This window comes from Lipotes vexillifer, unplaced genomic scaffold (genome assembly GCF_000442215.2).
Source record: "Lipotes vexillifer unplaced genomic scaffold, Lipotes_vexillifer_v1.1 scaffold14, whole genome shotgun sequence".
Classification (NCBI taxonomy): Eukaryota; Metazoa; Chordata; class Mammalia; order Artiodactyla; family Lipotidae; genus Lipotes; species Lipotes vexillifer.
The window spans coordinates 2,295,543-2,367,631 of record NW_006775372.1 but is presented as its reverse complement, the minus strand read 5'-3'; the positions used below and the strand labels follow the sequence as shown (position 1 = coordinate 2,367,631).

Here is a 72,089-nt window from a genome sequence, read left to right as displayed (position 1 = left end):
ACCGGGGATGGACTCCAGTTGTGATTTGCAGGATATATGCTTTCTGGCTGATCGACAAGCTTGGAGATCAGCCGGGCAGCAAATCTGAAAACAAACCAAGAGTGGGTATTTGCCAGTGACTTTTTGGAAGGCAAACATCACAGCCCTGAGCTTAATTTGGACACCACAGGCTTAAGTACAAGTTCTGCCAAAACTAGAGTCAAGCAGAGAATCACAGCGTTGGAAGGAAAACCCAAAGGAATCATTTCCAGGAAGAACAAATTCTAAGGTGGTCCAGGATGCCTGGCAATGCTTTTTACTGTTTTTGAGACAACGTCTTTATTTTTAATCTGATGGGTGTAAATTCCTGGCCAGGAGAATCTGTGTGATGTTAGAGCAATCCAGCCCTCTCACAGGATTTCTAATTCTCCCACCATGTCTCTGAGCACGTGCCAGCAATACGACATGCTTTTCTTTCTCCTTCCCTTCCCTTCCCTTCCCCTCCTTTCCCTCCCCTCCCCTCCCCTTCCCTTCCCTCCCTCCTTCCCTCCTTCCCTTCCTTCCCTCCTTCCTTCTTCTTTTTTGGCCTCACTGCAGCATGCAGGACTTCCCCGACCAGTGATCGAACCCACACCCATTGCAGTGGAAGCGCGGAGTCTTAACCACTGGACCACCAGGCAAGTTCCACGACATGCTTTTCTTTTCCGTCCTTTTTTGAGAAGCCATTGAGAATACTGAATGGTAGGAAGAACATTCTCATCCAGATGATATTTCTACTTTATTTTCCCTTTAAGCTTTGTGGTTGAAGACACCAGGTCTACTCATTGGCTTACGGTTCCCCATAACCTACAGCATTACTAGCACGCAGTGGATTCTCTCTGCATGTGCATCATTAATTAACCAAGGTTTGTGTTGGGACAAGCTATCATCAAGGAATCAAGAATGCATCTAGAAATAGGGATCCAATACAGAATGAAGGCACAGAGGCCGACCAGAGAGGGGAAGGAAGCAGCGATGCCATCATTCCTCTCTCCTCCTTACCTCAGTCCCTCGTTAGATTACAGGCAGAAGTGGAGAGAATACAGGCCAGGTACGTGCAGATTATCCCTGTCATTTCTCCCTGGGTCTTCTAATAACCCAAATTTTATCCAGGAAAAAAAAGACGTATCCTGTGGGACGATTTCAGCTCTAAGTCAGGAAGTCTTAACTCCAAAGTGCTTTTATAATGAGGGAAATTATTATTTCATATAACAGGAAAGGGAACTGTGGCAGTTCCAAGACTCCCTTCGCCCTTCAGGGCACAGGAGAAGCTACTGCAGTTCTCCAGGCCTCACGAAGACTGGCTTACATCCAGGAAGACAGTGTATTGCTTTCTAGTAGGCTTCTGCTTTCCCAGAAGCAGCTCTTTGATCTCTTACTGAGTTCTGCTTCCAAGCACCCTCACATGTCATCGGGACGGTGGATGAACCTGGAACATGCCTGCCCTGCCAACATTCTCACCGGGGCGCCGAAGGCTTCCTCCCTTTATTACAACCGAGTGTGACCTCAGTGGCCACGACAGCCACTTTTGGGATCTGGCTCTTAAGGCTGCCTCAGTCCCTCCCCCACCACCCTATCCCAACCCCACCCCTGCCCACAGTCCACCAGACAGTTATCTGTGTGTAGCAAATGCTGGCCCCGTTTTGATGTTTCCTGTCCTGTCTCTGGTGTTCCTACCACCCCAAATACATCAGCTCATTCAAGTGAAATCGAGGTGGGCAGAGAGGGCAAAACTTTACCAAGCTTCACCAGAAAGTACCATTGTACCCTCATTTTGAGCCCCATCAAAATTCCAGTTATATAATACTTTCTAGATATTCTGCACACTATAGATACTCATTCAATGTTGCTTACCTTGTGTCTTTCTAAAACAGAATCCTTCCCTAAATATCATTTTGTGATATTTCAAAAGAACTATTTGTGATATTTCAAAAGAACTATTCAATGATTTTTTTAGGAAATAGCTCAGAAAGTTGGGATAAGAAAAGCCAACTGAATGCTAAATTGACTGCAATGTCTTTTTATTATTCAAGGACAAATTTAATCATTTTTTAAAAGAGTTCTAACCTATGAAAGCCTTAAACATTATTGTCTTGCTATCAAATGGCATATACAGGAAAAGAAATTACACTTAGTTTTACTACTCAAGGAATTAGAATTACTATTCCAGTAACAGAATTGCTATTACTGTTCATATTAATTTCTTATGAATAAAGTTCTAAAAGAAAAATGTATATATATATTGCTATTTAAAGCAAGGACCATATACGTCTATGACATCTCTAAATTCACACTGAACTCTGCAGCTGGCTACATTCTTTTACACACACTAGCTCTCTGTGAGGCTCTTGCAGTAACACAATGGAAGCATTGCTATTAGCGGTACCTCTATGGATGATTTAGCTTAAAGTCCTATGTGACAATGAACTGACTGAGGATGAAGAGTCTGAAGGTCAACCCAGACCCCAAGACTTCTAATTCAAAATCTCATGCCCTTTCACATAGTATTTTTAAATTAATTTTTAAAGAATTTCTCTTATGCAAAATATGTGAAAGCAAATTATCTCTGTCATTGGAAATACTGTTTTGTAACTTTCAGGCTGATGAAAAGACTATTTGGAAGAACGATAAAGCATGATGGCTAGTTCACTTACATTCTAATGTTCAAAGTACAATGATGTAATGTAATCATTTTGCATTTGATCTTACTTCCAATCTACTTTACAACCAGTTACCAGTTTTTCCATCCTTGCTATCTGGGTCTTTAAACTCTAAGCTGATATCACGTTTGTGTAACTAAAGATACAAACATGAGGCAAGAGAGAGAAAGGTGAGATAGGGAGGTTGTCAGGACAGTATTGTGTGCCCCCTGAGGATAAAACATCCAGCTGACAGAGACTGGCTATTCTGCTATTTCAGGATCCACCATGTTTTCTATGTTGTTGCCCCAGTGGGACTGGTGGACATAGCATGCTCTCGCATGACCCGCGTGAGAAAGCGGATTGCAGATCCTATTTTGAAGTTCTGTCTCAATAGAACGGCCAGGGTCTAAAGGCAAAGGAATGAAACGAAGGAGCTTGTTTTAAATGCCATCCTAGCATCATGCTTGAGGATCTGTCAGAATGTCATGGAATCCATAACCAGAGAAAGTCCCTGCGCACAAACGCTGGGAATGATTGCGGCCCTTCCCTGCAGCGCGCCCTCACTCGCGCCATCTGTTACTCCAAAGTGCTGCTTCTGAAGCATCATGCACAGTGGATCTTCACGCTGCGTTCAGGCACGCTGACCTGCTCCTCTTGACGCTTCCTGGCTGGCTCTTACAGTGGCTTTCAACCAGCCCATCTTTCTTGGACTGGAGTGTATTTGCAATGCCAAGTTCCACTGGTGAGCTGGAATACCCACTCCGGCCTTCTGGACACTGCATTAAGAATCCTGACCCCAAGAAAAACAGCAGAGTCCACAAAAGTCATGAAAACACAGACTTCGTTCATTTATCAGAGCATTATTTTGATACATGCCCTGATCTTCTTTGGTCATAAAAATTATGAAGAAATGGAGCAGTGGTACCTGCATGGACAGTAGGAATTCAGGCTCCACGTTACCCTCCATGAGGCCATTTCCCAAATGAAGCTAGTTCCTCAGCCTGGCCCAGTTTGTTCCCATCTCTCCGCCTTTGCCCCGAATGCCAGACACTAAGATCCATGACTGCCTCGCAGCTAAACCCATGAATAGTGTCACTGAAGGGGACACGGAACCTCACTTCTCTCAACGTCCGTCCTTCGGCCGTCAAATGCCACGTTATGTGCATTCCACATCCTGAGAGCACGCAAATCTTTCTTTTCTTTTCATTTCCACCTAGATCATCCCATGAGCATTTTGAAAAGTGTTTTTCTCAGTGAATACACATTTTTCTTTCTTTTTTTTTTTGGATAACAAGAAAGTTTAGAAACTGCTGAGCCACAGGCCCACTTATAGCTAAGCCTTCCTGTTGACCTGTGCTTAATTTCTGCTTTCCAACTCAGTGCCCTATTGGTAATAGGCTGTACACCCAAATTCCAAGCTGGATGGTTTGGACAATGACCCACAGGGACTGTTCCTGCTAAGCATTTCCCTCCATCTCACAGATGGACTCAGTTTCTGCTTTCTCTTGCCTGAATCTTTATGGATTCCCCTAACCTTCAATGGCAACTACTGAAGCTATCAAAAAGCTCTTGTTCCCCATGGCCCTACATCCTAGGTTTACACTCTGTCCTGCCCTAGAATCAGCTAGAAATGGGTGTAATGATGGGGACTCCTCTGGCCTTCTGCCCTTCAGCTCTTCCTCACCTCTACACAGATCCCACTGTCAGCTATATTAGTCATGCTGCAGCCTAACTGTGCATTACTATTACTCATGTATGTAGGTATACACACACGTAGGTATGATGGATATGTATGTATGTGGGTGTGTACATGTGCAGACATATATAGCTATGTATATATTTGTGTGGGTGTGTATGTGTGTATGTATGTATATGTCCCACCTCCTTGCTGGGGAGCAAATAAATTTTTAAAGTTGTCTACTTTATTTAGCCCTTAGAGAAGGATTAGATAAGCAGATATGGTTTGAAATGAGAGGAAAAAATGTCATCAGTGAACTGGTAAACTCTAAAAGCACTGCTATTTCCAGTCAACTATCAATATTTCAAATGCCCCTATTTTTGCAATATCACTTTACTTTCCAAACAAACATCTACCAAGATCTGTTGATTTCATTTTCAAAACAAATGTTATGAAAGACCTAAACACAAGAAACTGACTCACAAGGACACGTGTCCTATCAAATAGACACAAAAACCTTTTTAAGGAGAAAAATGCAAATAGATGATGCCATACATGATCGTTTTTTATGAGTTTTCAGAAACACTTAGGAAAAAAGTGGGAACCAATGTTGAGTTGTCAACCAACCTCACCAGTGTCAGACATACCACAGGATTCTCATGTGGCTGTGCATGCGTGATGCAAGGAGCAGATTTGGAATCAAATAAGCATGAGACGCATGTGAAAATGTATTAGAGCACGCTTGTTGCAGAGAAATTAAACAAAGGGGGGGAGCCATTTGCAGGAAAAACAAAGGTGGAAACATATGGCAAAGCAGTGTTCTCATCAAAGAAGAGAACAGTAAATAAATTACAAAGCAGCGGCAAGGTGGAGGAACAGAAAAAAGGCCCCACAGAAAACAGCATTTCCTTGGAAAGAATTCATTATCTTGAAGGAAATTAAATAGAGGTCTTTTACTTTTAGATAGAAGAATATTTCATATGGAAATGTCAGTTCCAACACAGATAGGAAAAAGGAAAGAAGGTGAATTAGTATGCCCGCTGTCAGCAACACTTTTCTCTCTGCATAATTTTTTGTTATTTACATTAAGTACTAAGCTTGTCAGCAGTAACAAGATAAGGAGCCAGAATAAATTACTTGGACCCAACAGTTCAGAACAGAGCCGAGGGCGCAGCTAGGTCATGTGTTGTATGAATCCCACAAAAAGATTTGGGGAAGACGTCCACCCATGAAGACTGAGTTTGATTTTTATTTTTTCCACCAGGGCCCCCAAACTACCCTCCAAATGCTGCTAAATGGTGAAATGTATCATAGGCATGCGTTAAGTTCTCCGGCACAGGCTTTGGGTAGCACACTGGCAATGTTCCTCCCTGCAAACGGAAGCCAGCTCTGTCGACCTGAAGGGCTGAGAGGACCAAGTGAATCACTGAGCAGAAAGCAGCAGGAACACTTTCTGAGATGGGGAGGCGGCCCGTAAATGTGAGCTGCCTTTCCTTTTATCTTTCAGCTTTCTTCTGTAAAGAAAAATGTATTTGACTAAAATTCCTAAAGTCCCCTATTGTACGGAGCAGCTTAGTGAACTATAGAGCAAAAACCTCACGTCCAGGTGAGCAAGAAGAAATAAGAATATAATAATAATAAGCAGCTGAAGTATATATATTGGAAAATGCAGTGAAGTAAGTTTGAGTAACTAGATATTATTAAACCCTTATGGTTTTTGTTTTTGTTTTTTTTTGCGGTACGTGGGCCTCTCACTGTCGTGGCCTCTCCCGTTGCAGAGTACAGGCTCCGGACGTGCAGGCCCAGCGGCCGTGGCTCACGGGCCCAGCCGCTCCGCAGCATGTGGGATCTTCCCAGACCGGGGCACGAACCCGCGTCCCCTGCATCGGCAGGCGGACTCTCAACCACTGCGCCACTAGGGAAGCCCGACCCTTATGTTTTTATACCACTTCATGTTTATAAATAATCTTATAAAATTATGAGATGAGATAAAAAATTATGATATATTTTACAAATGAGGGGAATGTACCTTGGAGGGACATGCCTCGGTCATACACCAGATGGAAAGCAAAACTGAGATGTCCACTACAGTCTCAGGAAAGCTAACCTAGTGTTTCCACAAAGTCATGTCCCTCAGGAATTGGTGAAAGCAGAACTCTCCACGGCCCTCTAAAATACCTGCTTTTTAAAGGAGCTATATAACCCCATTCTAGTGAAACTTTACCAACACATACCTAAAGAAAATTACCAGCTCTCTCCTTATGGTTTGGGTGAAAGTCACTAATTCATTGACACATAAAAATGGGAAGGTTTTTCTAAAAATAAGTAATTCAACTCCTGAGGCAAAAATTATTGATGTTGATGTTTGTGCTTATTGTTCATGAAAGAAGGTCACTTCTTTTCCATCACAAGGGAGCCCAAGGCTGGATAAGTAATCAAGTCTTCACAGTGTATGTGCAGTTGGAGGACCTTTCAGTAACTGCTCCCTGGCCAGGATGGACTAGGCAGCTCCCATGGTATCTGGACACAAAGAGGAACAAAATAAAATCTAAACTCGGTTTGTAAATAAACAGTGATATACATAAATATGGTTATGTAAATAAGCAGTGATAAATGTAATAATAGTGGATCAACAAGACAGGCAGGAGGGAGCATCTCTGTCCGCCTCAACCAGGAAGGACATAATTTGAGATGCCACCCCAAAGGAAGGGAGCCTTAGCTGGTCCAAAGAAGCGGTGGGGAGATTCCAAACAATCAAGACAGACGAGGGAGGAGGAACTGCTCAGTGAAGTCAACAGTTTGTGCAAAGGCCGAAGCACAACAAAACTCACGATCCTTGAAAAGTGAGCATGTAAGCTGATTAGGCACTTGACACATGGAGGGGTGCCAGTGAAGAAAGACAGTGATGCAGAATCATGGAGGGGGGCAAAAAAGAGGGACCCTTCTTATACGTGCCCAGCAATGGCTATCCTTGTATTACCAGTAGGTATTATTTACTACTTACTACCTTTTAATTATTTTTATCTAAATTAAAATTTTTATTTATTTTTCAATTCCTATTTCTAATCTGTAATTTGAAGATCAGCGATCAACACTTAAAAAGAGGAAGGAGGAAGGAGGGATGGAAAGGGGGGGGAGAGACAGAGAGAGAGAGAGAGGGAGAATGAGAATAATGGATCTTGTATTAACTCCAGATGCTGAATACAGTTACTGGAGCTTATTGATGGACTAATACAAGGCATATCACCATCACTGAAAAAAAACTATGCCAAGGGGCAAAAGACAGGTGTTTCAAGGTTCTCAAGGTTCTTCTACCTTGCTGGGAATACAGGAAACCACACACAATAAGGTCTCATGGCCAAGCCAGTAAAATCATACCACAGGGTAAAAGCATCACCAAGAAGCATTTCCAACAACACACAGGGCAAAGACGGGTGCCAAGGCAGTCACTGATGGAAAAGTAGGACACATGGAATTTGATGAAGGGTGAAGTCGGAGGCAAGGGTCTGTACACAAGGAAGACAGTATCAACAAAAGCTCTGAAGGCAAGTCGCCTATAAGCTGTTCACCATCTATACCAGAAGTGATGAGATGCTGAGTTGACCACTTTTAAGACAGTGGAGAAGGTGCAGTAGAGAGACACTCTTAGATGCCATGACATTTTGATGATGTGACATTAAGAACTAGCATCAACCAGGGCTGGGGGAGCAAAGTGGCAGGAAATGTTCACATGGATAACTTGAGCAAGTATTTATTACACCAGTAAGTACCAAGGTCTCAGCACTGGGGGTGGTCTTGGAGACAACACAGATGAAGGAAACATGATCTGGTCTATAAGGAACTCAGAGTGTCACAGAGCCACACCAGAAAGAAACCACAACTCGACGCATGAAGCCACCGAAGAGAGCTCAGAGCGATGAAGCTAGCTTAGCAGGCGACGGCAGAGGAAGCGTTACGTGTGATGGGTGAGGTTTGTAGCGGGCGCCTAGGGTGAGGAGGGAACAAAACAGGCAGAGGAGGGGGAAGCAGGCGGTACAACCGAGGGAACCACGTGTGCCAGTAAGGCCTGAATGAAAGAACACGGATGGTGGAACAGAAGAAAACAGCTCTGAAACTGAGCGCGCACACACAGAAGCACGGGATGCTGCCGCAAACAGGGCCGGGGTCTGAGACGGCTTAGACCCCACTAGACCTGGCAGAAAGCCAGCGACGGAAGCAAAGTGCTCAGCTCAGAGGCATCGTGGTTATTAAAAGTGCGGGCTTTGGGATCATACAGCTCTTTGGTTCAGGCTCATCCAATTCTCAGCCGTATAACCTTGGGCAAGTTACTGAACGCTGGTAAACTTCAGGTTCCTGATCTCAAAAGGGATAAAATAACTGCCCACCTCCTGTCCAGGTCGTTGGGCAGAACACATGATACTGTGATGTCTAGTGTTGAGTGGAATATCTAGCTCGTAGTGGGTACTTAGTAAACTGTTTCTAAAATTATTAAAATGCCACACATTAGCACAGAAAGATGGAAATAAGGGTTCCTGTGGATTCTGGAGTAGAAATTCATGTTGAGGTGCCTGGCAGGGTGTAGCATCCTGGGAGACCCGTGCCAGGACACAGAAAGGCACTGACTCAGACGGTTTCAAGGCAACCCCAGGCAAAGGCAAGGCATGCAGCCTGGAAGGTACCGACAGAAAGCATGTTTCTGGATCTAGGACACACAGGTAGATTCATAAAGTAACCCAAACACGGACCTAGAGCCAGAATGTCTGCAAAGAAACTGTGCAGTAAACCAAGAGAGAGGAACGCAGGGTATTTTTAGTTTTACAACAACCAAAGGATTAAACTGAATTTAGAGATAATCAATTAAAGCTCCAACCTCTTAAAATCATCTGACATTCTACACCAAACTGTGACTACTCTACTCGCTTTGTTTTTGTTTTTATTGACTTCTTTTGAGAGCATTTTTAGGTTCACAGTACACTTGAGGAAGGTACACAGATTTCATATGTACATTCGGCCCCTGCAGATGTATAGTCTCCTCCATTATCAACCAGAGAGGTGACTGATTTCAGTCGATGAACCTACGCCGACACGGCACGATCAGCCAAATCCATAGTACGTTAGGGTTCACCCTTGGGGTTGTACGTTCTGTGGGTTTGGGCAAGTATCCATCATTATAGTACCATCAAGAGTATTTTCACTGCCCTAAATTTCCTCTGTGCTCTGTTTATTCATCCCTCCCGCTTCACCTCCCCAGCCCCAACCCTTGGCAACCAGTAAGCTTTTTACCGTAGCCACAGTTTTTCCTTTTCCAGAATGTCCTCTAGGTGGAATCAGAGTATGTAGCCTTTTCAGATGGGCTTCTTTCACTTAGTAACATGCATTTAAGGTTCCTCCATGTTTTTTCATTGTTTGATAGCTCATCTCTTTTTGGCATTGACATTCCACTGCCTGGATACACCACAGTCTACGTATCCATTCACCTACTGAAGGACATCTTGGTTGCATCCGAGTTTTGGCAATTATGAATACAGCTGCTACAAAGACCCATGTGCAGGTTTCTGTGTGGATGTCTACCTTAGGATAGACACAGGGAGCACACTTGCTGGACTGTATGATGAGAGTATGTTGTTTTGTAAGAAACCACCAAACTGTCTTCTGAACTGGCTGCACCATGTTGCATTCCTACCAGCATGGATGAGAGGTCCTGTTGCTCCACTTCCTCATCAACATTTGATGCTGTCAGTGTTTTGGATTCCCACCATGTTAACGCTGTGTAGTGCTATCTCATTACTGTTTGAATTTGCATTTCCCTGATGACATATGCTTGTCTGCCATCTGTACTCAATGAGTTTCAACTGACAGAGATTCCTTGAAGTATAACAGAAATACCTGGATACATATGAAAGAGAAGCTGTGTTTACAGTCACGACATTTTGCTCTCCTTATGACTTTGAGTTTAATGGGATTTGAAAGCAGGTGGACCTTCTGCCAAGAGAAGGACAGCAATAAACTCAGACACCAGGCCAGAGAGGGGCTGCAACACCTGCATGGAGTGTGGGCAGCACCCTGATTTGAAGAGGCTATGACTGCTTCTTGACAGTGTGGACACGGACAAACCAACAGCCCTAGTGAGTCACCAAATACTGCAACAACTTTTATTCGGCTCTATCTGAAATCCTGAACTTCACAGAACACACAGGTCTATGAAACACAAAAGAATATTCACTATTATTGTGAGGAACAATTTGCCTAGAAATAGTAAGCCACATCTCTACTAGAATCTTATTAAAAGGCCAAAGAAGCAAATTCTTGGGTCTTGCAGTCATTGCAGACTGCCTATCAAGCCACTTAAAAAACTGATTCTAGGGGCTTCCCTGGTGGCGCAGTAGTTGGGAGTCCGCCTGCCGATGCAGGGGACGGGGGTTCATGCCCCGGTCCGGGAAGATCCCACGTGCCGCTGAGCGGCTGGGCCCGTGGGCCATGGCCGCTGGGCCTGCGCGTCCGGAGCCCATGCTCCGCAACAGGAGAGGCCACAGCAGTGAGAGGCCCGTGTCCGCAAAAAAAAAAAAAAAAAAAAAAAAAAAAAAAAATTGATTCTAACGCGTTCTCCACTATAGAAAGGTATGCACTTTTGCTATCGCCAGAGCAGCAGGAAGCTCTAAAAGTAACGCTTCTTGAAATTAATTTAGTATACCTATTTCCTCATTATTTTGAAATCTGAAATTGATCATATCAGGGATATTAGAGTGTAAATTTTATTGAAAAAAAAGTTTTATTCCTAGGAAGTGTAACTCAATTGCTTGTGCAAAAGCCAAAATGTGACTTTTTAGAAAAATCATCTCAGAAATGTCTATTTGGAAAATTAGAACTGGATGTCAGAGCTATCTACTCCTAAAATACATCTTTCTTTTTTAGATTAAAAAATATGAAGAACCACCAAAATATAAAAATAATGGAACAAACAATATTCAGATGAAATGTATTAGACAATTAAATATTCTTTCACTGCAGCTTATGCATAACATATTCTTTTTTTAATACTTATTTCATTTATTATTATTATTATTGTTATTTGAGCTGCATCGGGTCTCAGTCGCGGCACGAAGGATCTTCGCTGCGGCATGCAGGATCTTTCACGATGGTGCCCGCGCTCTACGTTATGGCACGCAGGCTTCTCTCTAGTTGTGGCGTGCAGGTTTTCTCTCTCTAGTTGTGGCGCGCAGGTTCTCTCTCTCTAGTTGTGGCGCGCAGACTCCAGAGCGTGTGGGCTCAGTACTTGTGATACATGGGCTTAGCTGCCCTTCGCCATGCTGGATCTTAGTTCCCCGGCCAGGGATTGAACCCATGTCCCCTGCATTGGGAGGCGGATTCTTTACCACTGGACCACCAGGGAAGTCCCACACATAACATATTCTTGTTAAAAAATCACACTGCTTGTCCAAGGTTATCATATTTTAAAGTCTCTCCTGTTTTTCGAGAAACAGAAATATATAATCACCATTATGCAAGTCATATTAAAAATTCACTGCTCGGGGCTTCCCTGATGGCGCAGTGGTTGAGAGTCTGCCTGCCGATGCAGGGGACACGGGTTCATGCCCCGGTCTGAGAAGATCCCACATGCCGCGGAGCGGCTATGCCCGTGAGCCATGCCCGCTGAGCCTGCGTGTCCGGAGCCTGTGCTCCGCAATGGGAGAGGCCACAGCAGTGAGAGGCCCGTGTACCGCAAAAAAAAAAAAAAATTCATTGCTCGTGGTAAATTGTGAAGTGGGTTATTTGAAAGATTTCCTTTCAAGGGGACAGTGGAGGACGGTAGATAATCAAGCCCCGCCCCTTCAAGCAGAAAGGCAGAGAAAAGACCTCTGAAGAAAGGCCAAGTGCGGTGGTCAACCCTGCCACCAATCCCAGGGCTAACTTCAGGGAAATTTTCCGCTACCATATGGTTTTGGGACAGCAACATAGTTCCAAATCCCTATTGGTTTTCTTAAAATGTTGATGGCTTGGATGTCAGAGAGCTAGCTGTGTGTGGGGTTCCCAGGAGTCGGAAGTTGCCAGTTGGTTCTTACATCATATGCTGGTTTGAGATCCAAAGGAAGAGCTTCATTAATCTTGTAAACAGGTAGAAGCACAGAGCAAAATACCTCAGTGATGTATAGATGATAACAAGATGAAAGGCACTGATTTAAAAAAAGGCACTGATTTAAAAATAGGCACATTTTGGGGCTTCCCTGGTGGCGCAGTGGTTGAGAGTCCGCCTGCCGATGCAGGGGACACGGGTTCGTGCCCCGGTCTGGGAGGATCCCACATGCCGCGGAGCGGCTGGGCCCGTGGGCCATGGCCGCTGAGCCTGCGCGTCCGGAGCCTGTGCTCCGCAACGGGAGAGGCCACAACAGTGAGAGGCCCGCATACCGCAAAAAAAAAATAATAATAAAATAAAATAAAATAAAAATAGGCACATTTAAAGGAACTGAGAAAAATAACCAAAGTGGTCTGTAAACACTATGAATTGTAAAAGTGTAGAACCTGGCATGGTTATAAAACTTCCCTAGTCCCACGATAACTGCATAACTTTATCAATCTGTGCATTAACCTGGTACATCGACAACATTGCTTTTGATTAGTAAGCAAAGCTGGCGTCTTGTGGCCATCTGATGCTTGATGGATAGGCGCAACTCAACTCAGCCAGGTGGTTTATGCTCCCTTGAATGCACACAGGAAAATCAGTAGCTGCTTGGTATTATAAAAAGCACCTCTCTGTTCAGGAATCCAACTCCATATACAGCTTTTTTTTTTTTTTGCCATGTAGGTGATGCAATGCTCAGAAACCGATACCTTTAGGTAAGAAAAACACATTGAAAGCCTAACGGACTCAGGAAGGCTCAGAGTTCTCTCATTTTGGGGGTGACAACTGAGCTGTCACAGATGAGCATTCTATGCAGGTGACAAGGGACTTAGCAATTAACGTTCATTGTTACGTGTGCAGTGATCTTCACCCAGGTAACGAGCCAGAATTTTCTAGGACTTCTTAAAATCGTTTCACCAGGTCATCCTTGGTTGGTCTAATAATCCCACTATTCCAGAAAGTGTATCACGAAGCTTTGGACATTTCCGTGTTGTAAGACATTCCGCACTGATTGGATTAACTCAGAACGGACTCTGATAAGCGTGACTGTTTCAGCATCTGTAGTAGAGAGGCGTCAAAACATACTGATTAATTCGAGCAAAACCAGATTTTGATAAGCTCTCCCTACCTCCCTCTTTCTTCCAAGCAGGTATAGTAGGGAGTTGATCCTCTCCAAATACTGAATGAGTTTAAGCTCCTTATTCAGAGGAAATGTCTGGTTTCCATGATGTTTCATTCTGTATTTTCATTTCAGCATGAATATCGCAGCTTACTATGTGTCCTCTCCAAGTGAAACGGAGCAGGACCCTGTGGTCCCTTCCCCACCATGTCCTCCCCCTGCCTTTTGTCTGTGGAAACACTTTAGCCAAAGAATAAGTTTAATCAGAGAAGTAAGAAAATGCAGAAGCAAAGGAAAACAGTCAAAGGAGACCAAGTAACAATAGTTTACTCATTAGGCAAAGTCAAGGACCTTTAAGTCCCTCCTCAGGAGCTATAGATCATATTCTGAGCCGCATCCTGTGAGCTGTCTTACAGATACGGAAAGCCCCAGCAGGTGGAAGAAGTGAACTGCATGATGACCAGACCGTAGCCATGACACAAGCTGCCACAATTCCGAAAACTGGCCTCAAAGAAATGGAAACAAACCGACCCTGGAACTGGAGATTAACTGTACTTAAAACAATCAAGATGAAGCTGGTCAAACCACTGATGACCAATTTCAAGATGACGGTCAGAGCTGACTGTGCTGTTTCTACATGCAGTCCCCTCCCTCCGCCTATAAGAGCTCTTGCCCACTGATTGTCGGGGGGCGGGGGGGCGCGGAGTCAGCTTTTGGACAGAAGTCCACCCTCCTTCCCAGCTGCCAGCATCCAAAATAAAGCAAACTTTCCTTTCCATCAACCTTGCCTCTTTATTAGCTTTTCAGTGGTGAGCAGCCGGACCCCACTTTCGGTTACACAAGGATACAATTCTTGATTGATACTCAAGCTCCTTTTTGTTCTGTGGTCAGTTATTAATTCACTCAAGGTTCTTTGTATGTCCAATATGTGTTCATTTCTTTGCTAAGTGCTGGGGATGCAAAGACAAGTACAGCATGGTTTCTGCTCTCCAGTCTAGCATGAGAGAAAGACTTGCAAACAAGTAATTCCAGTACAATGTGCTATGAATCATGATAAAGGAATGTGTGTGGTGCACTAAGAATACAGAGTAGGGACAGCCAGCATGTCTTGGGAGAATCTGCAAAGAGAACTGGAAGGTACTAAATGTCTCTTTTAATTGACCCCCTCCCTCAGACAATGTCTGGGGAAATTTGCTAACCTTTCTTTTTCAAACTAGGTAATAATAACAGTATGAACTTCTTGGACTCTAAATCCTCACAATAGGAGTTATACTTTTCTTTTTTGAGTAACAGGGGCCCACTGTTTGCCAAGGAGTCATTTGGGACAGCCAAACGCATTTCCAACATCAGGCGTGAGACCACTGCAATTTTGAAATCAAGGAAAGTATCAGTATATTTTGCAAAGAGTTTTTCTGAGACTTGTAAATGAAGGAATCTCTAATACATCAAAATCAGTCTCTGACTTTCACCTACAATATACGACAAACAAAACTGAATACTCCAGTCTCCTGGACGACGCATTGCATCTTCAGGGTACCGTTCAATCCCTGGCTTCCTCAAGGAGGTAAAGCCATCAATGCTGGGTAATAGGAACACCTACCGTCCTTGGTTCCACTCTGATGGATGTCAATGGAAATATTCCACTTTCCGAGAGCTGCACTTCTGACTGAGTCATCCCAGAATAATAACTCCAACGATGGGGAGACGCGCTTACTATTATCACAGAAACATACCCACATCCACGGATTCATGTGTGTACTGAACACAGACTTCCAGTAAAGCCAGACTACTGGCTGAGAAGTACCTTAGTTATTCTGGGGCATGTATATCCTAGGTTATGCGGACCTTAATGCCAAAATTAGATTTCACATTGGCTGAGAAAGTCTCAACCAAGAAGACAGCACCAAGGCCTGTCAGAGCAACTACAGGTCAGATCTCTTGGTCAATGTCAAATTTCCTTTTGGACTCATAAATGTCGTCATCAGGCATGTCATATCCAGCAGGGTCCATGTTGCCCTGCATGGTGTTAAAGAGAACTAGTACCAAGGCAGCTGATAAGGCTGTTGATCTGTTTTCTTTATTTTTTAATAAATTTATTTATTTATTTTTGGCTGTGTTGGGTCTTCATTGCTGTGCGCGGGCTTTCTCTAGTTGTGGCGAGCAGGGACTACTCTTCGTTGCGGCGCACACGCTTTCACTGCGGTGGCTTCTCTTGTTGCGGAGCACGGGCTCTAGGTGCGCGGGCTTCAGTAGTTGTGGCGTGTGGGCTCAGTAGTTGTGGCTCGCGGGCTCTAGAGCACAGGCTCAGTAGTTGTGGCACACAGGCTTAGTTGCTCCGCGGCATGTGGGATCTTCCCAGACCAGGGCTCGAACCCATGTCCCCTGCATTGGAAGGCGGATTCTTAACCACTGTGCCACCCTGGAAGTCTCTCTGTTTTCTAAATTTAATTTCCTAAATAACAATTGCTAGCATTCACGAGAAGGTGCTTTCAGGAACCGAAACAGTGATGACATGTTCCCTGCATAAATGAATCAGATGAGATGATGAGACCTCGGTATTGCAAAACTTAGGTGGGTCACGTGGAAACACAGCATAGTTCTATTTTAAAGAGTTCTTATTATCATAGCAAAACTAAGAAATTCTCTCAGCTTAAGAATGTCAAAAAGCATCCTGCTTACTTACATGGTGTCCAACACGACTCCAAAGCAAACCCTGAAAGCCCAAGGTGGGCACTATACTCAATTCCCTTTAGAAGGAAAACAGCCTCCCAAAGCCTCAGTTCCTTATCAGCAGGAGATGGTATAATTTATCATCCAAACCAGGACACATGAGAGGGAAAGGGGGTGGGCTTATCAGCTGGGTCAGTGGGCAACAGGTGTCAGCTGCAACTGTCCTGGGTAAACAAAAAGTTACTCCAGTTGTCAGAAACAAGCTTGTTAGTTCCATTCAGTCATTTTTGCCCCTGACTACACATTAGAATCATCTTTGGAGAAAACAGACATACACAAGCATACACCTATACCTACATATGCATACACATGTTTACATGCACAAATACATATGCATATGCATATACATATACTGAGATGTCTAAGCCCTACTGCAGACCAATTAAACAGGATTTCTAAAAATGGAGTGAATCTTGGGCATCGACAATTTTTAAAAGCTCCCCCAAGTGATACAAACAAGCAGCTGGGCTGAGAACCACTGAACTTGACACTCTCCAAAGCTTTCCCAGATCTCAAATTCTGGGAGTATAATTCCTGAGAATGAAGTTCCCACCCTTGCTGTGGTCAAACTTTTAGTCTCCTTTCTAGAACACAGAATATTTCATACCAGTACGATAATAACCAACACGTATTTATGAAGAGTTTATACTTTACAAACCACTTTCTCAACATCATCTTTTTTTTTTTTCCTCACATTAACTCCATGAGAAAGTCAGGTTGGTTATTATTGACTTTCTACAGGTGAGGAAATTGAGGTTTCAAAGATCAAATACACAGGTACCAGGCGTCTTATACAAGAAGCATAGGGAATAACCATGCCCACATCTTGATTAGCAACGGCAGCAGACAGGAGCAGGTGCCTGGGATTCCTGGCACACAGGTCTGAATTCCACTTCTATCATTTATTAGCTTGATAAGCTGGGGCAAGTTACTTAACCTCTGCAAATATCTCGTCTAAAATTAAAATAATGCCAATGCTCTTGCTCTGCAGCGCTGCGGGAAGTACTGCCTCAGAGCTACACGGCAGACCTTAGCCCGTGTCAAAGAAATAGTAACAACTGTATCATTGCTTTTGTTGCTGTTACTGTTACTCCTCGTCCTCTTCACCCTCCTTTTACTGCTATAACTATTACTATTACTACTACTACTGCTAGAACTAATAATAATCATCCCTGCTATAGGCAGAGTCAATGGCCCTGCAAAGAGACAACCTTAATCACAGGAAAACCCTTTGAGCTAATCTTTACCCTCTTCCACATACTCTGCCCCCAAACCAAAAGGAAACATGAATATTCTTCAAATGAGACACTCTGTGAAATCAGACACCCCCAGCCATGTAACAATGTTGAACTCTGGAAGTCTTTGGTATACAGAGCAAACCGTCAGACTCTAGACAGATGCTCAGCTGGATTTAGAAACCGGGGTGAGAGCAGCCTTGCAGATGCGCTACGCGAATGTGCCTTCGAGGAAGAACCTATTGGGTTGGCCAAAAAGTTCGTTTGGGTTCTTCTGTAACATCTTAACAGAAGACACCTAACAAACTTTTTGGCCAACCCAATATTTATCAGCTGCAAGGAGCACATGTAGCTGGCAGCCTCCAGTGGCAGCCCCCTGAGGTCTGCTCCCGTGTTTAAATGGAAGCCCCACACTTTGGGGAGAAGCCCCCAGCTTTTCCCCATTGGTGGAGTATGGTCATCAGTACGAGGGTCTGGCCATTTCTGCCCAGTGCCTTGCTACTCGAGGGCCATCCTTGCACTGGAGCTGCCGCTGGACCAGGAATGCAACCTGTGTTTCTTCGTCCTCCATCCCCCCTTTCACAGTATCCGATTACACTGTGGTATAAAGACTTTCTGGTGAAAAATAACACAAAGCACCCCCATACATGTCAAACAACCCTGTCAAGGACGGTGGGGTGGTACCCTATACAACTGAGAAACAATGAAAACAATACAAAATGTTTTGTTCCAAAATTGTATTATTTCATGACTTTCTAAGAGGTTATTTGGAAAGCTCCATGGAGTTATAAAATATGTCTGACCTGTCTCTCTAATGAAATGCCTACAACATGAGGCTTAAAAAAAGTGATTATGGATCATGTTCTATTCATGTCATCTTTGTTTTGCAAATTAAATTTGTTATGCCACATGAGCTCAAAGATATGAATATTTTAATAATGCCAGATCTATAAATTGCAAGAAAAATGAATTCGAATTTTAAAATGCATTCAGTTTCAAGGAATTGGATTTCTTGAGGATATATTTTTCACCTACAGAGGAAAGGTACTCTAAATTACTGTGTTTCCATTTTAACCATATAATTTCATTCTCATTTTGGTAATTCATATTTTTCAACATAATGAAAACATTAAAAACAAGCAAAAGCTAAATGGTAAACTATTTTAAAATACTAGTTGGACCTAGTAATCTAAATGTTCTTAATATTATTATGGTTAAGGATAATAACAATAAAATAGTTACCATGTGACAAAATGTATTCTATACTCTTTGCATGTATTAATCCATTTGGCTTCAGAAACATTTTACATTTTAAGTATAATCATTATCTTCTTGTACATATTGACAAATACTTCATAGGCTATTTGATCTGGTAAATTACATATTTTTAATGTTAATATTGTTACGGTTGAAGATAATAATTATGCAATAGTTTAAAAAGTTCTTACTATGTAACAAACAAAATTCTAGGCTCTTCACATATATTAACTCATTTAGCCTCATACACATTCTATAATTTAGGTGTAATCATTACCCGTGATGTATGAATTAAGGAACTGAAAAACAGAGAGGTTAAGTAACCTCCCCAAGGTCACACAGCTGCATGTGGTACACCCTGGATTTGAACCAAACAGTATGCATGAACCAGGAAAAGAAACGCCAACTTACCTTAATCCACATCAATTAAACTTTCAGTCTGTGTGTCTGTATGTAAATGCACATGCAAACTAAGTAATTTTAAATCAAACTGATTTGACTTCAACAAATGCATCTGAATTTTAAAATCCAAATGAGTATGGTCTTTGTGAAAGTACTCACCCTGAATATCCGAGGCACGTTCAGTGTGCTTTGGCAGCCGCCTCTCTTGTTCAAATGAGTCTCTCACCTCGCGGAAGAGCTCCTGCAAGTGATAAAATGAATCAGCAAGCTCCACAAGAAAAGCCAGCTCAGCACTCAGACCTGTCTGGTTCTAGGCCAGAACTAGAATTTTCCAGTTGTGCATCAATCATTTTGTCAGACCTCTTGCACAGTCAATTATCAGTAAATAGTCATTAAGTACCTACTGTATGCCGTTCCCTCAGCTAAATCCCAGAGCTTTCAAAAGGTAAGTATGACTCTACTGAACTAGCAGTATTCACAGAAAAAGAATCCAACTTATATCAAATATTTATAATTTGCCCCTCTACGGGATAGTCAGTAAAATACCCTAAACTTCTGAAGACGATTCCAAAAAAAAAGAGCTGCCTGCCTTTTCTGTGACTATGATGCAGTCCTGATCATGTAGTTTTTTCCAGTTTTACTGAGATAGAATTGACATACAGCACTGTGTAAGTTTTAAGATGTAGAACATAATGGTCTTACACACATCATGAAATGATGACAATATGTGTAGTGAAGATGCATCATCTCATATATTAGATACATTAAAGAAACAAAAAAAATATGCAGTTTTTCCTTGTGATGAGAACTCAGGATCTATTCTCTTAAAATGTGCAGCAGGGTTATCTTCATTATGTTGTACATTACATGCCTATTACTTATCTTACAACTGCAAGTTTGTACCTTTCCACTGCCTTCATATCATTCCCCCTCTTGCCACCCCCCACCTCATAATCACAAATCTGATTTTTTTTTTTTGGCAAGTTAAGTTTTATTTGGGGTGAAATGAGGACTGCATCCCAGGAGACACTATTTCAGATAGCTCTGAGAAACGAAGAGGCAAGGGGGGAGCCAGGCAGTTTTGCAACAAAGGGCAGGTAGTCTGAATGTCATAAGATTATTGTTAATTAACGAAAACCAGATATCTCAAGCTAAAGAATTTAGGGCTTTTCTACGTATGGGAAGATGCAAGAGTCTGGGCTCACTGAAATCCTTCCTTTGATACGCACCTCAGCTATCTGGGGCCAGTATCCTGTGTTTTCATATCCTAAGTTTCCTCAGGGCTCACCGCGGGGAGTGGCTGCAGTCTGATGGCTGCTAGATGGCAGGTATTCTTTCCTTCCTGAGTTCCCTCAGGGCTCACCCTCTCACCTGGCTGCAATCACTGATGACTGTGACATCCTTTGTTTACTAATATGGCAGGAAATATCCGATTTCTCAAATCATCCTCTTGGTCAGGAATTCGACCAATACTTGGGAGACACGCATGACCAAATTTAGTCCCATGGTGCTGGGAGGCTCATCCCAGATCAGGAGAAAACTCTTGTTGATATGCCACTCCAGGTGCTAATTTCCGGATTAGGCCCTGTTGATAATTAAAGATTCTCTGGATCCTCTGTTATGATCCAGGAAATGTTCTCCCTTATTGCTTCTTCCCATACCTAGAACCACATTACTACAGTTATTTTATAAGAGTCATAAATGTGATCTATTTCCTCAAGATGTTTAGTCATCATCAATTTTGTTGGAGACCTGGTTATACACTGGGTACTGTTTAAGAGACAACAATCTTATAAAATAGACAGGATATAAGGAATGCAGCTAGTAACACTGACAAAGCCGTAGTGTAGCAGGGAGACATAAAGCACAAACAATTTGGAAACAAAGAACAAATTAAAACACTGATTAGTATAACTAGCTGTAACGCAGTTGCAATAAGCCATCAAGTCCACAGGAGAGCCAGCTGGAGAAGCCGAATTCTGGCAGGTCTGAACTCTTTCTATGCGCCTGTTGGTTCTTGAAGTATAACTGACCTTCAACACTGCGCTAGCTCCTGTCACACAGCGCAGCGATACTTCTATACATTGCAAAATGATCGCCATGAGTCCGGCTGCCATCTGTCACCACGCACAGATATTACATAATTATTGACTCTCTGATGAATGCACTTGTAAACTCTACCCATACTCTGAAATTCCATTGGCAGGATACAGCTCAGGAGTCATGCTGCTTTAACATGTGACCTGACCCCGGGGACTGGGTTAGGCAGGATTCCACATCACTGGTGCCACCGTCATTTAATGCTTACACTCCTGTCTTGCGATGGCTGGTGTCATCTTTTCTCCCTCATTAGACTGTAGCCTACCTGCCTCATTCATTATTATATCCACGGGCCTGTGAAAATGCCAACACACGGAGCACTCACAGGTGAATACCGCTGAAAAAATACATTCATAGATTAAGGAGACAGTTAATAACCTCTTAACAAGACTGTGTGGAATAAAACACTTCAAAGTATGAGCTCTGATGGGTGTGTTAAAAAATTTATCATATTACTTTATAGACAGCCTTGCTCTTCGTGCATTTAATACTTCTAGCACTGACAACCACGGCCTGTCGTAATTTATAAATTTAGTAAGACACAAGTTCAGACAGCATTGTTAAAGCTGCTGGGAAGACATCATTTAGGTGGTGAAAAAGCCTAGAAAATAATCAAACATTGATATCTAATATAATCTTTCTTCTCTTTATATCATTCACAAAGGGACACTATTATGTGTTAAAATGATTTCACAAGTCTAGGTTATTGATAAGATGTCTGGAAGCAAGATATGCAAACAGGAGTCTTACATACATTTAATATTAGGTCACTGACTGTATCATCAATTAAGTTATTGGCAGTTACTGGGTTAGATGATCTCATATTGATGGCTTTTTGTATAATGTTTCATACTAAGTTTGAGACAGAAATCTCTAGAAAGTAAATTATACATTATATTTACCTATGTGTGTTGGGAATATACATCATACTTATTAATTTTACATGGGTAGTCATTATTTTGTTTCTCTAAATTTGTATTTGTATTCTCTGAATTTTCTATAAAGAATATGTTTCTTTAGAAATAAGACAAATATTTTATTTCTTAAAAAACTAAACTCTTAACAGGAGTAGAAATAACTCACTTCTTTTGTGAAATAATGATTCCGCCTTGAGTGTGCGTATGTATATCCATATACAAACATAGTTCAAAAGCCTATTTTCATGACCTACAAGTTACATTAGCAATAGCTCTATTTATGAGAGCTCATTAATAGGAAATTATACTAGTTAATATAGAAATTATACTTTTTTTTTTTTTTTTTTTTTCTTTTTAAGGAATCTGGGTAGAATCAGACCTGGGTGCTAGGTGCCCTCATTACTGTTAGGTTATTGCTGCTCCCAGTCTCTTTCTCTCAGTAGGAAGAGCTACAGAGTTTTTCATGTGTGTATTCACACATATCATCTCTATCCTTTTCATTTCTCCATTTACCATTCTGTCTGAAAACTTTTTGCAGTACGCGGGCCTCTCACTGTTGTGGAGCACAGGCTCCGGACGCTCAGGCTCAGCGGCCATGGCTCACGGGCCCAGCCGCTCCACGGCATGTGGGATCTTCCCGGACCGGGGCCCGAACCCGTGTCCCCTGCATCGGCAGGCGGACTCTCAACCGCTGCGCCACCAGGGAAGCCCCTGGAAATTATACTTATTTTTAAAATTTAGTTTTCCTCACTAAAAAAAATGAGTTCATAAAGTAGACTCTAAGTAACGGCTATTTAGAACCTCAATGAACATTTTAGATACAAATAAACATAGAAACAGTCTAAACAAGTAATATACTCTATAGCCATTTGACTTTTATTCAGTACAGAACCTAATTCATATACCTTTAAATCAATCAGTACTCTATAAAGGTGAAGGAGGTAAGAGATGAGAGGGACAGAAATGACCATATTAATCTCAGCTTTCTTTTTTTTTTTAACATCTTTATTGGGGAATAATTGCTCTACAATGGTGTGTTAGTTTCTGCTTTAGAACAAAGTGAATCAGTTATACATGTACATATGTCCCCATAACTCTGCCCTCTTGCATCTTCTTCTTTTGAATGTTTACATATTTGATTTTATATCGGGATTTCAGTCATGTCTCAAGGAAGGCACACAGAGCATGTGTGCCCTTTGATGCATGGGTAGACTCAAGTGGATGATGATAACTGGGTCTGAAAGCTGACTGCCTTCTCTCTGGAGGTGATGTGGGGAATGATAAAGCACAGGCAGGGGAGAGACCACTGGTTTCTAACTGTACTAGGGCCATGTTAAAGTGAGACCTCCCTGGCACTCCCAACCCTGGGAATTGGGGCTTCTATATGCCATTTACATCCTTCTGGGATCTGCAGTGTCTCACTCGCATCAGCCAGCAGGGGGCAGCCTGTAGACAGAGAAAACAATAAACTCGGACTATGTGAGTAAACCTATTTTCACATATGGGTCAGTTCCATCTGGCATTACGTTTGTGGGATTTTGCACGTCATCTTGCAGGATGCAGGCCCACTCTTCTGAAAGTCAATCAGAAACTAAAGGCAAACATTTCTGAGAATCTGCTGTGCTTAATTGCTACTATCCCTTTAATCGAGTTCCTTGGACAAAATCAAGGATCAGAAGTTGTCTCAACACTTTGAGAGCAGCCAATGAATAACCGGGGGGAAGGGAAACTATAAGATAGTGATACTAGTCTCTCAACAGTGTGCACTAAAACAATCCCCGTTTACTACCTCCCAGTAAAACAGTTAAGTGTACAGCTTTGCCCTCTGATGAACCTGGGTCTCTTTCCTTTGCTCCCTTCTATTTGGCCAGGTAATCGGGGAAAAGTGCTTTAGCGTGTGTGAGTCCACTTTCTCTACCTGCTTCAGAGCACTTATTGTGGAGATGGAGATGAGGAACATAACACAATTAGCAAAGGCTCTGGCACACAGTATGGGCTCTGTAACTATTACCTGATTACTATTAATTATGATTATTCTTCATGCACAGGACATTTAATCCAGTGCAAAGGTGCAGCAGAAAGTGTCAGGAGTATCTGTCCAGCCCACGAGCCTCCAGGCCTTGGCACCCATCCCTCGCCATTCCTCATTGCTTGGACCAGGGATGGATCCTGATACACATTTGGCCAATCATATATTCTCTCTACCAGACACGCAGCCTAGAGGGAAAGGGAGGCTATTCTTTGTGCCGTTTGGCTGAACTGAGGGGCTCCCACGTTTGGTCACGTGCACCTTGAGAAGCAGAGAGAGCAGATCTCCTGAGAGGAAGGGAAATAAAAGAGATGCTGCATTCGAATCCACAAGACCCTGGAAATCCACATTTGCAGCAACACGGATGGACCTGGAGACTGTCATACTGAGTGAAGTAAGTCAGACAGAGAAAGACAAATATCATATGATATCGCTTATATGTGGAATCTAAAGAAACGGTACAAATGAACCTATTTACAAAACAGAACTTGAGTCACAGAAGTAGAAAACAAACTTATGGTTACCAGCGGGGAAGGGTGGGGGGGAGGGATAAATTGGAAGATTGGGATTGACACATACACACTATTTTATATAAAATAGATAACTAATAAGAACCTACTGTATAGTGCATGGAACTCTACTCAATACTCTGTAATGACCTATATGGGAAAAGAATCTAAAAAAGAGTGGATATATGTATATGTATAACTGATTCACTTTGCTGTACACCTGAAACTAACACAACATTGTAAATCAACCAAACTCCAATAAAAATTAATTTTAATTAAAATGTTAAAAAAAAAAAAAGACCCTGGCAATCCAAAGCAGATGCATGGTTTCTGCAAGCTTTCCCCTTTTTAGTGCCCATCCCCTCTACACTTCCATCGCTCCTTGGCTTCTGTATTCTAACAATAATTTTCTTTGTCCACATATGATGATTTTTGTTTTTTTCTCTCAGCAATCAAGGGAGTCTTAACTAAGGCAACAAATCTCAAAAACAGAGAATTCTTTTAAAAAGCTCATTATTTTATAAGTAGAACCCAATAATCAAGACAGACTCATTTCAGGTGTAGCAGAAAATTTCTTTTCTCCCCTTTTCCTCCAAGATAGTATCTGGGTATACGGGAGAGTATTTCCGAGCAGGGCTAGCTAGATGGGCCCCATGCTCAGAAGGCTCTCACACCTGGTTTACTGCTCTGCTGTCACCATCTTGAAATTCTTAATAATTTTACCTCTGAGCTTGCATTTTACAAGTGAAGTCCGATGGGACAGTAAAGCGTACACACGAATGAGCAGAGAGGATGCATGCGATGTGCATTTCTGCTTTCCCTTGCCACTGCTCTCTTGCATAGGGCCTGCGGTGCCCATGAACATGCGCAGAATTCCAGTGGACCCGCAATGTGTGGGAGACACCCAGTCTCACAGCCAGCACGAGGTAAGCACGCCACACCCGGAACTGAGCCGGCAGGGGTGCTGCCAGCCTCAAGAGGACACGTTATTCATCCCCACCAGAACTTCCTACAAATGCAGAAAGAAGGCACAAGGGTACTAAGAAACACAAACAACCAAGAGAGAACCGTATTACTCCCTTTCTTCCTGAGATCACTTCCCTGTATTGGCCAATCTCTTAACCTGGAAGTGATGACATAGAAGAAAAGTGAAAGAGTAACTCTAGTTGTTTTCCTTGCAGTCCGTGCACATTGGTCAGGTGGAGAATGACCAACGTGGACTGGTCAACTGGCTGTGCAGAATCTTCTAGACCCCCTGATGACCAGGCTGAGGCTTATTTTAGCACTGGCTTTCTATGTGGGCACCTCCATCGCCCAAACCTGCAACATGGCTCTGGTGTCATGGTGGCCAAATTGAGAACTTCTTGACTCAAGAACAGTGGTCCTCAGCCCTGGCTACACCTTAGAGCTGTGTCTTCCTAATGATAATACTGATGTCCAGGCTCCATCCTACACGCATCAAAAGGAGCAGAATGAAGACACTGTACTGGTGTACCACAGTTCCCAAGGTTATGTCTGCAGAAACAGGCAGGGCGATCTTTGTCTACAAACCCCACCCCAACATACAAACATGAGAAGTGGGGGATTAGCACACTGATTTTCTACCTCAACACCCCTCCTTCCCTCACTCAGCTGTGCCAGGGGGTGGGATGGGTTTTCCCCCTTTGCTTAGGCAGGGGCTTGCCCTAAGTCGTAACCTGAGTCCCCTTCATCCACAGGTGGCCAATCCAAATCAATAATCCTCGTGCCATCACAGCACCTGACGTGGAGGCCCTAGGCAAAGAGGCTGCACCAAAGCTTTGGGCATGAACAGTGCTGCCTCGTGTGAACAAACAAAGAAGGGAAGAGACCCCCAAGCCTAAGACGCGAGAACTTCCATGTTTAACGGTTTGCTGCAGGACGAGCCTCTAAAGTTCCTGGGGTGACGGTGCAGCTGGACAGGATCACTGCTGCCTTCACTTATCAATGTCTTTATGACAACTATCGTCCTGAACGCCCCGTGAGTGGACATCTGCTTTTGAACATCTGGCACTGGGGGGACAGCAGAGCAAAGCAGTCAAGGAATGAATCCTGGCTGAGCCAACGATCAAGCGTGCGATCTCGAGAAAGTTACTTTGTTGCTTTGTGCCTCATTCAGCCATTGTCGCCATGTGAGCACCACTGTTGGTCGCCCCACAGGGTTCTTAGGGACGTTGAATGTGCACTGGCACAGGCAAGGCCTCTGGAGGAGACAAACACCAAAGACCACGCAAGTGCACGTTCAACAAGCAGCAGCGAATGCAAATTTGGCGTTGCTCCACGCCTTTGAGCACAGAAATAGAAACCAAATAAAAAGCACGCCCAGAGAGTCTTTGCGCTGCAGAAAGTATCACAGTCACTTGCCACTCTATCATAGAAAGTACAGGAAAAAAAAAAAAAAGTCAAATGTCAAGAAAAATGTGTAACTAATAGAAATGCCTCTGATTTTAACAATTACATGCCAAATTTGAAGAAAATACATGTCAGGTGGGTGGCCCATACAAGTGGGGTCACTGAAATGAAGTCTACGTGGTTATGAGATCCTTCTCACTCAATATTAAGCAAAAATGTTATTTTAGTTTCTTTGCTAACTGAAGGAAAATAATCTTTACACTCGTCTGTGTTCACAGAATGCTGAAATGAAGCTAACTTATATTTTAAATATTACCTTGTGAATGCTGCTGTACCCTACAGAATCCACATTTTTTTTCCATAATACAACTGTGAAAATGGGGTCATGTTGGTGATGAGCTGATTTTCTAAAATTTGGAGTATATGAAAAAAGTAAATTAAAAATAAAATTTGAGGCTTCCCTGGTGGCGCAGTGGTTGAGAGTCCGCCTGCCGATGCAGGGGACGCGGGTTCGTGCCCCAGTCCGGGAAGATCCCCCATGCCGCGGAGCGGCTGGGCCCGTGAGCCATGGCGGCTGAGCCTGCGCGTCCAGAGCCTGTGCTCCGCAACAGGAGAGGCCACAACAGTGAGAGGCCCGCATAACGCAAAATAAATAAATAAATAAATAAAAATAAAATAAAATAAAATTTGGAATATACATGCATGAAAAAACAGGAAAATTAAATTTCAGAATTACAAAGACCTTTTGGAGAGCCCTGACCTTACAATTTTACTTTACAGCCGTTTTTTAAGTGCAATGTGGCCATGCAGCTACTCCAAGGACTCTGTTAGGAAAAGTTTACTTTCTGACAATGGCCCTTCAAAAGCACGCTAAGAGTGCAGTCGTGCTCCCTCAAGGGGAGAGAGTGAATAAAATATGGGAAAGCAAGTTTGGCGCTTAAAATGACAGCTTAAATAGGGCTCTCTGGCTTCCATGTGGGGATGCAGAAATACAAAACTAATGTTAGGCTGGAGGTAGACTTCCCCAAGCAAGGAATGCTGTTGAAATGACTTTGAACTTGCCATCTCTTTTATTCACAGAGAATGAATTCTGTGTGTTCATTATTTTAAATATATCTGCCTACTGGGAAATAGCACAGTTCATCAGAACTTGGGATTTTTTTTCCCCAGGAAAAACTGAATCAGTCCATACGCTTCAACAAGTACGGCTCCCAAATACTACCACATTCTAACAGTCACTGCTCTGCCACTAGCTTTCTGAGAATTCAAGCCCTGACAGAAGATTCTGAAATTACAGCTGTCTTTTCCATGTCAGCCTGGGTCCTTTCAAAATTTCACTTTGACCTCCACTTCAGACTTCTAACCCATTTTACCCATTCATTTTGTAGCTCTGTGAATAGGGAATGTATCTGTGTACAGTTTGCTATAACATCACCTTTGTCTTATTCTGTGAAGATGTTGTAAAGAATGATTTTGAAAGTTTATGTTAGTGGTGTATTTCTTATGGTTTTAAAATCAAGTATGAAATACATTCGTGGACACTCACTAAATGGTGACCGTACTCTCCTTCCAAATGCTCAGAAGTAAGGGATGATGGGAGGACCTTTGAGATCACTTCCCACTGTACAAAATGCTTTTGGTAGAAAGGCATTGTCATTATTGTCACAGCTGTTAAAAACAAACATTTATTTAGCATCTACTTCTCTGACCCTACATGCAGGATAAGATCCTTGGTAGCACTCCAAGAACCACAGCTCCCGACATGGAAATTTATCACAGGGAAACATTTGCATCCATTTACACCTATTTGGTGAGCAACAGTCTTGTACCATCTCTAATATCCAAAATAGCTCATATAATTCAAAAAAGGCAAACAAAACTACTGATTAATTCAATGGTGAACATTTAAGCCAAGCAGCATGTACTGTTCACCTAAACATACCTAAAATCGCAACCAACTTTTCAACGCCCCAAACATCACAGTCGTGTTCTTATTTGTTTGGGGAAATACTCGCCAGATGAATATGTATCATGAAGTTTTATATATCGAAAAGACTAAATTTCCCTGTCTTATATAGAGATTATAGCTGCATTTTTGCTTGTTTAACTCAACAAATATTTATCAGGTACTGCAGTGGATGTGTTGGTTTAGCCTTGCCCAGCTGACTCCATCTGGACTTGGCAATGCTCCCCTTCTCTCTGCCCATCATCTGCAGTACCCGCTCGCCCGTTCATGGGCTCACATCACTGTATCACCATTTGCTGTTCACGCTGACTCTTCCAGGGACACACATGCGACAAAAATAGAACCAGCAGGAGTCTTTTTCTAAGTTTGAGAGATGGGTAGTGAAAGAACTTTTCCACTGATATGCTGAGAGTCTGTGAGGCTGCCAGCAGCCTCCTGGGGATGTCCGGACTGCAGAATGAAACTAAGATGAGAAAAACAGGAAATGGCACAATGGTGGCCTTCCAGCACCCACTGCATGCTTGATCCAGCCACCTCTACAGTTAGTCCTACCTCTAAACCTCCCCATATTTGATATATATCCATTTTGGCTGTGCTGGGTCTTAGCTGCGGCACTCGGGACCTTCGTTGCGGCATGTTTAGTTGCGGTATGTGCAACATATGAACTCTTAGTTGCGGCATGCATGTGGGATCTAGTTCCCCGACCATGGATCGAACCCAGTACCCCTGCATTGGGAGCATGGAGTCTTACCCACTGGACCACGAGGGAAGTCCCTAAACCTCCCGATATTTGAACTAGTGCATTCTTTTTGCTTAAGCCAGTTAGATATCTGAAACATAAACTAAAGATTCTCAACTCATATAAACATTTAGCTACCTTCTAGATGCCAGCAAAAACCAAGAAGTAGAGACTTCCCTGGTGGCGCAGTGGTTAAGAATCCACCTGCCAATGCAGGGGACACGGGTCCGAGCCCTGGTGTGGGAAGATCCCACGTGCTGCGGAGCAGCTAAGCCTGTGCACCAGAACTACTGAGCCTGCTCTCTAGAGCCCGTGAGCCACAACTACTGAGACAAAGTGTCACAACTACTGAAGCCCGCATGCCTAGAGCCCGTGCTCCGCAACAAGAGAAATCACCGCAACGAGAAGCCCGCGCACCACAACGAAGAGTAGCCCCCGCCTGTCACAACTAGAGAAAGCCCGTGTGCAGCAACGCAGACCCAACACAGCCATAAACAAACAAACAAATAAATAAATAAAATCCAAGAAGTACAAGACGGTCCCTGCTCCAAATCAACTCTCAACACGCAAGGTGGAGGGGCAACCTCATTTCTAACCAAAATGAAAGGTGAAAAATACTACCGCAATGCCCCAAGCATGGTAACAAAGAGAAGGGTGTGGTTAATACTGACAGAAGGTGTTTGAATTTAATCCAAAAGGACATACTGAGACAAAAGAGTTTTTTAGGCCCAGAAAAATAAGTAGAACTTAATAGAGCAGAAAAGTGTGAAAGTACATTCCAGTAAGAAAAAACAGTGAACTAAAAATGGACAGTTTATCCACTAAGATTTTTTTTTAATTTTCTAATGCCTACTCCAGCCCTTGTCATATATTAGACACTAAAGTAGATTTAAAGAGTCAACAAAGGCATGAATACAATTGATTAGATACATGATTTATCTGGAGTTAGGACCCTGGTCAGTGACATGACCCCCTTCTATAGCACTGTTCCTCACGGAAATTATGTTCTCTTTACAATAACCTTCTCTATGACACAGCTTCCAGGAAAAGGAGTAATCAGAGTGACTTACTGCTGTAATTGATAAATGCAGAAAGGGTAGCTTGAGTTAATTGCTACACTTGCTTTTTTTCTTTTTTCTTTTCCAGATGCAAACAAGTTTCCTAAATGTTATAAATTTATACATCACATTTATTAAACACTTTTACCACTTTTTAGTAAAATTATAAATGCCTAAATGTGAAGACCAATTACAAATTCTGACCAAAGAAAGGACTGAAGGAATAACAAGTTTCTGAGACCCGCCAAGGGCCAAAGAGCACAATCCTGGGCACATAAGAACTTACTAGCTCATTAACTCACTTCTGAACCACTGTAGGGGAGGAAGGTCTGTCAGCACCGTTGTAAAAGTTATATGAGACAATGGGTACAAAGGACTGGCATGGAATGGGCCCTCAACAGGTGTAATAATTATTAATAATAAGCTTCCAGCAAATAGGAGTAGATGCAGAAACAAAATACACCAGAATTCTTATTTTCTCCCTTTGAAATGAGGTGATTAGATAATTGGATGTTTTGGCAATCAGGCTGTTTCTTTTGACGACAGCATCAGTAATGATGAGATCCTGTACTCCCAATTAAAATAGAGTAGTATTTTGGTGAATCTGATGAAGCATTTGGCACCAAAGCTCACATTCTGTTTATCACTCAGTGCTATCACTTGTTTGACACGGGTATTATTTCCCCAATAATCCCCTCCACTGGAAGATAATTATCTGAAGGGTAACGAGAAGGACTATTCCCGACCATCTGTACCAACTGTGGACCACAAGCGGCCAGGTCAAGGGCAGAGCTGTTTAGCAACAAAGAAAACAGGGCAGAGAGAATACACATTTTCTTTTATTGGGCTTTTAAAAATATTTAGGACTCCTCTGTCAGGCATTTGGTATCCCACTCCCACCATCACTTCACAACACCAACACCTGGCTACCAAAGATCTAAAACCCCCTTTGTATAAAAGATACCTGTTAAGTATGAAAATTTTGAAAGCTTCTCTGCTCTATCTCACACTTACGCAGAATATCAACTGCAAGCACTGTAATTAAGTAATTCTAATACAATAACAGAAAACACTCAGAAAATCTTTCTACCTTGATCTCTCAGTTCAGTGTATATTTGGAACCTTTCACATATTAAATTAAAACAAAGCTTATACATAAAGGTTACATTTTTTTAATGTTTTTTCTAATAGAAATAGCTTGATATTTAGTTTCTATGCCATGTTAAGATGATCTATAGTGTACACTTTCAGACGTCTCCAATCCCAAGTAAATTACACTTCTTAAGGACGCCTAGTTTTGAATTGTTTTCAAATGTCACCAGTCTGGTCACACACATACATTTGCATATATATGTACATATATCACAGAAAATATATTACATATATAATTCATATACTTTTTGAAAAAAGTATTCTTCCATTTAGAAAAGAGTCACCCAAGGGACTTCCCTGGCGGTCCAGTGGTTAAAACTCCACGCTCCCAAAGCAGGGGGCACAGGTTTGATCCCTGGTCTGGAAACTAAGATTCGTCATGCTGCACAGTGCAGCCAAAAATTAAAATGAAAAAATAAATAAATAAACATAATCACAAAAGTACCATCACAGCTCTATGCAAGAAAAGAGTCACCCAGTTTTACATCAAGTAGTTGGTTCTTCCAGCGTATTTCTAACAGAGAGAAAACAGGCGCAATGGAAAAGGCCCTTACATTAGTGAGATCTGTTTAGCTTGCAAGATTTAGAAACTCGGTTCTAACTCACTCAAGAAAACAAAGAGCAAAGGGTGGGTGTGGTGTGGGAGGGAGCCAGGGATGGTCGCCGTTGCATCCCCAGGCTCAAGAAATGCCATCACACCTACTAGGCCAGCTTCTCTCCCTCTCTCAGCCCTGACTCCCTCTAAACGGCCTTTATTCCCGGGCTGCCCCTCCACACGGTGGCCATCGCGACGCCTCCTTAGAGAAAACAACAAGCTGAGGGAAGGGATGGAGCCTCCTCTGTGGCTTCACGTGGGACGCTCTACTCCACGACTGCAGAACTGCCTTGCTCAGAATTCTACGGTGGTCTCAAAACAAGGGAATGCTTCAACAAGGCACAGAGGGCGTGGTGACCCGAGCTATCACCTTGAGGCCCCTGTGGCAAAGGGCGCTGCTGTGTGTGCCAACTGTGTGGCCACAATCCTCTGAAATGAAAGGCTGTGTATCTAACCTTTAAAGTGCATCAAGTTCAGCTTGCAGGGCTCTGGGAGCAGGTGACAGGGGTGAGGAGTTCGTATACGGAGGGAGGGTACGGGTGTCGCGGGGAACGATGGCATGTGCCCCACAGAGCTGTTCAGCTGTGCTAAGATGCCAAGGTTGGAAAATAAATGCCACCGCATGGACAGTAGACTGGAACACGAGATTACACTCAGACACTTTGCGATAAGGCTCAGTCCTTGGGGCAGAGGTGTGGCAAGCATCCCTTATCCCTCCCTTACCCCGTACCTTTCTCTCTTTAGGAGAATACATGATCAAATCTTGCAGGAGGAAGCTGGGGATATGGAAAGCCTTGGGCACTTTGTTTCTGTGCCAGCTCCTCTCGTAGGTACCTCCCAGAGCTAAGGGTTTGCTGCCCCCCAGCTCAGTGTAGACATGCACAGCACCCATGTGTGGCTTTGTACGAGCACACGATCACGCCTCTGCAATTACACATCGACTGTCTCCCTACCCTCTAGGCTCTAGATGAGGAAGAACTGAATTCCTGTCAACTTTGTGTGCCCTGAACCAGCACTGTGTTTGTTAAACAATGGCTATTTAAATGTTCGATAAATGGCTAGAAAATAAACCAGTTCAAAACTAAATTACGGGGTTTCCCTGGTAGCGCAGTGGTTAAGAATCCACCTGCCAACGCAGGGGACACGGGTTCGAGCCCTGGTCCGGGAAGATCTCACTTGCCGCGGGGCAACTAAGCCCGTGAGCCATAACTACCGAGCCCGCGAGCCACAACTACCGAGCCCGCGAGCCACAACTACTGAAGCCCGCAAGCCTAGAGCCCATGCTCCACAAGAGAAGCCACCGCAATGAGAAGCCCATGCGCTGCAACGAAGACCCAATGCAGCCAAAGACAAATAAATAAAAATAAATAAATTTATAAAAGAAAAAAAACTATAAATTACTAAGGAGAAAAGAGAGGCGAAACCAGGCAAAAGATTTACTGAAAAATGTTCTGAAAAGGCAATTAAATTACTATATACTCACATCACAAGAGTAATTTACTTAAATCCAACAATCACAACAAATATTTATAAATCACACACTATGTGCCAAGTGCCATGCATGGCACTGAGATTATAAAGACAAACGTGAATGAGTCTGATATTCTTCCTTACTTTAGGAAACGGAACCCTTTAATTAGTTGCATGTGGGTATGACATGGCGTAGAAGGGAGAAAGGAGGAGAGAGTTAAAAAAAAAAAAGAGTTTAAATTGTTAAGAATTACATTATGGAGCTCTGTGGACACTTTTCCTGTGACCCTTAAATTTGGCGGGATCTCACTCACCAGCAGGGGTGGTAATAACGGCTGATCTCATCTTTCCTTTAAGCAAAGGATCCCAAAGCCGTGGTGTGCATCCTGCCTGCCCCAGCGACAAATTTCTCACCTGTCTGCTGAATCAACCTGCTGGCAGTGCCCCAAAGCAGGAAATAGGTGGCCCTGCCACCACTGCAAATTCTGGCTCTGTGGACCTTGTCTCTCCTTAAATTTTCGACGCCACCACATCACTTTAAACCAGACCACCCCAGGAGTTAGACCGGGGCTTTGCAAACTTTAGTGTGCAGAGCAATGCCTGGGGATCCTGTTAAAATGCAGACTCTGCTTCAGGAGATCTGAGGCCTGGGATTCTTCCTTTCTAATAAGTTTCATGGAGGATGCTCTCTTGGGAAGACCACACCCTACCAGAGAGTTAGAAGGCAATGGAAGGATGCAAGAAGATACAGCTTGGGCTTCCCTGGTGGCGCAGTGGTTGAGAGTCCGCCTGCCGATGCAGGGGACACGGGTTCGTGCCCTGGTCCAGGAACATCCCACATGCCACGGAGCGGCTCGGCCCGTGAGCCATGGCCACTGAGCCTGCGCGTCCGGAGACTGTGCTCCGCAACGGAAGGGGCCACAACAGTGAGAGGCCCGGGTATCGAAAAAAAAAAAAAAAGAACAGCTTGTCTTTCTATATTTCCTGGATATACACACCCTTGCCTTCCCCGACACTAAATTCAAATGACAGTAAAGAATTCTGAGTAACGCAGTTGTGCTATGCATAGGCATCAGGGTGCCTGCAGGACCTGTCTCAGAAGTCTACTTACAATAAACACGAGATCTCTTCCTTAGTCATAACATCCAGGGTTCTTTCTTACAGAAAGTGTTGTGGGCCAGAGCCCAGATCACTAGCATCCCAAATGAGGGAGAAAGAAAAATGTCCAAGGTAAAGGCCATCTGGGGAGCTCCCACTCACTCCCTCTCCTGCTTAAGGTAGAGACGCGTTTTTCGGATTCTCTTCTGTACTTCAGTGAGAGTAAATCTGTCCTTAAACAAGGGCGTCAGGAGAACCTTCAACCAGAAACTCTGCAATTCCTTAAGACTTGCTTGTTAGGATTAGATAGGGAAGACACTGTTGAGGGAGAGAAGGAATTGTCAGTCCTTTGAATCCGGGCGGGAATGCAAGCCAAGAGGGCCGCCTTAGAAAGCTGCTTCTCAGATCTACCCAGAGCCAGTGGTGCTACCAGACGACACAAGCTGGTCTGCTGAAGGCCTGCTATGCAGCATGAACGTTACGATTTAGCACCATCTCGGATTTTACCATCCCATTTTGCAGAGAAGTCACCTGGGAATCTCAGAGAGGTCATATAACGCACCCAAGGCCCCACAGCTTATGGCGGGCTAAGGATGTGAACGCTGCCCAAAGCCATAGTGCGGCCTTTCCAACAATGCTTAAGGAAATATCTGAGGTAGGTTTCCAAAAGCTGCGGGGCATTCAATCCCAACGTAGCCCCTAGACCCCGCCCTTACACGGACAGCTGGACCGCCCCGAGGCTGAGGGGGGAGGGAAACCAATGCCGGGGAACAGCCGCCAAGAAGGCCAAGCACTTCCGGTACACAGCAAATGAGGGTCGTTCAGGGTCAGCAAACTTGCAGGTGAGGGCCGGCCCGCACGTGGCGCATAGGGACTAAAATGCATCCCGAGGTATCCGAAGACAGTATGACTCAAGACGAGAAAGTCTTATCCCTTACCCGCCCTAGGGGACACCAAGGTCAAGCGGCCGAGGCCGCGCCGCCATGTCGAGTCCAGCGGTTTAAGTGGAGCAGGCGGAGCCTAGCGGACGCCCGCGTCGGCGCGATGACGTCACAGGCCCGCGCGGGTAGTCCGGCCTCAATCCCTTCTGCGGAATCTTCCTGGGAGGGCGTGGTCCGGCCCTGATAGGCGGGTCCGGGTTGAGTGACGGCCCTGCCCCGCCTTCCGGATATGGGACGGCGGGCTGCGGGTGGCGGGGGACGGAGTTCTACACGGAAGTGCCTCAGGCCTGAATTGGTAGGGCGGAGCGCGGGGCGGGCGAGGGGTAGGTTCCGGCCCCCCGGAGGCGGCTCCCGGGGGAGTGGAGTGTTGCAGCAGCGACCCTTGTCCCGCCACCCCCAGACCACAGGATGGGGGGGGCCTGGGCCTGCGTACGCGGGGTCGGCCCCCCTGGAGACCCATCCCCTTCTCCCCTCTCCAGTCTGAGGAAATTAAACCCAAACCGGGGCTCGGCTGCAGCGATTGAGCCTCCTTTCGCACAGGGCCTGGCTCTGCGCATCAGAACGAGGGTTTTCGGTTCCTAAATTCCAGGCCGGGGCCAAGTGCCTAATCTGAGGTCCCGGGACCTCCGAGAAACCCCTGAGGGCATCCAGGGGGAGCAGTTTGGGGGGGCACTGTTTTATACACGTGGTGAAATCGTTCCCCCTGAAATTTCGTGAAATAGTTTCATTGTTAGATTTGTTGCAAGTATCAGGTGATGCAGATGTCATTTCTTTGAGCCTCCAGTTGCCCTCGCCAGTCATGACCTCAGTTTGTCTTGAGAAACTTGGCTATGACATCCACTGCATCGTTGAATAATTGAGTATTGCATTATTGAATAATTGAGAGCATCAGGTTAAAAAAACAAAACAAAACAACAGCAACAAAAAACGGATACTCACGATGGAAACGGTGGGGAGCCGAGACGTTTTAAATTCACTGATGCACTCGCAAAGAGCACATGTGTCTTTCATTTGAAGTTTGCTACCTTCTCTAATGATTTTACCAGTAGCCCACACCCCCAAAAGTATCAAAAAGTCAAGAAAAAGGACCAAATGCCTTGCCAATGGGAATTTAACCATTTGGTTTTTGCCAAGTAATTAAAAAGTAGGTTGCATAGTCTATGTACTGAACAAATATAGACTGTTGTAGTTTTTTTTTTAATTAATATGATTGTAGTGGGTCAAAGTGAGAGAGAGAAAAGTTTCCTTGAAAGATTTGGGTGTTTAATTAGACTTTAATTGAAAAGATTATGCTTAGAACAGAGAATTCTGTATATAAAAGAAAGCCTTGGAATGATGACTAGCATAAGAGTACACAGCATGTGGAACAAACTATACCAACTTAACGGGCATTTTGGGGTTTTGTGTCACGAATTTCACAGCTAGAATGAAGCACATCAACTTATCCTTTGCAGCGTGTGGGTTTCTGGGCATTTACCACTTGGGGGCAGCATCCGCACTTTACAAACACGGCAAAAAGCTCCTGAAGAATGTCAAGGCCTTTGCCGGGGCTTCTGCTGGATCCTTGGTTGCTTCTGTCCTGCTAACAGCGCCACAAAAAATAGAGGTAATTAAGTAGTAACTAGGCTGTGCTTCTCATCCAGAAATTATGCCCAAACAACGAAGATGATTGTTAACTATATACTAAGTTAACTGCAGAGAAATAATCCTTTGCCTGAGAAACAGAAAAGGTTGACTTCTTTTAAAATTTAGTCATTCGGGATCTCTGCTCTCCATTTGGAAAATATTATTATTTTGGGTGACAACAAGACAAGGAAATAAAATCCCTTCTTTTACTCTTGAGTGTTTATCTAGTCTTAAGATTCCAGCTTTGTTTCTTTCAAGCAAAGGATATTTCTCCATTAACTCATCATGAGAAGAGCACAGAGCCTGTTCTCAAGGCCTTGAACATGTGGCTGATAAGTCTTTGCTTGCTCCTATTTACAGACAGGGCATATAAACTAAAATGTTGGCCTGTAATCTCTTTTTTTTTTAAATTTTTATTTATTTTTGGCTGCGTTGGGTCTTCGTTGCTGCACGTGGGCTTTCTCTAGTTGCGGCGAGCAGGGGCTGCTCTTTGTTGCAGTGCGAGGGCTTCTCATTGCTCTGGCTTCTCTCGTTGCAGAGCACGGGCTCTAGGCACACCAGCTTCAGTAGTTGCAGCACGCGGGCTCAATAGTTGTGGTGCACAGGCTTAGTTACTACGCAGCATGTGGAATCCTCCCAGACCAGGGATCGAACCTGTGTCCCCTGCATTGGAATGTGGATTCTCAACCACTGTGCCACTGGGGAAGTCCCTGTAATCTCTTTTAAGAGGAATGATATTGAAATTTAATTTGTTTTTCATTCCCCCAGTAAGAAGAAGCCCTGAATTCCAAGCAGTTTATCTAGAAGTAATAAAAATAAGCGTTAAGTATTTCATTTAATGTAATCTATGTTTTTAAAGTCTGTTTTCTGCTTCTAGACAGACATCATGCATTCTCTGACTGTGAGAACTGGCTTCTGCAGGTGGAGAATATTCTATTTGTTAATTACTTACATCCTCTAGCAGCTTGGAATAGTAATCAAATAATGATTAACATTTCCGTGCCCAAGGATGAATTTGTCACATTTAAATGTTGAAATCCACAACATTTTAAACATCAGAAATCTTATTTTCAAATCTCTGATGAGCTGCTTATGGAAGAGAAACTGGACTTTAGACCAGTTATTCAGAAATCCACTGCTCTTTTTTTTATGTACTAGAAAAGTGATGGAAAATTTTAGAGATTGTACAGGATGAGAGTGTGAAGTCAGGGAAAGTATACATGAAGTGTGCAAACTCCCCCCAAAGTAGCAGACTCAGGTGCTTTGAAGTGCAAGCTAGTCCCTCCCAGCTCTTTATTTCCTTTCTGAAGCAGGGGGCTACTAAGGGGGTGTTTACTCTTGTTCAGTGCAGTCTTTCCTTAGGTGGGAGCAAATCCCGAGCTTTGGATTTGGGTAGATTTGGTTTCGAATCCTCAGCAGATTTCAAAATGTATTAAGTGTGATTTAGAATTAGACTGATTTGGAAATACTGTGATCATATAGCCCCTTCACTGAAATTCTGTGATGTTCAGACATTCAATCCTTTACCTGAAATTGAGACTTTTGATATCAGTCCGATTACCTGTTCTTATTTACATTTTCGGTAAATTGGAGATCCAGTCGTATTGTCTCATTGTGTTGGTCAGACCTTAGGGGTAACTCTTTATCGGGCGCTCACGTTGGCAGGTGGAAAATGATTCTCTGGATTCACCTAGGGCATCCTCGTTTCTCCTTTTTCAAAATCAGTTTTCAGCCATTTGCCTTGAGGTTACTTTATTTCTTTTCTCTTGAGCATTTGAAATCTACCCCTTGAAGGATGGCTTTGAGCTTTCTCAGGAAACTGTTTTCTACCTACTCAAGTCCCTGTTAGCTCAGTTCTCCCTGTTGGTATATAAGTTCTTCGAGCTTTGTGGTGTTGTGACAGAGATGTGAGTAATGAATCCAGCTCCGAGCTGGTGCATGTATAATTAAGACCAGCACCTGACACTGGTGTATTTTAGGTGGCAGGCAGATTTAGACTTTGATATGTTAAAAGCTCAGCGCAGCCGGCCTTTCCTCAGCCCTCAGAATTTGCCAGGCATGGCGTTAGACACAGCAGGGAGCTAACTCAAAGATAAGTGCATTCCTTAATAGGTTTCCAAAAATAATACAAGAAAATAAGCTGGGTGTGCGGTGTGGCTTAGTAGAAAGAGCATACACTGGGGGAGGGCCACCCCCATTTCTCACGTAGAAGTCTACAGCGGCTTCTTGAACAGGCAGGCCTGCGTCTGCCCCTGCTGCCTACAATCCACCTACCTAAGCATTCAGAGTGATTTCACCCAAACACAAATCTGAACATCTCATCCTGTGACCTCCCCCTCTCCCACCCCTGGGATCCCTGTTGACTCAGGATGGGGTGCAGATTTCTTTTTTTTTTTTTTACTTTTTATTTTATATTGGAGTATAGGGGTTTTTTTAACATTTTATTTTATTTTTTATTTATTTATTTTTGGCTGCATCGGGTCTTTTTCGCTGCCTGTGGGTTTTCTCTAGTTGCGGCGAGCGGGGGCTACTCTTCGTTGCAGTGCACGGGCTCTAGGCACGCAGACTTCAGTAGCCGTGGCTCGTGGGCTCTAGAGCACAGGCTCAGTTATTGTGGCTCGTGGGCTCAGTAGTTGTGGCTCATAGGCTCTAGAGCACAGTCTCAGCAGCCGTGGCGCATGGGCCTAGCCGCTCCGCGGCATGTGGGATCCTCCCGAACCAGGGCTTGAACACGTGTCCCCTGCATTGGCAGGCAGATTCTCAACCACTGCGCCACCAAGGAAGCCCTGGAGTATAGTTAATTAACAATGTTGTGATAGTTTCAGGTGTACAGCAAAGTGATTCAGTTATACATATACATGTATCTATTCTTTTTTAAATGCTTTTCCCATGTAGGTTGTTACATAATATTGAACGGAGCTCCCTGTGCTATACAGAAGGTCCTTGTTGGTTATCCACTTTAAATATAGTAGTGTGTACATTGTCAGTCCCAAACTCCTAATTTATCACTCCCCCCATCCTTCCCCCCAGTAACCATAATTTCATTCTCTAAGTCTGTGAGTCTGTTTCTGTTTTGTAAATAAGTTCATTTGTATCATTCCTTTTTAGATTCCTCATATAAGTGATATTATGTGATATTTTTCTTTCTCTGTCTGACTTCACTCCGTATGACAATCTCTAGGTCGATCCATGTTGCTGCAAATGGCATTATTTCATTCTTTTTAATGGCTGAGTAATATTCCATTGTATTTATGTGCCACATCTTCTTTATCCATTCATCTGTCGATGGACATTTAGGCTGTTCCCATGTCCTGGCTGTTGTAAATAGTGCTGCTATGAACATAGGGTTGCATGTGTCTTTTCAAAGTATGGTGTTCTCTGGACATATGCCCAGGAGTGGGATTGCAGGATCATATGGTAGCTCTATTTTTAGTTTTTTAAGTAACCTCCATACTGTTCTCCATAGGGTCTGAGATTTACATTCCCAGCAACAGTGTAGGAGGGTTCCCTTCTCACCTGGGGTGCAGATTTCTTAGTATGACTCCCAGGGCCACGTGGACCTTAGCCCTCTCATGGCTCACTGAGGTTGCCTCTCTGGTCTCTGCCCCGTCTGAGCTGCTTGCACTCTTCTCACCGCTACCTCTGCCTGTTGTCGTCTGCCACCTCCATCTCCTGTCCAACTCCTGTCTGTATCTTAGGTCTCAGCCTAGCAAAGTGAGGTTGGAGGTTGATGCCCACTGTGTTAGCTCCCAGTTGCTGCTGCAACAGATGACAGTAAACATAGCAGCTCTGAAAAGCACACGTTTATTTTCTGACAGTTCTGGAGGTCAGACGTCTGAAAAGGGTCTCACTGTCTAAAATCAAAGTGTCAGCAGGGCCACGCTCCCTCTGGAGGCTCCGGAGGACAGTGTGTGTCCTCGCCTTTTCCAGGTGCTAGAGGCGTCCTGCCTTCCCTGGCTCTGGCTCCTTCCTCGATCTGTAAAGTCATAAGCATAGCATCTTCACATCTCGCCAACTCTGACCCTCCTGCCCCCCTCTCTCCCTTACAAGGACCCTTGTGATTATATTGGGCTCACTGAGATAATCCAGGAGCGTCTCCTGATCTCGCAACCCTTAACTTAATCGCATGTGGAAAGTCCCTTTTGCTGTGTAAGGGCACCGATTCTCAGGGTCCGGGGCTACCCTAACCTTCGGGGGAAGGAGGGGACGTGAATCTGCCCCATACGTGGATGCTCTCCTGGCGCCCTGCCATCTCCTCACCGAGGGACTCCTCAGTCCCAGGAAGGCAGGGGCTCTGTGTATCTCATGCTCAGCCATTGAATCCCAGTTCCTAGCCCACCGCCTGGTGCCCAGTAGGTTGCTGAATGGATGAACTAATAAATGAAAGATAGACCTGGGTTTAAATCCTGGCACTGACACTCATTTTTGATAGTACAGTGGGAAAGATACTTAACCCTCCAAACATCAGTTTTCTTACCCATCTAGTGCGGTGATTATACCCACCTTGAATTGTTATATGAAGACGAGGCAACAGAGGCCACATCAGTGGATCCTAGCACTGGCTGCCTGTTAGCCCCGACAGGGGGGACTTTTATGAAAGACCAGTGCCCCAGGCTAATCTCCAAGGACTCTGATCTGGTAGAGTCATCGTAAGTCCTTCCTCTGTTGTTGGTGGTGGTGTGAATCGTCAGCACTGTTGTAGAGCTGCAGTCCGAACGTTCCCGAAGCCACAGGATTGGGGTGGGTGAGGAATTTAATTATGTTGGAGAAGCCTGTAGAGAAATGTGCTCAGTTACAATTAGAACCCAGCCCTCAAGGATTTTCCACAGGTGGGCAAAGCCATGTGAGGTGGTTTAAAAAGAAAAAGAAAAAAAAAAAAAAGATTGCAATTGGCAGACCATATAGCTTGCCTAGGGCCCAGGAATGGTGGGTGAGGGACAGGCCTCGTGGGGATGCGTGCCTGTGAAGCACCCGACATCTGGGGTTGGCTTTATACAGTCCAGGTGCCTTGTGTGATAGGCACAGGGTTCTGGAACCAGAATCGTAATGTTTTTGACAAAACAAAGGGTCATCTATTAATTTTCTTTTTCAGGAATGTAACAAGTTTACCTACAGTTTTGCCGAAGAAATCCGAAGGCAGACTTTTGGGGCAGTGACACCCGGCTATGATTTCATGGCCCGACTGAGGTACATATATAGAGTACATTCCCCCGCCCCCTCCCCCAAGCCTGTGAAGACAGAGGATGCTCTGGATACGTTGTAGCAAGCTCAGTCAGCATTCTTTCTCCTGAAACATTTACAAGGCGGCCAGTAATTAAAGGTGAGTCATGCAGTGCGTGGCCAAGCCACTCAAGATGGCTGTTCTCTTGCTCTCTGTACATCCACTGCTCTACCAGTCCTTGCTTCATCTGCACCCGACTCTCACAAACGTGCTTGCCTCCTGCCCCAGCTTGTGACTGTCCTAATCCTTGGGCCAGAGTGGCTCCACCTGGTAGTTTATTAAAGGGAGATACCTGCCCTCCACGATGGGTGTTAACCTGATGGGCTGTGAGCTGCTAGTTTCTGTGGTAACAGATGAACCCACCTGACATCAATTCCCCATATAAATGGTGGCCTCCTTCGCCCCCGGGTGGCAAAGATGGCTGCTTTGTCGGGTCTGCCGCCTGCTGAACATGATAGGGCGTCTCTCCAGGACTCTTTTGCTTTGGACATGTAAGATCCCCCGTCCAGTAAGCCATAGGTGTCGCTGTCACTGTCTCCGGGCTCTTTCTCGGGTCTCCAGTCTGGGCAGCTACAAAGCTTGCAGGCCGGTGGGCCGCAGCGGGTCCCTTTTTCTTCTTCAGGAGCGGAGTGGAGGCGATTCTCCCTCCCAACGCACACGAGCTGGCTCACAACCGCCTGCACGTCTCCATCACCAACACCAAGACCAGAGAAAACTACTTAGTCTCCAGTTTTCCCTCCCGAGAGGACCTCGTTAAGGTAACACAGCCGCGTTCCTTGTTGGAGAAAATGAGCAAGTGCTTATATACATCCTTCCACAAACAGTGAGCGCGCCCGCGTTCTTTAGACCCAGCATTGCATACCAGGCCTGATAGATGGTACATGCTCTGTAAATCCTGCATCTGACGGATGCATCCGCCAGTATCCCTCCAAGGCCACCTTATGGCAGGTGGCTCCCAGAGGCCTCCGGAGTAGCTCAGCGATTTTTCTTGTGATGTTCCGTGTGCTCACGTTTATCCTGGGATTAAACTTGAGTAGCAAGAACCCTTCCTTACACTGATGTAGATAATACTTCTGCAGTTTGTGTAAGACTTTGTCTCAGTACGACCGTATTCGGTCCTTCCACAGCCCTGTAAATCAGGCAGGACAAGTGAGATTACTGTCCTTTTGTCGCTTTTTTAAGAGAAGAAATGGGTGGAAAGATTTTGTGTGACACACCCCAGGGTGTACTGATTGCCAGTGGGAATCCAGGTCTCTTACCTTTTCACTCTAATGTTCCCTTTCCTTTCTTCCATTTTGCGTTGATGCCTTTCTACCCAAACACATGTGAAAGTTGGTTGGGAAATCATTGTCTCTGGGATATTTCAGCTGATTTGCAAATAACAGTGCATTGCTAAGGTAATACATTAAATATTTTACATTTGAAAGGGTGCACTTCTCTTAGAAAAGCCAGGCTATTTTCTTCTTTTTCCTCTTGTGGGAATTGTAGCAAGCTTCAGGTGATACAGAGGACGCGTGTTTGGATACAGCAGCAGGCGATGGATTGAGAGAGCTACAAGTTCCACCTGAATTAGATGATATATGCATTGATTTTTACTATCAAAACTCACTGTTCGAATTTTATGTTTGAATGATATGATTTGAAATACCTAATGAAATGTTGAGCTGACAAGTAAAATTACTTTGTGACTTAAGAGATTAGAATATTTTCACTCCCGTCTCTCACTTATACATTAATAGTCATTCCAGCTTAGAAAAATATTTTTCTATAATATTATTATACTCTTGTGTAGGCTTAAAAAATAGAAAGGGAGAAGCTGATAATCCGTGCCTGAATTGTCACAAATTGTCAGTGCCAACGCAGATACATCAGGCTTGCAGTGGTTAGAATACCTCTTCTCGTTGGTAAGAGAACAAGGTTGGGAGCAAAAGACTATCATCCTATCATGAAACAAGAGGGGAATCTACCCACAGTTACTACCTTCTCCTTGAGTCTGTCCGTGGCCACTGTATCTACAGTGGCCGAGCCCCTGCTGTTTCCTGTATCCCGCCCTGATTTACTTACCACTGTTCCGCATACGAATTTTACTGCTCTGTTTACTTAGTTTTTGTCTATCTTCCTTCACGAGAGTGTAAGCTCGGGGTCGGGGTGTAGGGTAGGAGGGTCCAGGGACTGCTGTGTTCGGTCCACTGCTGTATTCCCAGCGCCTGGCACAGTGTCTTCTCCGTCAACCTGTGCTCCATGGGTGAATGGGAATGAATAAACCAATGAACTAAGATGGCATCTATTAAAAGAATGAAGAAGCTGGATCCTTCATGTTCAACGATCTGGACAAAACGTAATTCAGCTCATTAGTGGCCCAGCTGGGACCACAGTCCAGGCCTCTAACATTCTGCTTGGTAGCCATGCCCCCCTCTCCCAACACAAGATAAAAATCACCCTCTTAATTCCTTTCATGTGGGAGTGTCGTGAGCTGAATGACGTCCCCCAAAGATGTCCACGCTGTAATCCCCAGGACCTGTGAATATGGTGTCTCACATGGCAAAAGGGATTGTATAGATGAGGTGAAGGTGAGGGTCTTGATGGGGAGGTGATCCTGGGTTTTCTGGGCCGGCCCAAACTAATTTAATCACATGTGTCCTTAAAAATGGAGACGTTTGCTGGTTCTGAGACGCAGAAGCCTTTGTTGAGGAGGGCACTACGGGTCCTCCCCTCGACAGCCAGCAAGGCAGAGGGACCTCAGTCCTACAGCCAGTGGAACTGAATGCTACCAGTATCTGAATGAGCAGGAAACCAAGTCTCCCCTCAAGCCCGCCGGAAGGAATGCAGCACTGCCAACACCTGGATGTTTTTGCCCAGGTGGATCTGGCCCGTGCTGGATCCCGACCTCCAGACCCTAGGGTCATACATTTATTTATGTTTTTAGCCTTTCGATTTGTGGTAACTTGTTATAGCAGCCATAGCAAACCACTGCAGTAAGCAAACAGGACTTTTTTGATTTGCTTTGTTTTGGATGATAACTACTCAGAGAACTGGTGTAATTACTTGAGCTCATGGAACAGAAGAGAACTAGTTGGCACAAATGTATAATACCTTGTAAGGAGAATAATTGAATAATTAACATGTATCCTAGGTTGTACGAGAAGCATTTTAAATGTTTAGTAGAATGCTCTAACCTTTTGCAGAAACTCAGAGGAAGGAAGGATAGATGGTTCCTTGACAGCAGATGGTGGCTATAAAAATGTATGAAATGCATGCCTGGAATACTCATGAGCATGTAGTTCAAAAAGTAAGACTGGTGAAGACTGCAGGAGGGAGAGGGAGCAGAATATGACGGGAAAATATCTCCCCCTCCCCCAACACACACACACGCTGGGCAGTGACATGCTGTGTTCTGATCAGAGAGGCCAGTGGGAGACCGCTGTCTGGGGTGGTGGTTCTGACCGCCTCATTCAGTGTCAGGGAAGAGAAGAAAGGCACCGGCCATTCCCCCACTTCCTTAGCTAGAGACCCAAGGGCGCCGAGTTCCAGAAGCCAAGAGGAGAAGCAGCCCACAGTTTGTAACTGGGGGCTTTGCCTGCCTGGCTCTGATCCGGCCTCAGCCTTGGGTTTAACGTCTATGATCTTGGAAGTCTGTAGGTGACAGACAGAGATTAAGATTGAAACCAGAGGTACAGCATGTCAAGGATCAATTGCTAGCCAGGACAGGAATATGGGAGAGTACTAAATATTGGTGATTTTTAATAAATGCCTTGTTTGTTCTCTTAATTACTAGATTTTTTTTTCTTTTTAATGCCAAGCTCTTCATTATCCACCAGCCGACTGCTGCCTTTTATTACAGATAGGCTGTCTGTGTACCTGAAAATCCAACTGGAAACCTGTATCTCACAGTGTGTGCATGGGTGTCCGTGTATCTGTGTCTTGTTACACGGTCTTGGATTATCACTTGTTTTTTGTGCATCTCCCAGTGTTCCTATTTAGGTCTGTCATTCCCTGATGGTGTCCTCTGAGGCTAATTACCTTTGAGCCTCAGTTTTCTCAACTGTGAAATGGAGATGAAAGCTAATCAGTGTTACCATGGCGAGTAAATTGAAAAAATCATGTAAAAGTGTGCTTGAAATAGTCAAGTCCTATAAGCTTGTTAATTACAGTCAATATTTAGTAAATAATGAACAAATAAGATAATAAGCCACACACATCACTGGTCAGCATCCCTGTGTGAGTCTGTCATGAAATTTTAAGGTCCCAGCTTTCTTTTTGCAGACTGGGTAGGCTTCACCCTTTCTTAAACATTTTCTTCTTTTATCCCTTATCTTTGGTCATGAGCAACGTGCTCACCTACATCTGTAAAATCTTGGGAAATGGATTATGACCAAGTTTTGCTGCCTTTAGGCATCTGATTTTTATACCTCTTCAACCACTGACCTGGTGTACATTCACCAATGTGCTTGTGTGATGATTCATACTTAAATTATATTAACTTCACTTTTGGTGGCATGAAAAAATTATTCTTTCATCTGATAGCTGCAATGATAGTTGATTATTTTCTGAGAACCTCTTTGGACCAATTATGTGGCCCAAAGACTCATTTTATTTGGGATTGGATTTCCATAGTATTTGGGATCTTATGTCCATGGTGATTTAATTCAGTGCTATGGTCTGAATGTTTGTGTTCTCCCCAAATTCCTGTGTTGAAATCCTAACCCCCAATATGATGGTATTTGGAGTCGGGTCTGTCGGAAGTGATTAGATCATGAGGGTGGAGCCCTCATGAATGGGATTAGTGCCCTTGTAAAAGAGACCCCGGAGAGCTCCCTCACCTCTTCTACCACATGAGGACATAGAAGTGGGTTCTCAGTAGACACTGAATCTGCCAGCTCCTTGATCTTGGACTTCTGATTTCCAGAACTGTGAGAAAATAAACTTGTGTCCTTTCTAAGCCACCCAGTCTGTGGTATTTTGTTGTAGCAGCCTGAGCAGACTGAGACAGGAACTTGGCACTGACAGGTGAGAATGCTGCTGTAACAAATACCTAAAAGTGTGGAAGCGGCTTTGGAGCTGAGTAATGGGCAGGGGCTCAATGAGTTGAGAGGTGCATGTTAGAAAAAGCCTGCATTGCCGTCAGTGATTCTGGTGACGACTCGGAAAGAAAAAAACAAACCGTAGAGAGAGCCTCCATCTTCTTAGAGAGACCTGGATAGTAAAGGCCATAGTGATGAGGTCTCAGACGGAAGCGAGGAAATGTTATCAGACAATGGAGGAAAGGTCACCCGTGTTATACATTGACCAAGAATAGCAGGATTATGTTCATGTCCTTGTGTTCTGGGGATGGTAGAACTTGCAAGTGATGACACTGGATATTTGATGAGGTGATTTCTAAGCAAAGTGTTGAAGGAGCAGCCTGGTTTCTCTTGGCTACTTAGAGTAAAACGCGAGAAGAGAGAAATACTTAAAGATGGAATTGTTCCTCAGAAGCAAAGCAGAACTTAAAGATTTGGAGTATTCTCAGCCTATGCATACTGAAGAGAATAAGAGAGCCTGTTTAGGACACAACAGGAAGGGTGTGGCCATCTGGCCAGATAACCTTGTGATAAGGAGGTTCGATGAGTTGGCCGTCTAGACAGAAGCTAGGACCTATATGTAGTCCAAGACCATGGACAAAGGCCATTCAGAGATCATCAGGGCAGCTCCCTTCCACCAGAGGCCCCCGAGTGCCAGGACCCCCGCCAGCACAGGGCACTGCAGAGACGTCCCACTAGGGCAGAGCCCTGCAGAGCCATGGGGGCAGGGCTGAGCTCCACATTGCCCCATAACCCCATACTGTAGAGCACTGATTCCAGCCCTGGGGAGCATCGGCCAGGAGGCCCAGGCACAGAGGCAAATACTTCTCATGGGTCCTTAGCAACTCCTTGATTTGTGGGCCCGTGTACATATTGTGCCCTGAATGTCCCAATGTAATACATCTTGCACCTCAACTCACTCATTTTAAGCTCCAGATTTTATACTGGGCTATCCTTCTGCAGAAGGAAACATGCAATCAGGAAATCCAAACATATTTCAGTACTAGCCTCCTGCAACGCATACCTAGGGAAGTAAACCCTTTATTTAAAAGAAAGTCGTACGCCACCTCCACAGCTCAGCAGCAATGACTTTGAAACTAACCGTGCCATGGAGGGGGAGGGATAGTGTTCTGGCACTTGTCTGAATTGGTACAAATCATCGAATTTGTGTTTAAAAGTGACACCCCATGTATGTGCTCTGAGATGGTCTTTTGTCATCCGTGAACGCTCTTTGACACACATACACCCAGGAAGGCGTTCCTGCAGAATGCTGTCCCCCACCCTGTCTCCATTGCCAGGATGTCCTGAATTGCCTTGCACACAGTGAGCATGCTCTTACAGCAAGACCTTCTCATGTTTAGCCCTGTGAAGGTGAAATAAGGACTGAATTTAAGATTGGTCATTATCTTGAAGACTGGGTAAGATAAATTTGAATCTGTCTTTGAATTTCAACTACACCAGCAGGTTCTGAATACACAGCCAGATTCTCATTAAACTCCACAGTCAACTTCAGGCATAAATGAAACTGGTTGACAATTTATCCTCTAAGGAAGCCAGGCCACATAATTTTCTAAACATCCCTTTTCTATAAAATGGAAAATGGAAAAAGCTAGTCCGAACGTGTATTGAATACACACTTGGCAATGCTTTATACAATTGCTATAGGAAGTCGCTGACGTTTACTTTTATCCTTGTGTGTTTGGTGAGAAGGAAACAGAAACTAAATCAATGGTTTAACATACATGTAATTCTTAAAGTGCTGGGCTAAGTGACAGGGCAGGACACTAACTAGGTCCCTTCCCTCCTGTATTGACGTCCTCAACAAAAACAGTCTGCAGACATGGCTAAATGTCCCCAGGGGGCTCAGACCCCTGCCCCCCCAACTTGAGAACCACTGCCCTAGATGTATCGATATTTGTTGGTGAGAAACATTTCACTGGAACACCAGTGAGGTAAGACAGTAAAAGCATGTTGAGGCGTAATAGTACATATTTCATGAACTGTCTCCCGCCTTTGAAAATCCTGTTTGTTTGCAGTAAAATGGCAGTAAGCTGACATCGAATAAGACAAGCCGCTTAGTTCCTGACTATCAAAAGCTAATTTTCCCACTAACCATAGTTTGATATACAAATCACTAGCCCGTATAAACTATGACAGAACAAATACACTGATTTTGGGGGAAATGATGGGTATTTTCCAGTTCATTGCACTTTTCATATCAGTTCAGAGGATTCTTACTGTTACTATCTGTATCAAAGTAATTGGGTAGCATTTTTCATCTAAACAGCTCAAAAAGTTCTAAGCATTAACTTGTGAACTTCACATTATAACTTGACACACGGGAGGTAAAAAACCCATATAATTCTGTTTCTAAGGGTAGTGATTTTTTTTCTTTTTTCTTTTTTTTTTTTTTGCAGGACACATGTCTGCTTGTTATAGTGAAGTAAGTCCTTACAGTTATAGAGTGTGTTTGGCTGTTTAAAGACGTCTGAGTACTGTAATTTCCCAATATGTGTGCTATCCACAAATTGTTGCAGTTATCGCTATGGTGCAGTGTTGCATTTTTGCTGAATAACTTCATTAAATTGCTGCATTGTGCTTGCAGAACGTACCTAGGGTCTGTAATTATTTTTTTAAAGGAGTAGCCAACTGATGATAGGGCCAGATTAGTTAGGGTGAAGGCAGTGACCGTAAGTGTGAACAGCCTTGCTCTGAAAAATGCTCAGCTGCCCAGGTCGGGGCTACCAGGGGGCTGACGAGGTTGGGCCTGAAGAGGCTTAGTTTCTATCCTGTCGGCCCCGTGGATGGATGTGATCTTCCGCAAATCACCGGAGAGGATGCTCACTCCTGCTTGGCGTCTTTGCGGAGAGGGTGTGGGTAATGTCATGGGGGCCCCACACCGAAAGCTGAGTTTTTGAAATGAATGCCTAAGTGGGGGGCTCGTTTGCATTGACCCTTCTTAGAAGGCTGAGAAATCTTGTGCAAGGGTGTCTTCATACCATGGCTTAATGCTTTGCTCTCAACACCTTACGGTTCTGAATACCTGCATTTTCACTCCACACGGGGCCCAGATGTTGTGTAGCTGATTCTGGCACCCAGCATCAGCCTGGCACAGCAGAGATGTGCAGTAGCACCTGGCATGATCCGTTCTTGTCTCCTGCTAGAGTCCCTTCGTTGTGCTTTGACACCATTGAGTTTGCTTCTACTCCAATCTGAAGCCCCGCCATGCTTCTCGGGCCAGCTGTCAGGGGCCCGTGGCTGAGGCCATGCTTGCACCCAGGACCGATGCCCTGGCGCTCACGTACACCAGCAGCATGGGAGGATGCTGTTTCCCCACTATGGAGGGTCTTCATTCCTACTGTGGAGAAGGGGGAGGTACCTGCAGGTATCAGTAGCATCTGGCTGTGAAGGAGATGCAGACCCTTTCCCGTCTGTGGGATCTTTGGTCACTAGGAGCCATCGCATAAGAAAGTCTGTGCCAAGTCCCAGTGGTGTCGCAATACAGTTGTGTCAGGTCGCTGCCCACAGAGGAGTGTCCTATAGAAATCACGTTATGCTGGTGACTGGGTCTCTCATTTACTTGCACTTCAGAATAAATCAGCTATTTTTAAAAACTTTTATTGGCGTATCGTTGCTTTACAATGTTGTGATACTTTCAGGTGTACAGCAAAGTGAGTCAGCTATACGTATACATGTATCCCCTCTTTTTTGGATTTCCTTCCCATTTAGGTCACCACAGAGCAGTGAGTAGAGTTCCCTGAGCTATACAGTAGGTTCTCATTAGTTATCTATTTTATACATAGTATCAATAGTGTATATATGTCAATCCCAATCTCCCAGTTCATCCCATCCCCCACTTTCCCCCCTTGGTATCCATAAGTTTGTTCTCTACATCTGTGTCTCTGATTCTGTTTTCCAGATAAGATCACCTATACTATTTTTCTAGATTCTACATATATGCGTTAATATACAGTATTTGTCTTTCTCTTTCTGACTTACTTCACTCAGTATGACAGTCTGTAGGACCATCCACATCTCTACAAATGACCCAGTTTCCTTCCTTTTTATGGCTGAGTAATATTCCATTGTATATATGTACCACAACTCTTTTATTCATTCCTCCGTTGATGGACATTTAGGTTGCTTCCATGTTCTAGCTCTTGTAAATAGTGCTGCAATGAACATTGGGGTGCATGTGTCTTTTTGAATTATGGTTTTCTCTGGGTATATGCCCAGTAGTGGGATTGCTGGGTTTTGAGAGCAACCTCACAAATCATACTTAAAGCATTCTTTCTTTGGGGGAAATGCCCTCTGATCTCTAAAGAATTCTAAGTGGATGATGTACAAATCATTTTGGGGACAGTAATCCAGTTCTGAATAATATCTACTTGGAAAAAAAATCTCGTGAACTCTTTGATAACAAACAGCCATGGAGTCTTCAATTATCAATTGAAGGATTGGAGCTTAAGTATTCCATATCTAATACTGTATCTTTCCAAATAGAACACTAGCGATTTGAAAACTGCATTGCAGAATAAAACTTGTACATGTCAGAAAAGCTCCCAGAACTCAGCTTCTTCTGTGGGAAGAAACGGTAATATTTTAAATGGCAATCTTTTTCGACTTTTTAAATGGAAGATAAAGTATAATTGGTGCCCCTCCCTGCCAGTGTCTCATTACATATCCAGGCCATGTAACTAGCCCATGAAATGTGCTATATCCTGGTGACATAAATGAAAACATCCCCTGAGCCGTAATAACCAGAGGGGTTTGTTTCTCTGGAAGATAGAGTGAAACTTTCAAATAATTCTTACAGTGTAGGGTAGAACATTGTAAATAACTTACTTGCAACCTGTACACACTCAGGAATTTGGACTTACCTGGACTTTAATTGTGTAATGACTTGGCTGTCTACAATTTAAGTGCCAGTATTACTCGGGTGAAGTGGATGGGGTTGGAGAACAATGAATTGTGCATATCTCTTTAAGGTCTTTTCTGATATCCATAAATGTTATCTTCTATTTAAGTGTGTCCCACTGGGCCCTTGAAATACATGGAACTTATTTTATTGTTATAGTAAATTTTTGTACATTTAAAAGATTTTAATTTCATAGTAGGTGACATGAAATATATCATAGGAGTGTTAATGCCTCCTTTCACAAGCTGTTTCTTTCTCCATCTAGGTCCTGTTAGCCAGCAGCTTTGTGCCCATTTACGCAGGACTAAAACCAGTGGAATACAAAGGGCAGGTAAGATGCTTACAACTGACAAATGATCAGTAAATCCCGTGTTCATATGTTTCCTTCGAAAGATCCAATTGTACTATTATTCTGGTGGCTCCAACTTCATTTGTATGACTTGTTTCCCCATAGTTTTGTTTCTGTTTAGCAGAAAAAACAAAAAAAATCAAGTGCAGGTGCTGTGGTGCCCTATCTCCTGCACACTTACACACACACCGATAACAAGACACAGTATCTATTCAACACACACCTGAGTTAAAAGTTGTGCGATCAAACACAGTAGCTATTTAATACATAAACCAGAGATATGCATCTCAGAACCAAATGCAGTATCTATTTAACCCACACCAGAGATACGTACTTTTTGTCATCAAATACACTCTTTAACACCTACTCAAGATCAGGCACATGTTCATGGATGATTAATGCCATTTGTTTTATATATACATGGTATGTACGTATTCATTCATAAATGTGTACAGGAAAAGTGTTTAATAGCTGTCATTCATTCTTTCACTTTGAAGGCCCAGCAAAGGGCCTGTGCTCAGTGAAGGCATGATCTTACAACCAAGGAACTGACTTTTGCAAATCTCTTAGCTAATGTGATTGGGGATCTGTCTGTGTTCTGACCTTGTCAGGCCTTGTGATTTTCTTTCTCTGAGTTTTCCTGGTCATTCCCGCCCTTTTCTGTGCTTCTCGTAGGATCCTTGGCCCAAAGCAGTCTGCCCTGGGACGGTTGTCTCAAACGGGAAGATGAGGATGAGGTTGAGTAACTGGATGAGGCCATGTAGATGGACAGCCTAAGAGTGGACCGTCAGGTCCAACTTGGACTCTCTTTATTACCTATATGCATACAGTATGTTATTTGCAGTGATGGGCTTACATATTGTAGGCTAAAACCCTCTTTGTGACCAAGTAGAAACGTAATATACATTGAATTTTTTAAAGCAGCATAAAATAAACATACACTCATGGAAACCGAGGTGTTTTGTTTTTCTTTTTTTTTTTTAATGTTTTTATTTTATTAATTTATTTTTGGCTATGTTGAGTCTTCGTTACTGTGTGCAGGCTTTCTCTAGTTGTGGTGAGCAGGGGCTGCTCTTTGTTGCAGTGCGTGGGCTTCTCACTGCACTGGCTTCTCCTGTTGCAGAGCACAGGCTCTAGGCACATGGGCCTCAGTAGCTGTGGCACGCAGGCTCAGTAGCTGTGGTTCACAGGCTCAGTAGTTGTGGCACACGGGCTTAGTTGCTCCGTGGCATGTGGGATCTTCCCGGACCAGGGCTCGAATCTGTGTCCCCTGCATTGGCAGGCAGATTCTTAACCACTGCGCCACCAGGGAAGCCCCGGAGGTGTTTTCTTCTTGTTGTTTTCGTTTTTTTTTTTTTTTTTTTCCCTATTTTGGATACTGCCTCTCAGAGCTAGCAGATACTCAGTTACCAAGGAGTATGATCTTTGCTGTCATTAGAAACTTGGAGAGGTATCCCCCTTTACATAATGATTTTAAAGTAAGTTAAGTAGCATTTTCTCTTAGAGCCATAAAAAAATCAACATTTGTTTTTACGTATAAATTTCGAATACAGATGCTATCAAAATCAACTTTACATTATGATTATGAACTTTAATTTTATGATCTGAAATGTAATGATTTTACTTCACGCTATTGCTTGATAATTTATAATCATGACAGAAATGGCTAAATGGTAGAAAAAAATATGCAAAATGCTCAGGTGTTTCATGAGATTGTATATGATCATGAAAAGGGGATTCAGAATCCAAGAATCAACAGAATTTCTGTTGTGATAGATAAATTAAGAGGTGGTGACTGAGAACGTGGGATGTAGGTATAGTAAGGAAGTGATGGAAAGGAGATGGGGTGGGGGAAAAGGAGGGATGGAATCAAGGCTAGAACAGAGCTGAGTCCCAGAAGCCTAGTATATTCTAAGACGATGCTGAACATGTCCTGTGTTTAAATAGTAATCACTATATTATGAAGGAGGTGCAGGTGGTAATGGCTCCTAGCTTCTTCCAACATACACTGTCCTCTTCTTCCTTAGTAACAGAAACCCAGATTTTTTCTGAGCCTGTTACCGTGTAGCTAAAAGGCCACATTCTCCACCTTCCCTTGCAGCTAGGTGTGGCCATCCCCTTACATGCTGGCAGTGAGAGGTAGGCTGAATTACTGTGGGACTTACAGGAAGGGAGGTTGTATACCTTTCTTTCCTTCCTGCTGCCTGGAACTTAGATGTGATGATGACCAGAGCTCTGGCAGCTGTTGTGGATCATGAGGTCACAGATCATACCCTAGATAGAGACAAATAATGAGATGGAAAGACCTGGGCCCTGAGTGACTTGAGGAGGGGGACCTTACCAGGCCACCTTCTGTATTTCTTTTACCAGGAAAAGTAAAACTTCCTGTTTTTATTGCTTTCTATTGGATGCATTAGAGTCCACTCCCATGTGCTGTAGGGATTATTACCCCCGTATTTTACAGATGAGGAAATTGAGTTGTAGAAACATTCATTCACTTCACTGAGGTCACCAAGCTTAGTAAGGGGGCAACTTTCCCAGGATGATCTCTAATGTTTGCATCTGTGCTGTGCCTCTTGCTTTACTTTGCCTTGGTCATTCCTTTAAAAAAAAACATCTCCCTTATTTTATTTCTGTCCCGCCCCATCCCCACTGCTCCAGGTTTATGACCGGAAGCCTAGGAATAGTTAAAGGGTGAGATGTTCTCAGTTGAATTTCCTGCTATGTGATTGAATACTTAGACGGGAACATGAAAGGTCAGCCTCAGTTCAACAGGGAATGCAGCACCTGGAGGTGTGAGAAAAAAGGGACCTTGGGAGGCGGGACACGGCCTTGCTGATGACTGACATCTGTGCACAGTTGGCACGTCATAATTACTTGTTGAATAGAACCTAATGTCTCCAGAAAGCGTTCGGTTTACCTTGGGTGTTTAATGAAGCCCAGGAAGAGGGGCCCCCGTGCACACAATGATTGACAGTGTGCTCCTCGGAGACCTTGCTTCGTGTCTACAGCCATACAGTGGCGACTTGCCAGTGCCCTTGTGTGCTTGCTATGGACTCTGTCAGGCCCCTCCCTTCCCTCAGCTGAATACGCTTTCTAGACCAGGTTAGTCTGTAGAGGTGGGAATGGGGGACTGACCTGGAGGAATGTATTACCAACAGTCAGAGAATCATGGCCAGGAGTATATAAAGTGCAGAATTTTAAACCGTCTGTACCACACGCAGTATATTTGCACGGAGGAATGTTGGCTGCTGTTGGCGTCATTTCTAGAAGTTTTGCTAGAATCTGAGTGCCCGAGTGTGTGTGTGTGGTTGTTGGGAGTGATACAGCTCAGGAGCTCATGAACCAGGAGTAAGATGCACACTGCATTTAGAACTGAGCTGGTGGGGTTATGGTGACAGAGGAGTCAGTAACGCTGAAAATTGAATCAAGTCATTTGATAAGCTGTCTGTTTTCCCTAGCCATTTATCCAATCACAATAAGCTAACAAGAGCGAACGAAACTGGGAGAAAAAGATTTTCAGTTCCCTGAGACCTCAGTCATTTAAGCCCTATGGTAGATTAGAACACTTTGCAATTTAATGAGCCAGACTGCCCTTCTTTTCCTTAAGTTGAATAAATCAGGTGAGCTCTCAGTTAAGTTATATGACCCTTGGTACCTATTTTTAATTTCCCTTGATGAAACCTGTATGAATTTTTACATCATTGGTGAGATGTTCCACTGAGGATAAGAAAGGTAATTTTGGAAGGTGTCTTTTTGTTCTCTCTCTAGGTACTATCCTATTCCAGAAGTTGGTGTCTACACCCAAAGCAATCAGGGAAGAAAAAAAAAGCTCCAGGTCAATAAGGCACAGAACCAGATATCTGGGGGCCTTCTCACTACAAACCTCCCTTTTTTAGACTGTGTTTGTATAGTCGTGTGCGTGTGTATATATGTATGCATATTTCCACATACACATACTATACACAAACATATATGTGTGCTCTATAATAAACATATGTGTTTTGTTCTTTTAAAAATAATGGCAATAAGCGAATTATCTAGGTCAGGTTCATTTTAATCTAATCTATTTATGTTTTCTCCTCCACCAAAATGCAGTTCCCTCAACAGAAATTTTCAACACATTTTCACCTTTTATTTACTTACTTTTATTCCCTCTGGGGGGAGTTGGTGGCTGGCTGAGGCCTTTGTAAACAATGCTGTACTGATCATTTAGTAACCAGCTCTAGAAATCAAAACAAGAAGGATTTTTAAAAAGACATGTTAGAGAAGAGGAATGAACAGTTTTAACTGAGTTAAGGATGCTTTATTTTTTATATTTTTGGCTATGTTGGATCTTCGTTGCTGGGCGTGGGCTTTCTCTAGTTCCGGGGAGCAGGGGCTACTCTTTGTTGTGGTGCGCGGGCTCAGTAGTTGTGGCTCGCGGGCTTCGGTAGTTGCAGCACGTGGGCTTCAGTAGTTGCGGCACATGGGCTCAGTAGTTGTGGTGCACGGGCTTAGTTGCTCCGCGGCATGTGGGATCTTCCTGGACTAAGGATCAAACCCATGTCCCCTGCATTGGCAGGTGGATTCTTAACCACTGCGCCACCAGGGAAGCCCCAGGATGCTTTATTCTAACTGGTTTCTTGCTCATCACCCCACCTTCTTGCTTTCTCCACAAAAGATTCTTTTGTGCAGCATTCTCCACACTTTCCAGCCCCCCGCTTTTTTTCTCACATCACCTGCAGGGTATTTCCAATTCAGATACAGCTGGGAGCATTTGAACTTCAGTGTTGCATGTTTGCTTATTTATTTATTGTTAGAGCTGATTCGGTTAACATGTGGGCTCAAGGAAAGATGGAGACTCTTTTGCCTTGAAACAGTGTAAGGAGTATTATCTTTGTGTTTCTTCAGTCCTTTCCCAGTGTACAATTCTGCACAAGCCTCTAGAAGCTTCTCTGACCTGCTCTGTCCACGCCTTTCCTTAGGGCTTGGGTCTGAAAGCACAGAATGTCTTCTGAGTGATGTTCCTGTTGAACACAGCACCTCTCCTCTCCAATTCTTCAAGGCTTGAAGACGTTACATACTCAGGAACCGCTGTGGAAATGGAAGGGTTTCTGGCAGTGCTATTTATTTTGAAGTTTACTACAGAAAATGCCGATTTCCAGTTCTTAGGATAAAAGTAGAACCTCCTGGGACTTCCCTGGCAGTCCAGTGGTTAAGACTCTGTGCTTCCACTGCAGGGGGCCACAGGTTCCATCCCTAGTCGGGGAACTAAGATCCCACAAGCCACAGCAGCACAAACTCCTGTTTTGGGGACGGTTTGCTCAGTGTCAGAGTAAACCTGACTTTATCTAGCATTCTGATTAGATAATGAATCCCAGCCTAATTACACGTGGCTTCTTATGCCAGCACCGTCATCAGTAAAAATTTAGGTACTTCTTATGTGAAATGATCTACTTAAAGCTTTTAAACAATTGGAGAGACGTCCTGATTCCGTTCAGGGTTCTTATTATATGGGTTAATGATATGCATACAAAGATTTGCTTTGCTTCCAAAACAAATCTAATCTGACGGGTCCTGATAAATCGTAAGTTAAGGGCGTTCCCAAGCCATGCCTTGTTAGAAGGAAAGAGTCCTTTTGGGGAAATGCATGCTCATTTTCTTCACGTGGGAGGGATGTTGTCGACAGGTGCTGATGAGCTGTGTGCTTTCCACAGAAGTGGGTAGACGGAGGCTTTACCAACAGCCTGCCCCTCCTGCCTGTAGGCCGGACAGTGACTGTCTCAGCATTCAGCGGGCGAGTGGACATCTCCCCGCAGGACGAAGGGCCGCTGGATTTCTACGTGACCATCGCCAAGCAGGAAATACTGGTGAGTAATGATGTTCACTGATAACTGAAGACTCCTCATCTCCGAAAACTTTCCACATGCTTCCAGAACTTTGGCAACTCAGTTTTATGTACAAATTGCATAAATATTTTAAATAATCCACATGTGTCATGCATATGGACATGACTGTTACTATCAAGAGTCTATTTGTGAAACATTTTCCATTTCTTCACTTATTTTTCAGGTCAGTATACTGGGCAGGATTTCAGTGCACTTTTAAATTAGATCACTTAATTGTTTTAAAAGATGGCAGGAATTAAGTAGGTAAGAGATAAACTTAGGACCTAACAGAATAACTTAAATAAAAGTGTGGATTCCCTTAATCGCGTCGAATAGCTCTCAACAGGAGGTGATATTGTACGCAGGAGACACTGGCAGTGTCTGGAGACGGTTTTGGTCATCACGTCTGGGGTGTGTGCTGGCATCTAGTGGGTGGAGCCCGGGGATGCTACTCAGCGTCCTACAGTACACAGGACGGCCCCACCACAAAGAAGCATCTGGCCCAAAATGTCAGTGGTCCCCAGGCTGAGAAACCCTCATGCAGTGTATGGGTGGGGGTGAATTTTTAGATTTAATTTTCTTCCTCCTGATTTGTTTTTAAATTGCTAATAGCATCTATGATAAGAAAGCTTCGGTTACAGAGATGCTGTCCATTTACCTGTACCGTAATATCCTCCAGCTTCCATTTGTCTTTCTATCCTAGCTGTCCATGGCAAACTTGGTGAGGCTTCACCAAGCCCTTTTCCCACCAAGCGAGACGACAATGGAATCACTATATCATCGTGGCTTTGATGACGCCATCAAGTTTTTACTTAAAGAAAGTTGGTTTGAATACAACGCTTAAGACTTTAAAACGCAAAACACATTTCAGACCGTTCTTGATGGAGGTTTCTAATTAAATCCTTTTTTAAAAGCCTATCATAACTGTTTTGTTATTAGTTTTTGTAATATTTGTAATTTTTAATATTTAAATCATTACTTTGTGCAAGGAAATGAGGCATTTTGGTTGAATTTGGCAATGTCATTAAGAAGGTTACACTCAGGTGATAAGGAATCGTTTTAAGAGAACCACCACATCCTTTGAAAGCCCGTTGGAAATGTAAGGGGTTCTCTGGGGAAACCATGGAATGCTGAAAATGAGGTTCGTGGTGTACACATTCTCTGCACGGATAATTTGGCAGCACCCTTTAGACGTGATGCACGGGTGTTTCCAGGAGACACCAGTGTCCGGTAGTTCCAGAATGGAAGGAAGCATGTTCTCAGGCTGTACCCCACTCCCTCTCAGGCGGGCCAGGAAGGATGTGAGAAATAGTCAGCATCATGAAAGGCCTTTAACAAGGGGTGGAGCAACAAAGGCTTGCTTTTCCTAGGTGTGCACAGTTGTTTCTGGGGTGGAGGTAGAAAGGTGAATAGCAGAGAGTAACCGGAAGCCCAGAGTTTGAAATTAGGTATGTCTTCCTTAGCCCTCGCCCTCCGGAAACGTGCTTGCCAGCTAATGTGATCGTCAGGCTCTTCTGACGCCTCCCTGTTGTTAATATTCTCTGTCCTTATCTCCCCAGCTCTTTCTCTGTCCTGGTTTCTCTATATTTCTCTCCCTATTCCTTCAAGGCCATACTTCACCAAGTGTTCAGCCATTACTCTGTGTACCAGACATAGGTACTCTAAGAACTTAAATGGATAAGATACCACTAGACACGAAGAGCCAAGTCAACCGAGTAGCCTAGCAAATAACAATTCAATCCAGAATCATCATTCCTTCATTATTTTTAATTCATGCTATACTGACCCCAGGTCTTGCATTTTTTATTTTTTTTTATTTTATTTTTATTTTTTTTTTAACAACTTTATTGGGGTATAATTGCTTTACAATGGTGTGTTAGTTTCTGCTTTATAACACAGTGAGTCAGTTATACATATATATATGTTCCCATATCTCTTCCCTCTTTGTCTCCCTCCCTCCCACCCTCCCTATCCCACCCCTCCAGACAGCCACAAAGAACCGAGCCAGTTTCCCTGTGCCATGCGGCTGCTTCCCACTGGCTATCTACCTTACGTTTGTTAGTATATATATGTCCATGTCTCTCTCTCGCCCTAACACACCTCACCCTTCCCCCTCCCCATATCCTCAAGTCTGTTCTCCAGTAGGTCTCTGTCTTTATTCCTGTTTTACCCCTAGGTTCTTCATAACATTTTTTTTTTTCTTAAATTCCATATATATGTGTTAGCATACGGTATTTGTCCTTCTCTTTCTGACTTACTTCACTCTGTATGACAGACTCTAGATCTATCCACCTCATTACAAATAGCTCAATTTCGTTTCTTTTTATGGCTGAGTAATACTCCACTGTATATATGTGCCACATCTTCTTTATCCATTCATCCGACGACAGGCACTTAGGTTGTTTCCATCTCCGGGCTATTGTAAATAGAGCTGCAATGAACATTTTGGTACATGACTCTTTCTGAATTCTGGTTTCCTCAGGGTATATACCTAGTAGTGGGATTGCTGGGTCATATGGTAGTTCTATTTGTAGTTTTTTAAGGAACCTCCATACTGTTCTCCATAGTGGCTGTACCAATTCACATTCCCACCAGCAGTGCAGGAGTGTTCCCTTTTCTCCACACCCTCTCCAGAATTTATTGTTTCTAGATTGTCTGTTGATGCCCATTCTAACTGCTGTGAGGGGATACCTCGTTGTAGTTTTGATTTGCATTTCTCTAATAATTAGTGATGCTGAGCAGCTTTTCATGTGCTTCTTGGCCATCTGTATGTCTTCTTTGGAGACATGTCTGTTTAGGTCTCTGGCCCATTTTTGGATTGGGTTGTTTGATTCTTTAATATTGAGCTGCGTGAGATGCTTGTAAATTTTGGAGATTAATCTTTGGCATTTGCTTCATTTGCAAGTATTTTCTCCCATTCTGAGGGTTGTCTTTTTTTTTTAAACATCTTTATTGGGATATAATTGCTTTACAACGGTGTGTTAGTTTCTGCTTTATAACAAAGTGAATCAGTTATACATATACATATGTTCCCATATCTCTTCCCTCTTGCATCTCCCTCTCTCCCACCCTCCCTATCCCACCCCTCCAGGCGGTCACAAAGCACCAAGCTGATATCCCTGTGCTATGCGGCTGCTTCCCACTAGCTATCTACCTTACGTTTGGTAGTGTATATATGTCCATGGCTCTCTCTTGCTTTGTCACAGCTCACCCTTCCCCCTCCCCATATCCTCAAGTCTGTTCTCCAGTAGGTCTGTGTCTTTATTCCTGTCTTACCCCTAGGTTCTTCATGACAATTTTTTTTCTTAAATTCCATATATATGTGTTAGCATTTGTCTTTCTGACTTAATTCACTCTGTATGACAGACTCTAGGTCTCTCCACCTCATTACAAATAGCTCAATTTCATTTCTTTTTATGGCTGAGTAATATTCCATTGTATATATGTGCCACAGCTTCTTTATCCATTCATCCGATGATGGGCACTTAGGTTATCTCCATCTCCGGGCTATCGTAAACAGAGTTGCAATGAACATTTTGGTACATGACTGGTGAGCTGCTTCTAAATTTTGGAGTTTAATCCTTTGTCTACTTGCTTCATTTGCAAATATTTTCTCCCATTCTGAGGGTTGTCTTTTCTTGTTTACGGTTTCCTTTGCTGTGCAAACGCTTTGAAGTTTCATTAGGTCCCATTTGTTTATTTTTGTTTTTATTTCCATTTCTCTAGGAGGTGGGTCAAAAAGGATCTTGCTGTGATTGATGTCATAGAGGGTTCTGCCTATGTTTTCCTCTAAGAGTTTGATAGTTTCTGGCCTTATATTTAGGTCTTTAATCCATTTGAGCTTATTTTTGTGTATGGTGTTTGGGAGTGTTCTAATCTCATACTTTTACATATAGCTGTCCAGTTTTCCCAAAACCACTTATTGAAGAGGCTGTCCTTTCCCCACTGTACATTCCTGCCTCCTTTATCAAAGATAAGGTGACCATATGTGCATGGGTTTATCTCTGGGCTTTCTATCCTGTTCCATTGATCTATATTTCTGTTTTTGTGCCAGTACCATACTGTCCTGATTACTGTAGCTGTGGAGTATAGTCTGAAGTCAGGGAGCCTGATTCCTCAGGATCCGTTTTTCATTCTCAAGATTGCTTTCGCTATTCAGGGTCTTTTGTGTTTCCATACAAATTGTGAAATTTTTTGTTCTAGTTCTGTGAAAAATGCCAGTGGTAGTTTGATAGGGATTGCATTGAATCTGTAGATTGCTTTGGGTAGAAGAGTCATTTTCACAGTGTTGACTCTTCCCATCCAAGAACATGGTATATCTCTCCATCTATTTGTATCATCTTTAAATTCTTTCATCAGTGTCTTATAATTTTCTGCATACAGGTCTTTTGTCTCCTTAGGTAGGTTTATTCCTAGATATTTTATACTTTTTGTGGCAATGATAAATGGAAGTGTTATCTTAATTTCACTTTCAGATTTTTCATCATTAGTGTATAGGAATGCCAGAGAATTCTGTGCATTAATTTTGTATCCTGCTACTTTACCAAATTCATTGATTACCTCTGGTAGTTTTCTGGTAGCATCTTTAGGATTCTCTATGTATACTATCGTGTCATCTGCAAACAGTGACAGCTTTACTTCTTCTTTTCTGATTTGGATTCCTTTTATTTCCTTCTCTTCTCTGATTGTTGTGGCTAAAACTTCCAAAACTGTATTGAATAAGAGTGGTGAGAGTGGGCAACCTTGACTTGTTCCTGATCTTAGTGGAAATGCTTTCAGTTTTTCACCATTGAGGATGATGTTGGCTGTGGGTCTGTGATATATGGCCTTTATTATGTTGAGGTCAGTTCCCTCTGTGCCTACTTTCTGCAGGGTTTTTATCATAAATGGGTGTTGGATTTTGTCGGAAGCTTTCTCTGCATCTATTGAGATGATCATATGGTTTTTCTCCTTCAATTTGTTAATATGGTTAATCACATTGATAGATTTGCGTATATTGAAGAATCCTTGCATTCCTGGAATAAACCCCACTTGATCATGGTGTATGATCCTTTTAATGTGCTGTTGGATTCTGTTTGCTAGTATTTTGTTGAGGATTTTTGCATCTATGTTCATCAGTGATATTGGCCTGTAGTTTTCTTTCTTTGTGACATCCTTGTCTGGTTTTGGTATCAGGGTGATGGTGGCCTCTTAGAATGAGTGTGGGAGTGTTCCTTCCTCTGCTATATTTTGGAAGAGTTTGAGAAGGATAGGTGTTAGCTCTTCTCTAAATGTTTGAAAGAATTCACCTGTGAAGCCATCTGGTCCTGGGTTTTTGTTTGTTGGAAGACTTTTAATCACAGTTTCAATTTCAGTGCTTGTGATTGGTCTGTTCATATTTTCTATTTCTTCCTGGCTCAGTCTTGGCAGGTTGTGCTTTTCTAAGAATTTGTCCATTTCTTGCAGGTTTTCCATTTTATTGGCATAGAGTTGCTTGTAGTAATCTCTCATGATCTTTTGTATTTCTGCAGTGTCAGTTGTTACGTCTCCTTTTTCATTTCTAATTCTATTGATTTGAGTCTTCTCCCTGTTTTTCTTGATGAATCTGGCTAATGGTTTATCAATTTTGTTTATCTTCTCAGAGAACAACCTTTTAGTTTTATTGATCTTTGCTATCGTTTCCTTCATTTCTTTTTCATTTATTTCTGATCTCATCTTTATGATATCTTTCCTTCTGCTAACTTGGAGTTCTTTTGTTCTTCTTTCTCTAATTGCTTTAGGTGCAAGTTTAGCTTGTTTATTCGAGATGTTTCCTGTTTCTTAAGGCAGGAATGTATTGCTATAAACTTCCCTCTTAGAACTGCTTTTGCTGCATCCCATAGGTTTTGGGTCGTCGTGTCTCCATTGTCATTTGTTTCTAGGTATTTTTTGATTTCCTCTTTGATTTCTTCAGTGATCACTTCGTTATTATGTAGTGTGTTGTTTAGCCTCTATTTGTTTGTATTTTTTACAGATCTTTTTCTGTAATTGATATCTAGTCTCATAGCGTTGTGGTCGGAAAAGATACTTGATACCATTTCAATTTTCTTATATATACCAAGGCTTGACTTGTGACCCAGGATATGATCTATCCTGGAGAATGTTCCATGAGCACTTGAGAAAAATGTTTATTCTGTTGTTTTTCGATGTAATGTCCTATAAATATCAAATAAGTCCACCTTGTTTAATGTATCATTTAAAGCTTGTGTTTTCTTATTTATTTTCATTTTGGATGATCTGTCCATTGGTGAAAGTGCGGTGATAAAGTCCCCTAATAGGAATGTGTTACTGTCGATTTCCCCTTTTATGGCTGTTAGTATTTGCCTTATGTATTGAGGTGCTTCTATGTTGGGTTTATAAATATTTACAATTGTTATATCTGCTTCTTGGATCGATCCCTTGATCATTATGTAGTGTCCTTCTTTGTCTCTTGTAATAGTCTTTATTTTAAAGTCTATTTTGTCTGATATGAGAATTGCTACACCAGCTTTCTTTTGGTTTCCATTTGCATGGAATATCTTTTTCCATCCCCTCACTTTCAGTCTGTATGTGTCCCTAGGTCTGAAGTGCGTCTCTTGTAGACAGCAGATATATGGGTCTTGTTTTTGTATAAATTCAGCCAGTCTGTGTCTTTTGGTGGGAGCATTTAATCCATTTACATTTAAGGTAATTATCGATATGTATGTTCCTATTCCCATTTTCTTAATTGCTTTTGGTTTGTTACTGTAGGTCTTTTCCTTCTCTTGTGTTTCTTGCCTAGAGAAGTTCCTTTAGCATTTGTTGTAAAGCTGGTTTGGTGGTGCTGAACTCTCTCAGCTTTTGCTTGTCTGTAATGGTTTTTATTTCTCCATCAAATCTGAATCAGATCCTTGCTGGGTAGAGTAATCTTGGTTGTATGTTTTTCTCCTTCATCACTTTAAATATGTCCTGCCAGCCCCTTCTGGCTTGCAGAGTTTCTGCTGAAAGATCAGCTGTTAACCTTATGGGGAATCCCTTGTGTGTTATTTGTTGTTTTTCCCTTGCTGCTTTTAATGTGCTTTCTTTGTATTTAATTTTTGACAGTTTAATTAATATGTACCTTGGCGTATTTCTCCTTGGATTTATCCTGTATGGGACTCTCTGTGCTTCCTGGACCTGATTAACTGTTTCCTTTCCCATATTAGGGAAGTTTTCAACTATAATCTCTTCGAATATTTTCTCAGTCCCTTTCTTTTTCTCTTCTTCTTTTGGAACATCTATAATTCAAATGTTGGTGTGTTTAATGTTGTCCCAGAGGTGTCTGAGACTGTCCTCAGTTCTTTTCATTCTTTTTTCTTTATTCTGCTCTGCAGTAGTTATTTCCACTATCTTAATTTCCAGGTCACTTATCCGTTCTTCTGCCTCAGTTATTCTGCTATTGATCCCATCTAAAGAATTTTAAATTTCATTTGTTGTGTTGTTCATCATTGCTTGTTTCCTCTTTAGTTCTTCTAGGTCCTTGTTAAATGTTTCTTGCATTTTGTCTATTCTATTTCCAAGATTTTGGATCATCTTTACTATAATCACTCTGAATTATTTTTCAGGTAGACTGCCTATTTCCTCTTAATTTGTTAGGTCTGCTGGGTTTTTATCTTGCTCCTTCATCTGCTGTGTGTTTTTCTTTCTCATTTTGCTTATCTTACAGTGTTTGGGGTTTCCTTTTTGCAGGCTGCAGGTTCATAGTTCCCATTGTTTTGGTGTCTGTCCCCAGTGGCTAAAGTTGGTTCAGTGGGTTGTGTAGGCTTCCTGGTGGAGGGGACTAGTTCCTGTGTTCTGGTGGATGAGGCTGGATCTTGTCTTTTTGGTGGGCAGGTCCACATCTGGTGGTGTGTTTTGGAGTGTCTGTGGACTTATTAATTTAGGCAGCCTCTGCTAATGGGTGGGGGTTGTGTTCCTGTCTTGCTAGTTGTTTGGCGTAGGGTTTCCAGCATTGTAGCTTGCTGGTTGTTGAGTGAAGCTGGGTGTTGGTGTTCAGATGGAGATCTCTGGGAGATTTTTGCTGTTTGATATCACGTGGGGCTGGGAGGTCTTTTGTGGTCCAGTGTCCTGCAGTTGGCTCTCCCACCTCAGAGGCACAGCACTGACTCCTGGCTGCAGCACCAAGAGCCCTTCATCCAAACGGCTCAGAATAAAAGGGAGAAAAAGTAGAAAAAAAGAAAGAAAGAGGATAAAATAAAATAAAATAAAGTAAGATCAAATAAAGGTATTAAAAAAATTATTAAGAAAAAAAATTTTTTAAGTAAAAAAAAAACACATACACAAAAAAACGGACGGACAGAACCCTAGGACAAATGGTGAAAGCAGAGCTATACAGACAGAATCTCACACAGAAGTATACACATACACACTCACAAGTGGAAAAGGGGAAGAAATAATAAATCTTGCTCACAAATCCACCTCCTCAATTTGGGATGATTCGTTGTCTATTCAGGTATTCCACAGATTCAGGTACATCAAGTTGATTGTGGAGATTTAATCTGCTCCCGAGGCTGCTGGGAGAGATTTCCCTTTCTCTTCTTTGTTTGCACAGCTCGCGGGGTTCAGCTTTGGATTTGGCCCCACCTCTGCGTGTAGGTCGCTGGAGGGCATCTGTTCTTCGCTCACACAGGACGGGGTTAAAGGAGCCGCTGATCTGGGGGCTCTGGCTCACTCAGGCCGGGGGGAGGGAGGGGTGCGGATGCGGGGTGAGCCTGCGGCGGCAGAGGCCAGCATAACGTTGCACCCACCCGAGGCGCGCCGTGCGTTCTCCCAGGGAAGTTGTCCCTGGATCCCGGGACCTTGGCCGTGGCGGGCTGCACAGGCTCCCCGGAAGGGGGGTGTGGATAGTGCCCTGTGCTCGCACACAGGCTTCTTGGTGGCGGCAGCAGCAGCCGTAGCGTCTCATGCCCGTCTCTGGGGTCCGCGTTGTTAGCCGCGGCCCGCGCCCGTCTCTGGAGCTCCTTTAAGCGGCGCTCTCAATCCCCTCTCCTCGCGCACCAGGAAACAAAGAGGTAAGAAAAAGTCTCCTGCCTCTTCGGCAGGTGCAGACATTTCCCCGGACTCCTCCCGGCCAGCCGTGGCGCACTAACCCCCCGCAGGCTGTGTTCATGGCGCCACCCCCAGTCCTCTCCCTGCGCTCCGACCGAAGCCCTAGCCTCAGCTCCCAGCCCCGCCTGCCCCGGCGGGCGAGCACACAAGCCTCTCGGGCTGGTGAGTGCCGGTCGGCCCCGATCCTCTGTGCGGGAATCTCCCCGCTTTGCTCTCCGCACCCCCGTTGCTGCGCTCTCCCCCGCGGCCCCGAAGCTCCCCGCTCCGCCTCCCGCAGTCTCCGCCCGCGAAGGGGCTTCCTAGTGTGTGGAAACTTTCCTCCTTCACACCTCCCCTCCCACTGGTGCAGGTCCCGTCCCTATCCTTTTGTCTCTGTTTTTTCTTTTTTCTTTTCCCCTACCCAGGTACGTGGGGCGATTCTTGCCTTTTGGGAGGTCTGAGGTCTTCTGTCAGCGTTCAGTGCATCTTCTGTAGGAGCAGTTCCACGTGTAGATGTATTTCTGATGTATCTGTGGAGAGCAAGGTGTTCTCCACGTCTTACTCTTCTGCCATCTTCTGCCTGCCTCTCCATACAAATTTTAAGAAGATTTGTTCTAGTTCTGTAAAAAAAGGCAATTGGTAATTTGATAGGGATTGCACTGAATCTGTAGATTGCTTTGGGTAGTAGAGTCATTTTCACAATATTGATTCTTCCAATCCAAGAACATGGTATAACTCTCCATCTGTTTGTATCATCTTTAATTTCTTTCATCAGTGTCTTATAGTTTTCTGAATACAGGTCTTTTGTCTCCCTAGGTAGGTTTATTGCTAGGTATTTTATTTTTTTTGTTGAATGGTAAATGTGTTTCCGTAATATCCTTAATTTCTCTTTCATATTTTTCATCATTAGTATATAGGAATGCAAGAGATTTCTGTACATTAATTTTGTTTCCTGCAACTTTACCAGATTCATTGATTAGCTCTAGTAGTTTTCTGGTGGCATCTTTCAGATTCTCTATGTATAGTATCGTGTCATCTGCAAACAGGGACAGTTTTACTTCTTCTTTTCCCATTTGTATTCCTTTTATTTCTTTTTCTTCTCTGATTGCTGTGGCTAGGACTTCCAACACTATGTTGAATAATAGTGGTGAGAGTGGACATCCTGGTCTCTTTCCTGATCTTAGAGGAAATGCTTTCAGTTTTTCACCATTGAGAATGATGTTTGCTGTGGGTTTGTCGTATATGGCCTTTATTATGTTGAGGTAGGTTGCCTCTATGCCCACTTTCTGGAGAGTTTTTATTATAAATGGATGTTGCATTTTGTCAAAAATTTTTTCTGAATCTGAGATAATCATATGGTTTTTATTCTTCAATTTGTTAATATGGTGTATCACATTGATTGATTTGCATATATTGAAGAATTCTTGCATCCCTGGGATAAATCCCACTTGATCATAGTGTATGATCCTTTTAATGTGTTGTTGGATTCTGTTTGCTACTATTTTGTTGAGGATTTTTGCACCTATATTCACCAGTGATATTCATCTGTAATTTTATTTTTTTGTAGTATCTTTGGTTTTGGTATCAGGGTGATGGTGGCATCATAGAATGAGTTTGGGAGTGTTCCTTCCTCTGCAATTTTTTTGGAAGAGTTTGAGAAGGATGAGTGTTAGCTCTTCTCAAAATCTTTGATGGCTTCACAGGTGAATTCTATCTGGTCCTTGACTTCTGTTGGAAGATTTTTTTTTTTTCTTTTTTTGCGGTACACGGGCCTCTCACTGCTGTGGCCTCTCCCGTTGCAGAGCACAGGCTCCGGACGCGCAGGCTCTGCGGCCATGGCTCACAGGCCCACCCGCTCGGCGGCATGTGGGATCTTCCTGGACCGGGGCACGAACCCGTGTCCCCTGCATCAGCAGGCAGACTCTCAACCACTGCGCCACCAGGGAAGCCCTGTTGGAAGATTTTTAATCACAGTTTCAATTTCCTTACTTGTGATTGGTCTGTTCATATTTTCTGTTTCTTCCTTGTTCAGTCTTGGAAGTTTATACCTTTCTAAGAATTTGTGCATTTCTTCCAGGTTGTCCACTTTATTGGCATAGAGTTGCTTCCAGTAGTCTCTTAGGTTGCTTTGTATTTCTGCGGTGTCTCTTGTAACTTCTCCTATTTCTAATTTTATTGATTTGAGTCCTCTCCCTCCTTTTCTTGATGAGTCTGGCTAGTGGTTTATCAATTTTATCTTCTCAAAGAACCAGCTTTTAGTTTTATTGATCTTTGCTATTGTTTTCTTTGTTTCTATTTCATTTATTTCTGCTCTGATCTTTATGATTTCTTTCCTTCTGCTAACTTTGGGTTTTGTTTGTTCTTCTTTCTCTAGTTCCTCTAAATGTAAGGTTAGATTGTTTACTTGAGATTTTTCTTGTTTCTTGAAGTAGGATTGTATAGCTATAAACTTCCCTCTTAGAACTGATTTTGCTGCATCCCATAGGTTTTGGATCGTCGTGTTTTCCTTGTCACTTGTCTCTAGTTATTTTTTGATTTCCCCTTTGATTTCTTCAATGATCTCTTGGTTATTTAGTAACGTGTTGTTTAGCCTCCATGTGTTTGTGGTTTTTATGTTTCTTTCCCTGTAATTCATTTCTAATCTCATAGCGTTGTGGTCAGAAAAGATGCTTGATATGATTTCAATTTTCTTAAATTCACTGAGGCTTGATTGGTGACCCAAGATGTGATCTGTCCTGGAGAATGTTCTGTGCGCACTTGAGAAGAAAGTGTAATCTGCTGTTTTTGGATGGAATGTCCTATAAATATCAATTAAATCTGTCAGTCTATTGTGTCATTTAAAGCTTTGTTTCCTTATTTATTTTCATTTTGGATGATCTGTCCATTGGTGTAAGTGAGGTGTTAAAGTCCCCTACTATTATTGTGTTATTGTCGATTTCCTCTTTTATAGCTGTTAGCAGTTGCCTTATGTATTGAGGTGCTCCTATGTTGGGTGCATATCTATTTATAGTTGTCATATCTTCATCTTGGATTGATCCCTTGATCATTATGTAGTGTCCTTCCTTGTCTCTTGTAACATTCTTTATTTAAAAGTCTATTTTATCTGGTATGAGTATAGCTACTCCAGCTTTCTTTTGATTTCCATTTGCATGGAATATCTTTTTCCATCCCCTCACTTTCAGTCTGTATGTGTCCCTAGGTTTGAAGTGGGTCTCTTGTAGACAGCATATAGTTGGGTCTTGTTTTTGTATGCATTCAGCAAGCCTCTGTCTTTTGGTTGCAGCATTTAATCCATTCAAGTTTAAGGTAGTTATCGATATGTATGTTCCTATAACCGTTTTCTTAATTGTTTTGGGTTTGTTTTTGTAGATCCTTTTCTTGTGTTTCCCACTTAGAGAAGTTCCTTTAGCATTTGTTGTAGAGCTGGTTTGGTGATGCTGAATTCTCTTAGCTTTTGCTTGTCTGTAAAACTTTTGATTTCTCCATCAAATCTGAATGAGATCCTTGCTGGATAGAGTAATCTTGGTTGTAGGTTCTTCACTTTCATCACTTTAAATAAATCATGCCACTCCCTTCTGGCTTGTAGAGTTTCTGCTGAGAAATCAGCTGTTAACCCTATGGGAGTTCCCTTGTATGTTATTTTTCGTTTTTCCCTTGCTGCTTTCAATAATTTTTCTTTGTCTTTAATTTTTGCCAATTTGATTACTGTGTGTCTCAGTGTGTTTCTCCTTGGGTTTATCCTGTATGGGACTCACTGCGCTTCCTGGAATTGGGTGGCTATTTCTTTTCCCATGTTAGGGAAGTTTTTGACTATAATCTCTTCAAATATTTTCTCGGGTCCTTTCTCTCTCTCTTCTTCTT

General features: G+C 43.2%; 1 protein-coding gene across 2 annotated transcripts; it reads left to right on the top strand.

The window, feature by feature from the left end:
- Positions 1-37,563: 37,563 nt before the first annotated feature.
- PNPLA4 (patatin like domain 4, phospholipase and triacylglycerol lipase) lies at positions 37,564-60,073 on the top strand. 2 transcript variants are annotated; one of them, XM_007449893.1, is made up of 6 exons: positions 37,564-37,748; positions 42,861-42,955; positions 43,612-43,747; positions 53,233-53,298; positions 59,016-59,168; positions 59,890-60,073. In XM_007449893.1, exons 1-6 carry the CDS (start codon positions 37,569-37,571, stop codon positions 60,028-60,030), a joined length of 771 nt encoding a protein of 256 aa, XP_007449955.1. In that variant the 5' UTR covers positions 37,564-37,568; the 3' UTR covers positions 60,031-60,073. The 2 variants fall into 2 exon arrangements, with proteins under 2 accessions (XP_007449955.1, XP_007449956.1); XM_007449894.1 differs by lacking the exon at positions 53,233-53,298.
- The last annotated feature ends 12,016 nt before the right edge of the window (positions 60,074-72,089 follow it).

Bases quoted from the DNA above. Each gene is read 5' to 3' on its own strand.
- PNPLA4 (XM_007449893.1), top strand. From the start codon at position 37,569: ATGAAGCACATCAACTTATCCTTTGCAGCGTGTGGGTTTCTGGGCATT. The intron at 43,748-53,232 runs GTAACACAGCCG...TTCTCCATCTAG, and splicing joins CCCGAGAGGACCTCGTTAAG to GTCCTGTTAGCCAGCAGCTT. The intron at 53,299-59,015 runs GTAAGATGCTTA...TGCTTTCCACAG, and splicing joins CAGTGGAATACAAAGGGCAG to AAGTGGGTAGACGGAGGCTT.